Source organism: Nannobrachium achirus (assembly GCF_963921795.1).
Source record: "Nannobrachium achirus genome assembly, chromosome: 3".
Lineage (NCBI taxonomy): Eukaryota > Metazoa > Chordata > Actinopteri > Myctophiformes > Myctophidae > Nannobrachium > Nannobrachium achirus.
The window spans coordinates 61350803-61422419 of NC_137812.1; the positions used below are offsets into that span (position 1 = coordinate 61350803).

General features: G+C 42.3%; 4 protein-coding genes across 6 annotated transcripts; 3 read left to right on the forward strand and 1 right to left on the reverse strand.

The window, feature by feature from the left end:
• The first annotated feature begins 200 nt into the window (after positions 1–200).
• LOC308281701 (transitional endoplasmic reticulum ATPase-like) lies at positions 201–23419 on the forward strand. Of its 2 annotated transcripts, XM_080721959.1 has the most exons (21): positions 201–233; positions 6155–6305; positions 7582–7762; positions 7900–8033; positions 8732–8843; positions 9477–9649; positions 9834–9976; positions 10466–10596; positions 11197–11328; positions 11573–11675; positions 14295–14428; positions 14680–14815; positions 15345–15457; positions 16350–16514; positions 17080–17202; positions 18730–18942; positions 19814–19992; positions 20568–20697; positions 21234–21392; positions 22170–22321; positions 23012–23419. In XM_080721959.1, exons 4-21 carry the CDS (start codon positions 8011–8013, stop codon positions 23112–23114), a joined length of 2424 nt encoding a protein of 807 aa, XP_080578085.1. In that variant the 5' UTR covers positions 201–233; positions 6155–6305; positions 7582–7762; positions 7900–8010; the 3' UTR covers positions 23115–23419. The 2 variants fall into 2 exon arrangements, with proteins under 2 accessions (XP_080578085.1, XP_080578086.1); XM_080721960.1 differs by lacking the exon at positions 201–233 and having other exon boundaries at positions 6257–6305; positions 7550–7762.
• A 954-nt stretch (positions 23420–24373) lies between these two features.
• Positions 24374–27282, forward strand: LOC308281078 (NADH dehydrogenase [ubiquinone] 1 beta subcomplex subunit 7-like). Its single transcript, XM_080721162.1, has 3 exons — positions 24374–24624; positions 26171–26339; positions 27118–27282. The coding sequence occupies exons 1-3, from the start codon at positions 24513–24515 to the stop codon at positions 27203–27205; spliced, it is 369 nt and encodes a 122-aa protein (XP_080577288.1). The 5' UTR covers positions 24374–24512; the 3' UTR covers positions 27206–27282.
• Positions 27283–28291: 1009 nt separating this feature from the next.
• On the reverse strand, positions 28292–48043 carry tecrb (trans-2,3-enoyl-CoA reductase b). 2 transcript variants are annotated; one of them, XM_080721962.1, is made up of 12 exons: positions 47990–48043; positions 43897–43947; positions 39366–39417; positions 38804–38848; positions 35483–35586; positions 32731–32846; positions 32337–32442; positions 31639–31711; positions 31480–31523; positions 31256–31313; positions 31065–31153; positions 28292–29198 (listed from the first exon to the last, which is right to left on the reverse strand). In XM_080721962.1, the coding sequence occupies exons 1-12, from the start codon at positions 48002–48004 to the stop codon at positions 29025–29027; spliced, it is 927 nt and encodes a 308-aa protein (XP_080578088.1). In that variant the 5' UTR covers positions 48005–48043; the 3' UTR covers positions 28292–29024. The 2 variants fall into 2 exon arrangements, with proteins under 2 accessions (XP_080578088.1, XP_080578087.1); XM_080721961.1 differs by lacking the exon at positions 47990–48043 and having other exon boundaries at positions 43897–44245.
• Positions 48044–51038: 2995 nt separating this feature from the next.
• dnajb1b (DnaJ heat shock protein family (Hsp40) member B1b) lies at positions 51039–54470 on the forward strand. The gene is made up of 3 exons (XM_080721372.1): positions 51039–51464; positions 52353–52960; positions 53353–54470. The coding sequence occupies exons 1-3, from the start codon at positions 51245–51247 to the stop codon at positions 53581–53583; spliced, it is 1059 nt and encodes a 352-aa protein (XP_080577498.1). The 5' UTR covers positions 51039–51244; the 3' UTR covers positions 53584–54470.
• Positions 54471–71617: the final 17147 nt, after the last annotated feature.

Genomic DNA, 71617 nt, shown 5'->3' on the forward strand with positions numbered 1-71617 from the left:
CATTGCTACGCAACTTTGGGGGATCTGCAGCGCACGCATCTGCAGCACACTATTGAAGTGAAACATTTTTGGTCCCTGCCGTGTAGTTCCTCCCAGGCACCACTTGATGTGTGTGTGAATGGGGCGCATGGCGCTGGGGAGCACTAGAACAGAAGGTATGCTCTTTTTTTGTCGTCAGAAGAAGAATTTAACCGGATGGAAAGCGGTTTGTTTTGGTTTCATGTCAGCATGTAGTCAGCAGGTCCGTGAAGTCAGCTGCATTAGCGTTTCCGGCCTGCTAGCAGGCTGCATTAAGCGAAGCTCCAGCCTTCAAAATAAAAGTCAACTAAATAATGTTTATTTAAAAGACACAAATGTATTTAAGAAGTACGTGTATGATGTATGTCTCTATACTAGTGTACTTCTAATTGTCCTAACACATTTTCCAGGTTCTTTCAGATTGAAATTCGTGGTATGCGAGCCATTAAAGGCCACTTAACAAGTTAATTCCATTCTTTCTATTGTAATCCATAGAAGAGCTTCAATTGGTTGTTGACACAAGTAGGCTACATCTAATGAGGTCCAGTTACTTAATTATCAATTTTACTTTATCTGTTTATTTAGATTGGGCAGATGTAATGTATGGTAGGCTATATGGGCTATATTAATGTAAGTAATGAAAATACACCGTGTGTGCATGTACACCAGGGGTCTTCAACAGGGGGTCCAGGACCCCTATCGGGTCCTCAGAATTACTACAGGGAAAGGCACCAAATCTATGTGTGATAGGACCATTCTTTTAGAATAAATGGACAACCCTCTCATCCCTTTTCTGAGGAGAACTTTAGCCAAAAATAGAAGATCTACAAGCTTGTAGATCTGCTATTTTTGGCAATAGGTTTGGTGTTGAAGTGAAAAAGCCGGAGACCAAGTACAGAGTGAAAGGTAAAATGTACTAAGTAAAAGATGGAACAAGGATGTAAGGAGTTCAATGTATAAAAAAAAGAAAACGCCCCCAAAAGCTCTAGTGGGCACTAGACAGGAGGCGGCTCTTTGTGTTGGCACTTTGAACACACGCAAAATAGTGACATTTTCAGACATTTTCAAACTCTAGTTGGCGCTGGAGAGCAGACGGCTCTTTGCGTCGGCACTTTGGAGACACGCACGCGTTCGGGGAGACCTCCTCTATCACTCCACACTCTCCGCTAAGCAGGAGAGGTGTAAAATCAATTTCTGTTGGCTGTCCAGTGCAGCCACTCGCTCAAAATAGTGGCATTTTCAGGCATTTTCAAACTCTAGTTGGCGCTGGAGAGCAGACGGCTCTTTGCGTCGGCACTTTGGAGACACGCACGCGTTCGGGGAGACCTCCTCTATCACTCCACACTCTCCGCTAAGCAGGAGAGGTGTAAAATCAATTTCTGTTGGCTGTCCAGTGCAGCCACTCGCTCAAAATAGTGGCATTTTCAGGCATTTTCAAACTCTAGTTGGCGCTGGAGAGCAGACGGCTCTTTGCGTCGGCACTTTGGAGACACGCACGCGTTCGGGGAGACCTCCTCTATCACTCCACACTCTCCGCTAAGCAGGAGAGGTGTAAAATCAATTTCTGTTGGTTGTCCAGTGCAGCCACTCGCTCAAAATAGTGACATTTTCAGACATTTTCAAACTCTAGTTGGCGCTGGAGAGCAGACGGCTCTTTGCGTCGGCACTTTGGAGACACGCACACGTTCAGGGAGACCTCCTCTATCACTCCACACTCTCCGCTAAGCAGGAGAGGTGTAAAATCAATTTCTGTTGGCTTTCCAGTGCAGCCACTCGCTCAAAATAGTGACATTTTCAGGCATTTTCAAACTCTAGTTGGCGCTGGAGAGCAGACGGCTCTTTGCGTCGGCACTTTGGAGACACGCACACGTTCAGGGAGACCTCCTCTATCACTCCACACTCTCCGCTAAGCAGGAGAGGTGTAAAATCAATTTCTGTTGGCTGTCCAGTGCAGCCACTCGCTCAAAATAGTGACATTTTCAGACATTTTCAAACTCTAGTTGGCGCTGGAGAGCAGACGGCTCTTTGCGTCGGCACTTTGGAGACACGCACGCGTTCGGGGAGACCTCCTCTATCACTCCACACTCTCCGCTAAGCAGGAGAGGTGTAAAATCAATTTCTGTTGGTTGTCCAGTGCAGCCACTCGCTCAAAATAGTGACATTTTCAGACATTTTCAAACTCTATTTGGCGCTGGAGAGCAGACGGCTCTTTGCGTCGGCACTTTGGAGACACGCACGCGTTCGGGGAGACCTCCTCTATCACTCCACACTCTCCGCTAAGCAGGAGAGGTGTAAAATCAATTTCTGTTGGCTGTCCAGTGCAGCCACTCGCTCAAAATAGTGGCATTTTCAGGCATTTTCAAACTCTAGTTGGCGCTGGAGAGCAGACGGCTCTTTGCGTCGGCACTTTGGAGACACGCACGCGTTCGGGGAGACCTCCTCTATCACTCCACACTCTCCGCTAAGCAGGAGAGGTGTAAAATCAATTTCTGTTGGTTGTCCAGTGCAGCCACTCGCTCAAAATAGTGACATTTTCAGACATTTTCAAACTCTAGTTGGCGCTGGAGAGCAGACGGCTCTTTGCGTCGGCACTTTGGAGACACGCACGCGTTCGGGGAGACCTCCTCTATCACTCCACACTCTCCGCTAAGCAGGAGAGGTGTAAAATCAATTTCTGTTGGTTGTCCAGTGCAGCCACTCGCTCAAAATAGTGACATTTTCAGACATTTTCAAACTCTAGTTGGCGCTGGAGAGCAGACGGCTCTTTGCGTCGGCACTTTGGAGACACGCACACGTTCAGGGAGACCTCCTCTATCACTCCACACTCTCCGCTAAGCAGGAGAGGTGTAAAATCAATTTCTGTTGGCTTTCCAGTGCAGCCACTCGCTCAAAATAGTGACATTTTCAGGCATTTTCAAACTCTAGTTGGCGCTGGAGAGCAGACGGCTCTTTGCGTCGGCACTTTGGAGACACGCACACGTTCAGGGAGACCTCCTCTATCACTCCACACTCTCCGCTAAGCAGGAGAGGTGTAAAATCAATTTCTGTTGGCTTTCCAGTGCAGCCACTCGCTCAAAATAGTGACATTTTCAGACATTTTCAAACTGTAGTTGGCTCAACTAGTAAGTAAGGCACAGGCCACCACAGATACAGCGTGTCCTTCCCCCACCACCTGAGGAGGTGTGGGATAAACCAGCACAAGTGCCGAAACAACTTAGAAAGTCTTTTCAAGTACGGCCATTTTCACGTTCAAAGATGTTCTCACAAAATGATGTCCCAGAAAGTGTGCCAGATAAATCAAAGGCACAAAACAGAGACACAAACATTGAAATATGCAATAGAATATGCAGGTTTGAGAATAATGAAAATAACTGCTGGCTCAATGCTACATTACAATCCATCCTACATCTGCAAGTAGTGCAAGATAAATTGAAACACTTGACAGCTGCTTCTATGGTTCAGATGTCATCTATGCCTGCGAATTTAGCAATTCTCATCCAGGAGTTTTTACAAGATCCAGGGCACACATTTGATGCTACAACAATCCATGGTGTCACTGAAGAATTAGTCAAGAGCATCTCAGCATTGTCCTTGTTAAGGCACAATGATCCACTAGATTTGATACAAAACCTATTAACCTGGTTGGATTTGTGTTCTGTCAAAGTAACTGTTAATGCAGAACATACAGACATCTGTAAAAAATGTGGCTCAAAAGATGAAAGCACACGCACTTCTGAAAGGACTACATTTTCATTACCGCTGCCACAGAAAGATGAATCCCTCACTTCTCTTTTCGAACAATCAATCATGGAAGGTGTAAAGAGATGTAGATGTGGTGCAGAAATGATGAGACAAACATGTTGGATTGAAGCACCTGATGTCATTACTATTTCTGTGTCCCGTGTTAATAATCAAGGGTTTGTACTCCACATCCCTATAGTCCCATCTGATATAATCGAGGTTCCCATTCATGACGGCAGTAAAAATAAGTATAAGTTAAGCTTCTTCCTTTGGGGTTTGTTTTAGTCAGATTTTTGTCAGTCTTCTTGTGCTTACTGTGATTATCTAAAACAAATGTTAGATCACAGGACTATGTATTCGATGTTTGGACTGAGCTGCATGCTTTATATACTGTACGTACATCTATCTTTTGATCAATTTGTGTGTGTGTGTTTGTGTGTGTGTGTGTACTTTATTTATACATTTATTGCATGTTCTATGCCTTTTTACATTTGAGTGATTTTTGCACTTTGGTACAAAGCATGTTGTACTTTATTTATACATTTATTGCATGTTCTATGCCTTTTTACATTTGAGTGATGTTTGCACTTTGGTACAAAGCATGTTGTACTTCATTTATACATTTATTGCATGTTCTATGCCTTTTTACATTTGAGTGATGTTTGCACTTTGGTACAAAGCATGTCGCACTTCATATATTTATTGCTTTTTACATTTGAGTGTGTTTGCACTTGTTGGTACATTGCATGTTGCACCATTAATTGAACAGTTTTGTGTGATTTGTGTTTGAATAATGTTTGCCATTATTAGCGCGCACACACACACATAGTAAATTGATCAAAACTGTGATTACTAAACTATTAAAGTAACCTTTCAGTCCAAATGTTATGTTTTCATTTCCAGTGAAAGTGTACACTGTTATTAACAATGAGTAATAAAAGGGTATTTTTTTTAACTTTAAATCGTCTGTATTTGTTTATTCTCTGCTAAGCCGTATAAAGAAGCGTGGTGTATAAAAATGACTAGAATCTGAAAATGTCACTATTTTGAGCGAGTGGCTGCACTGGACAGCCAACAGAAATTGATTTTACACCTCTCCTGCTTAGCGGAGAGTGTGGAGTGATAGAGGAGGTCTCCCCGAACGCGTGCGTGTCTCCAAAGTGCCGACGCAAAGAGCCGTCTGCTCTCCAGCGCCAACTAGAGTTTGAAAATGTCTGAAAATGTCACTATTTTGAGCGAGTGGCTGCACTGGACAGCCAACAGAAATTGATTTTACACCTCTCCTGCTTAGCGGAGAGTGTGGAGTGATAGAGGAGGTCTCCCCGAACACGTGCGTGTCTCCAAAGTGCCGACGCAAAGAGCCGTCTGCTCTCCAGCGCCAACTAGAGTTTGAAAATGTCTGAAAATGTCACTATTTTGAGCGAGTGGCTGCACTGGACAACCAACAGAAATTGATTTTACACCTCTCCTGCTTAGCGGAGAGTGTGGAGTGATAGAGGAGGTCTCCCCGAACGCGTGCGTGTCTCCAAAGTGCCGACGCAAAGAGCCGTCTGCTCTCCAGCGCCAACTAGAGTTTGAAAATGCCTGAAAATGCCACTATTTTGAGCGAGTGGCTGCACTGGACAGCCAACAGAAATTGATTTTACACCTCTCCTGCTTAGCGGAGAGTGTGGAGTGATAGAGGAGGTCTCCCCGAACGCGTGCGTGTCTCCAAAGTGCCGACGCAAAGAGCCGTCTGCTCTCCAGCGCCAACTAGAGTTTGAAAATGTCTGAAAATGTCACTATTTTGAGCGAGTGGCTGCACTGGACAACCAACAGAAATTGATTTTACACCTCTCCTGCTTAGCGGAGAGTGTGGAGTGATAGAGGAGGTCTCCCCGAACGCGTGCGTGTCTCCAAAGTGCCGACGCAAAGAGCCGTCTGCTCTCCAGCGCCAACTAGAGTTTGAAAATGTCTGAAAATGTCACTATTTTGAGCGAGTGGCTGCACTGGACAGCCAACAGAAATTGATTTTACACCTCTCCTGCTTAGCGGAGAGTGTGGAGTGATAGAGGAGGTCTCCCCGAACGCGTGCGTGTCTCCAAAGTGCTGACGCAAAGAGCCGCCTCCTGTCCAGTGCCCAATTTGTAAAGGCTATGCACTCCAGTGAACTGCATTTATCCATTTATAATGTTTTTCTAATGTTAATAAAACTTTTTTTTTACCCAGAAACACAATTAGCATTGTGTGTGTTCGTTTTAATGCTTAATCTATATTTTGAATGTGCATATCATGGGACAATTACTCGTTTTTCAACATTTTTCAATTGCCTCAGGGGTACTCTTATTCTGAAGAGATCGGCACCGGATGTCTTATTGCAGCTAACGCTAATGCAGCTGACTTCACATAGGCGTAGTCCAGCTGCTGTCGCCGCTCGGTTTGTACATATATCGGCGATATTAATCAGATTAGATAAACGGAGAATGGCCGTGTTGTGCGAGTCGTCGGAGTCGATGCAGTTGCACAGGGACAATTCGCCCCCCACAATGCTGCCTGTAGTATAACAGGTAATATATAAACGTACAATAATATTACACTATTAAATTGCGGTCGCCACCGCTACAGCTTGTTCTGTATGAAGCCCGTGTTATACTGTACTTCGTCATACGACGGTGTTGCACGCGAGCAAAGTCGGAAAACTTGTGACGCAGGTCGTAATACAGTAAACTGGAACATACATTGACCATAATTGGGCTTTAGAGTAAATATCCATCTCTAAAGCTATCTCTAAATTAGCCCCATATAGAACCTCGGCTATCTCTAAATGAGTATGAATGAATGAATTAGGAGGACTATATGTATTGTCAAAAACATTAAAGGTGAACAAGTTATTTATCACCTGTGAATATATGAAGACATTAATGGTTTGTTAACAATGAGTAGCCTGTATCCTCTATGAATGAATATACAGACTAGACGGTATGTGATCTATACACAATGTAGGCCTATATATCAATGAATGAATGCACTAGAAACCTACATGAGTTGAATACTTTCAACTTCATGCAAATCATGCACAGAAAGGTGGTTTTATTTAGGCTGCTCAATTAACAATGTTTAACAAAGACACAGGTAAATATTTAAAGGTAAATAGCCTACCTGACAATGTAAAGCTATTTTGCTATTTGAATAACATGATTATGTTGATGTATGTTCATTCATTAAGTCACTGGTGAGACTGTTTTGCTAGTCTATTGTTAACTAACTCTGAGCAAGTGCAGTTAGTATATTTTATTAAAGATTTGTCAACAATATTGCCAAAGCAACATTACTGTATTGCCTGGTAATACTAGCCTACTTTTTCTCCAGACCAAATGGCATTTTTATTTAAAAGGTTGTTCTAACATCTTGCCCCACCCAAAAAGGTGCATGGAACAAAAATTGCACCGCGGGCGCTGCGCGGGCGCTCAAAAAAATTTGCCAGGGTTGGCAGGTCTGGTGTGTGTGTGTGTGTGTGTGTGTGTGTGTGTGTGTGTGTGTGTGTGTGTGTGTGTGTGTGTGTGTGTGTGTGTGTGTGTGTGTGTGTGTGTGTGTGTGTGTGTGTGTGTGTGTGTGTGTGTGTGCGCGTGTGAGTTTTGCAGACAGGGGAGGGGGAGATATCAAATTGTATCTGTACTGGGACCCTCTCCAGGGTAAATGGCTTCGGGTCGTGGGTATGACTTTCATGTGTGTGTGTGTGTGTGTGTGTGTGTGTGTGTGTGTGTGTGTGTGTGTGTGTGTGTGTGTGTGTGTGTGTGCATGCACATATGAGTGTGTGTTTATGGGGGGCGGGCCATGAGCTAGGGACGGAGTAAACCAGTCTTATGCCAGGACAGACAAACGGAGAGACCTGAGGACACAGTCTAGACCAGACATGAAAGTTCAGTCAGTGTGACAGAGGAGAGGACATGGACTGCTGCTGAAGACTTTTCAACCAGTGACTCAGGACTATCTGCCTTCTGTTCCTGGGATTCAAATACATAAGGTCAGATCAGACTAAATGTAAACAACTTTAGACCTCCACCCAGACAAAGGGAAGACTAAATTAGATCTAGACTTTGACATTGTGTCAGAAAACTCTGGTCCGTAGATCAACTAACAAATATCTGTCGATGCTTTCAGGGCACAACGAGCCGGTAAGAATCCAGAATTCACTGAAAGCCACTTAGAAACACAGTCCAGAGACATACTGGACCTCTTGGAGCCGTTGGAGGATAACAAAAGAGAGCGGTCATGCCTGCCTCTGGATCAACAGAGTGAGTTAAACAGCTGATTGTGCATGCATCAAACCACTTGAGCCCTATATGCTTTGTCATACAAAGGACTCTTAAAAAAATGTGTCCAAACAACAAAATAGGAACATCTTTGCTGTTGTGGTTCATGGTTTGGATCAAATTGGTAAACTTGGTACATCATTTATTTCACTACCACTGAGAACAGAATTCCCTTGTTTAAATCTACTTTATCCAGCATACAGACGGTATTCTAAACGTTAAGTATGGTGTAATTGATACTATATGTAAAGTTCAAATGACATTTGACTAGACTCTGCTCTGAGTTCACCTACACTTGAGTCAGTTATGTTACATGTGCCCTCAGATTGCAAATAGTGAACTGGTAACGATACGAACGATATGTTTACAACGGCACACAACACTGGTTGCCGCACTGCAAACTCCTCAGTGTTCATTTAGCACTTGTCTTGTACAAATGGACCCTCAGGATTTCACATCCATGGGAAGGCAGTCTAAATACAGACCGCCGTCACATGGGGAAACTGGAGCTTGTGTGTGTGTGTGTGTGTGTGTGTGTGTGTGTGTGTGTGTGTGTGTGTGTGTGTGTGTGTGTGTGTGTGTGTGTGTGTGTGTGTGTGTGTGTGTGTGTGTGTGTGTGTGTGTGTGTGTGTGTGTGTGTGTGTGTGTGGGTTAGTCACACTGTGCCTCTCTGTTGGCAGCCCGAAGGGGGAAGATTTCTCCACTGCCATCCTGAAGCAGAAACACAGACCCAACAGGCTCATAGTGGACGATGCCATAAACGAAGACAACAGCATTGTGTGCCTGGCCCAGGTTTGCACACTACAAAGTCCTCAGTGTGGTCATTCCTGACAGTCATTATGTCAACCCTTTTAATTTGACCCTTAAATATGCATTAGGCCGCAGACCCATATTAATAATAACACATCTTTAGTTGTATTTTTGAACAGAGCCAAGCCATTAGGTTCCATTTGTACATTCTCAGAGTTACAGACCCTTAAGGTGTCATTTGGACCCCTCAGGTGGTCCCCAGACTCGACGTTGAGAACCAGTGGTGTAATAATACACACTAAATTTGTGGTTTTCAACCAGTGGTTCGGGGACCACTGGTGGTCCTTGAGCGAGTTCCAGGTGGTCCCCAGCTAAATGATGGAGAATTGGTAACCAAATGGACCCTTATAGATCTTTAATTCTTGAGAGCGTAAAGTGTTTTTATCAATGTTTGCCTGTTTATCTCTCCTATCCCACAACCCACATCAATAAAACATGGAATTGTGAACAAAATCTTATCTAACGATAACAAAATCTTCAGTCAGTGGCTCAATGGGGCCTTGATATGAAAAATGTTTAAAACCACTGCACTAAATGTGTGTGTGTGTGTGTGTGTGTGTGTGTGTGTGTGTGTGTGTGTGTGTGTGTGTGCGCGCGCGCGTGCGTGCGTGCCAGGTTAAGACAGAAGAGCTGCAGCTGTTCCGAGGAGACACGGTGGTGTTGCGGGGACGCAAGCGTCGTGAAACGGTGTGCATCGTTCTGACCGACGACAGCTGTGGGAGCGACCGCATCCGTATGAACCGCGTCACACGCAACAACCTGCGTGTGCGGCTCGGTGACGTCATCAGGTAGACCTCTCAGACTGTGTGTGTGTGTTTGTGTGTGTGTCTTTGTGTTTGACCTTATGGGACAAGCGGATAGCAATACGTTTAACTGTGTAACTATTTGCGTGTGTGTGTGTGTGTGTGTGTGTGTGTGTGTGTGTGTGTGTGTGTGTGTGTGTGTGTGTGTGTGTGTGTGTGTGTGTGTCAGCATCCATGCTTGTCCTGATGTGAAGTATGGGAAGAGGATCCATGTGCTCCCCATAGACGACACCATCGAGGGCCTGTCAGGGAACCTGTTTGAGGTCTTCCTCAAGCCCTACTTCCTGGAGGCCTACCGGCCAGTACACAAAGGTGCTCGAACAGCAACCCTGCCAAAAAACTGCAACACAAGATGTACAGTATACTGAAAGACAGGGCTTGGGGGATAAGGGTCTGTTTTGTGTTTTTCTTGGGCCAGGCAGCAAGAGGGAATTGAAACAATTTCTGGGAACTCTGGTTGACTCAGGGTGACAAGAGTCAGATGGAATTGTACTGGATATCGTCAAGCCTCTTGTCTGTATATGTTGTCTGCTTTGTCCCCCGGGAGTTTGTAAATGGTGGTGTTTTTTTTTCCTGTCCTACAGTAGCACTAACAAACCAGCCAAGTAATAAGGTTTAGATTTTGTTTTGTGCTTGTACATAAGAGTTGAAAAATTATCAAAGAGTAACAAATAAAAATAAAAAGAAGTTCAGAAAAAGAATAAAATAAATATTAGTGTGCTTGAACATACATGTGTGTGCACAACATGTGTCGGTGCAAACACGTGTCCCCTATCAGTGACTTGTCCTGTGTGTTTCCAGGGGACATCTTCCTGATCCGAGGAGGCATGCGGGCAGTGGAGTTCAAGATAGTGGAGACTGACCCCGATCCCCAATGCATTGTCTCACCGGAAACCATCATCTACTGCGAGGGGGAGCCAATCAAAAGAGAGGTCTGTGAGTGTCAGATGAATGACACACTGTGATTGGCTCAACGCTTATGAGTTATGATGTGTTGAGAGCTTGTAGATCGGCTATTTTCAACAAAGACGTTTGGTGTATAGACGGTTGGACCAAGTAAAGAGTGTGGGACCCAGGTCAAGAAAGTATATCGTCACTGTCGGGCAGAAACCTCGTATCTCCTAGTTTCAAATTTGTAGGGTTTGTCAGGATACAAGGCCGTCGCACGAAAGTAGTGAAAACAGCAGATCTACAAGCACACAACGACTCGCGGTGCGAGGCGTTGTGTGCTTGTAGATCGGCTGTTTTCACTCGTTTATTTAATTTTTAACTAAACGATTAAATGATAATTACAAAACGAACGCTTTTGTACATACAAGGTTTCCACCCGACAACAACGATATACTGTAGGGTTTAAGTGGTTAATGTATACACTTGTAAGAGAGTGTACACATGAACACTCAGTATTCTACTGTGTAGAGTTCCACTTAGGGAGGCTCAGCAGTGACAAGTTCACACTGTAATAGAGTGATTTGGAATGAGTGATGGACAGCTTGATTGACGTGTGCTTTGTTTCCCTCTGCCACTGACAGGACGAGGAGGAGAACCTGAATGACGTTGGCTATGATGACATTGGAGGCTGTCGTAAACAGTTAGCCCAGATCAAAGAGATGGTGGAACTCCCGCTCAGGCACCCTGGCCTCTTCAAGGCTATAGGGGTTAAGGTATCTATTCTATGCACGCACACACACACACACACACACACACACACACACACACACACACACACACACACACACACACCCACACCCCTACCCATCCTGAAATGACAGAAGTACTGAAGAAGACAACTGGCAGTAGGCAAATAGCAAGTCTGTACCCTCAAGTAGAGTCCCTCGAGGGACCTCGAGTGACCTTTTCATTACCTTTTTTCTTCTTGCCTCTAACCCCCTCTCTGCTCCCTGTCAGCCCCCCAGGGGTCTCCTGCTGTACGGCCCCCCAGGTACAGGGAAGACCCTTGTAGCCCGAGCCGTGGCCAATGAAACCGGAGCCTTCTTCTTCCTCATCAATGGTACAGTACTGCAACAATAACGTTTGACCTGATCACTTCAAATAGACTATACCTGAAGTAATATAAGACACTGGAGCATCAAACTCAAAAGTCTGCACATTTGATTTGATTTTGTGGATGAATATTATTTACAATTTGTTATTTCATAATCTCAGTTGCAAAGTTAAAATACTCCTTTTGCAAGCCTACGTCAGAGGACAGGTGCTTAGGATCCGACAGTCAATGCATGAGACAGGCAGAAAAAAAGAGATCCTGCATGCACACTGTCTTCACTTACAGCTAAAACGTTTGAAACGTTTCGGTCACACTGACCATCATCAGGTCATCTCCCTGTCATCACCCTCAGTCAGTCCACCTAACCCCCAATGAGTTTGAATCAAATATTGGAGTTAAACAATGATGTCACATCATCAATATGACGTCAGAAATTCTCAGGAAGAGTATTTTTCTACTTGATTACTATATATAAGTCTAGATCAGGGGTCTTCATTGGGTTCAGGCCAAGGACCCCTTAGGCCAGTGGTTCTCAACCTGTGTGTCGGGACCCCCAGGGGGGTCCCCAAATTATTTGGGGGGGGGGTCCCCAGATGATTAACTTAATGTGCAACATTGTTTTCTCACTCAACAGTAAACAAACCAACATAAAATGTAAGTGTATAGAGGGTACATGCACTATTTTCATTATAGAACCGTGTTGTACAAAATGTAATGCCTCAACTCTTAGTGCTCGTACGATGGGTTGGGGTCCCCAGTAAAAATATGATTATTTTGGGGGTCGCGGCCTGAAAAGTTGAGAAGCACTGCCTCAGGCGATAGAGATGAAGCAGGGACTCCCTACAGTACATGATGTGTAAAGCTGTGTTAATTAATCTAGGCCTCTGCCCATCCATTTTCACATGTTTATTGTGTTTTTTGAAAACCTTCCATTCGGTCATGCTGCTTGGTGGCACGAGTATTGTGTTTTTTTGCCAGATATGGACATTTTGTGGAGTCAAAGTATAGATTCTCCTGGTCAAATATTACTCCACTACAAGTGAAAGATTTCTGTAAGGACTGTAAGGAGGAGTTACAGTCCTGGCTGGAGTACTTTTTTGGAGTATTTTTTTATAAATTAAATTAAAAGTGTCTTGTCTTGCCCTGTGCTCTGGAGCGCCATCATTTCCCCCCCTTCTCGAGCTGAATCCATATGCACTAAAAGCCTTTCCCAGGCAGCAGAGGCAGGTATAGCGCTATGTTTAACTTGAGCGACAGGATGATCACAGCTAGGTAGATGTAACAATGTCCACAAGTCCATTACACCTCCGTCACCATTACCACCTTTTACCAGAACCTTTAATACATCCATTGTTGAAAGTGGTATTCTGTGAGAGGTTTCCTCCTGTGAGGATCACAGCGCGAGACAACAGTATCTGGAGCTACGCTTTAGGACATTTTGAAAGCATTTGTCTGTTTCTGGTTTTGCTGATGGCTTTGAAAAGTGGAAAAGCAATTTTCAAAACAGGGATTGAGCACTTAAAAGTGCTCCTTCTACTGTGCCTTCGTTCTGATCTTTTCTACATCTCCATAAAATCAAAGGCAAGGACAACTCTCCCTCTCCCTCACGCCACTGTTCATGTGCATGACTCCAACATCATGTTGGAGCTATGCACATCTAACAGAACAGTATTGTCATGCTTCATGTTGGCAACATGCATGACAATACTGTTCCGCGTGAAAGCCATCGAACCTCAGAATGGTGGAGCTTTACAAGCACTATTGGTACACTTTTGTGTTGTAAATTATTATTTCATTCTTTAGAATCTATCTTTACTAATGATATATTGGATTCGTGGTAGGTGGATTATGTGTGTCTTTTCAGACATATTTAAATATTTGAAAGATTTTAATAAAATAAATGAATTTCATCATTTACAGATTTTACGCCAACAGAAGCTGCTGCATTAAGATTATATAAGTACAAAAAGCTTCCCTCCACAGTAATGTATTAAAGATGTTGCTTCCCTTGGGGTGGCGTTTCTATGGATATGATTTCAACGGAGGAATACAAACCATATTACCGTGGCATAATCCAAATTTGTTGTGTATGGCGGGTTTGTATTCCCCAATTCTCACTTTGAGTGCTCACTTGGTCTGACGCACATATAGGCCAAACAGGCATTTCAACACATGGGTACAAAGGCATGAGGGTTGATTTGTGTAGGATTTTCATGTACTTTCATGCAATGCGACTTTTGTTCGACTGGAGAAGCCAATAAAATGGCTGTTGGAAATGTGTCGTTTCCCACAGCCATTTTATTGGCTTCTCATTTCAAATGAAGATGAAAGTCATGTCTTGTGTGATGATAGTCACAGATGCAGAGTCCACTTACTTTAGCGCATGACAGTGTCGCTCACAGAAAACAGATTTTCAAGCTAACAATGCATCCTTCATGCTTTCTTATGGTTGTAATTACAGTATATACCATTGGCCCATTTACTCAAAATCCACATTCCGCCTATGGCCCTATGCTTTGGAGCACAGATAATTTTTCTTTTACATTTTCAGAAAAGCAACAGTTTTGGACATACTGTACAAGGTTTCCACCCGACTGTGACGATGTGATGTGTGCACGCATTCAGGTCCTGAAATCATGAGCAAGTTGGCAGGAGAGTCAGAGAGCAACCTCAGAAAGGCCTTTGAAGAGGCAGAGAAAAACGCTCCGGCCATTATCTTTATTGATGAGCTGGATGCCATCGCTCCCAAGAGAGAGAAGGTAAGGCTAGAGAAGAGAAGGGAGTGCGTTTGATTGTGCACTACATTATTTGAGATAAGTCTGGTGATGAAGTTATGTCTCGGGCTTGAGCCCAATTCATACTTCATTGTGTGATGCGTGTGTGTGTGTGTGTGTGTGTGTGTGTGTGTGTGTGTGTGTGTGTGTGTGTGTGTGTGTGTGTGTGTGTGTGTGTGTGTGTGTGTGTGTGTGTGTGTGTGTGTGTGTGTGTGTGTGTGTGTGTGTGTGTGCAGACCCATGGTGAGGTGGAGAGGCGTATAGTGTCCCAGCTCCTGACTCTGATGGACGGCCTGAAGCAACGAGCACATGTTGTTGTCATGGCAGCCACCAATCGCCCCAACAGTGTGGATCCTGCTCTGAGGCGCTTTGGTTAGGACACTCACAGACACTCACTCACTCACGCACACACACACACACACACACACACACACACACACACACACACACACACACACACACACAGTTTTCAGTCACCACGACTGGTGACTGATGAATGATGATTTCAGTCCTTTGGATTCTATAGAAGCCAGCGTGTCTTCTATGGAGGCATGTTGCGCAGCAAAGATTGTATCTAAAAGCTCTCAATGCGTCGCTGTTTTCGGTTATTATTTTAAGATTAGAGCAGGGCTCCTTTCATACTGTTTCACAAATTGCCTTATTAGGACTTGGACATACGAACAGTTATTTTGCTTTAATCCATGCATACAATGCACATACTGTATATACATACAGTACATGCATGTGGCAGGTATGTGATTTCTGTAAATAATGAGTGTGTGTGTGTGTGTGTGTGTGTGTGTGTGTGTGTGTGTGTGTGTGTGTGTGTGTGTGTGTGTGTGTGTGTGTGTGTGTGTGTGTGTGTGTGTGTGTGTGTGTGTGCTTGTGTGTCTTCATCCAGGGAGGTTTGACCGTGAGATAGACATTGGTATCCCAGACTCCATCGGCAGGCTGGAGATCCTGCAGATCCACACCAAGAACATGAAACTATCTGATGATGTGGACCTGGAGAGGGTGAGACATCAGAGGAGACGCAGATCCAAAGGGACATGACAGCGGGGAAACCGTATAGAGGGAGATGAGAAAGATTTATGTTATCCACACATTGAACACATAATTTACTTTCTGTGATGACAGCATAATGAATTTTCACTTCAATGCGTACTATGTGTCACGTCCGAAAGCGCTGCTATGAATTATGAATGTACCGGTAATAACTTATACAGTTAAGGCTTGTCTCTTTGATTTGCCAGGAGCCTTCGGCAGTGAACCTAATACGTTCACTCTGTCAGCACATGTATCAGGTTAGCTGTGGAGCAAGCATGGCTACCTGTAGGCCTTTGTGCAAATGCATGAACCCAGCTGACTGCGACCGCTTCACTCGGCCAACGCAGGCAGTGGTTTCCAGCTGCAAACTTGCATACGGTACTTGGAAAAGAGTTCATATATAATTGGTCAAATAGGATCCATATGTACATCCACAGGAAAAGGGAAAGGGGGGCTGTCCGAATCTCCGAAAACATGTCTTGTGGTACCATTTTCCCTCTAAGGTTTAAGTGACTTCCCTCACCCGGTCTGGTAATCTTAGGCATGTAAATCAACCTGAGCGGCCGTTACCGATCCGCTTTAATCAGGCAAAAAAACAGATTCAATAATGACATAAACTCATCCCCTCCCCTTTTACCATACACCCAACACTGTGGGTGTGGCTAACTTCAGCGTGGTCACCACCCACTCTTTCTGTACACTTTTTTGGGAAGAAATCTTCCTCCTAGTACAATCATAATACGTGATCATCATGTTTTAGGGGGGGGGGGGGGGGGGGGGGGATCATGGCACCCCATCTTTAATGCACGCTCAGCATACAGGGATTTCTATGTCGCATGTGCTTCCCCATGTGTCCCAGATTGCTAAAGAGACCCACGGCCACGTTGGATCAGATATGGCCGCCCTGTGCTCCGAGGCAGCTCTACAGGCCATCCGCAAGAAGATGACTCTCATAGACCTGGAGGATGACACCATTGATGCCGACGTGCTCAACTCTTTAGCTGTCACCATGGATGACTTTAAAGTACACCCACGCACGGACACATGCAAGCTGGGGGGTGCACGCACGCACATACACACACATGCACGCAGACAGACAGACATGTACTGTACACGGTTCACTATATATGTGACTGTACAACACAGCATCATCTTGTTTTATCTTTTAGGAACTAAAAGGATTACATCGGATTGTTTTTGCATTCCATTGAATAACCTGGGAAGTGGGAACATTTGGTTAAGAAACAATAGAAAATCCTTAATATAAAGTCCTTAATATTTGTAATCATGACATGGCATGATGTTAGCACGACGTTTTGTTAATTGTGTAAAGAACATGCCACCATAGAAGGTGTAAGGTAAGACATGACAGTCTGAATAGGTTTAATGTGGATCTCCTCAGAAGTACAGATAGAAGGGAGTTTGAGGGCTCACCATAGAAGTACATTTGGTGCCCCCTGGTGGTTGTCAGTCAATACTACAGTATTTTAGTGATTTCAAAAGCAAAATACTTACCCCTGCAAACATGAATGAACATTTCTTTTCTTGTTATTTTAACTCTCGGTTACACAACCCTGTCCCTCTTCCAGTGGGCGCTAGGTCAGAGTAACCCCTCTGCACTACGGGAGACTACGGCTGAGGTCCCGAATGTCAGCTGGGACGACATCGGAGGACTGGGTGAGGTCAAGAGAGAGCTGCAGGAGCTTGTACAGGTGACACACACACACACACACACACACACACACACACACACACACACACACACACACACACACACACACACACATTAATACTAGTAAGACACCTCAGGGTGACATGCAACGCCAATTCTTGGCCATCTGGCCAGTGATGTATATGGGACCAGTTACTCATATATGGAGACCCCTGCATGATAGTCAACAATGTTATGTCAAAACATGCCCATATATGGGCATTACCAAATATGGGCATTCCCCGATATGTCCTTAATATTGGTTTGATGCTTGGGGATCTCCATATATGGGCATAAGGGGGTACCCTAACAGGGCATCATCTGGGAATGCCCATACTGTATATGGATATTGTATTTATTTTATCCTTTATTGAGCGGTGCAAACCGCTCCTATATTTCACTTTAGGTTTATTTAGCTAAAACATATTAGCACGGGACGATTCTTTCATTCTTCATCGATTGGCTAGTTGATTAACTAAACATTAGAATCGACCAATCAGAAACCGTTCTACTCGTGACGACATGTGTTAGCCAAACAGAACAGACCAATCAAATGCTGTGTTGTTCATGCTAATTTAGATCTGTCTTGGCCATTAAACTTGCACTTGAGACCGGTTTAAAGTTCATGAAAGGTCCAGGCGTAATGGCCAGGTTGTTTCATATCCTGGACTTTTCCTAAACCCTCTGTCTGTTTTGTTTGAGCTTCTGGTCTGGACTGCATATTATTTTTCTCTTCTATTCACTCTTTGACTGCCACCAGGCTGTTAATGGCCAGGCTGTTTGTCTGACATCCTGTCTGTTCTCCCTCTGTCTCCCCCTTGCTTTATAACCCACAAGAAGCTCTATTTGGCTCTATCTGGTTTCAGACAGCGACAATTAGGAGTTTCTCCTGCATCTCGGCTACTCAAAATGGAGTTTCTGGTGACACATAAATGTGCACATGAATGTGCACGATTAATTGGTATTAGCCTTTGGTCTGGTCAAGGATACTAACAAACCTGGCTGGTATGTTGCGCATAATATACTCCCGACATAATCTGTTTCCAAGAGGCAACCCAGCACTTCTTGGCGTTGGCCGTCAGTCAAAGTTAGAGGGGAAAAGTCTGACCAACCGCATATCCTGGACCTTTCTGGCGCAAATCGACCCCCACCCAGGATTCAAGACAGCGACCACGCTACATTAAACCCTGTAGTCTATGGTTGCTGTTTCGAATCCTGGGAGGTGTTCGTTTTGAGCCGGTGTAAAGGTCAGGACACACGAAAACCTTATATAGTCTGAGCAGACCTCTAGACTGACATCATACACAACACAAAGAATATTGCCATGCATGCCTATCAACACTGATTCGCGCAGGCGCCCTTACAGGAATTAGCTTGCACCGCTCACTTCGCACGGGTGCGATTTTTAATATATATATATCCATATACATATGTGAACTTAATATTAACATTTCTAATATAAAGCACACACATACCGACACACAGGTGCTATAAAATGGCCGACGAATCATCAACCCTCTCTCTTCAGTACCCAGTGGAGTATCCTGACAAGTTCTTGAAGTTTGGAATGACCCCGTCACGGGGGGTGTTGTTCTACGGCCCCCCAGGTTGCGGGAAGACCCTGCTGGCTAAGGCCATCGCCAACGAGTGCCAGGCCAACTTCATCTCTATCAAAGGACCGGAGCTGCTCACCATGTGGTTTGGAGAATCTGAGGCCAACGTGCGAGACGTGTTTGACAAGGTTAGAATGGAAGGATACTAGAAGGAGACAGGAAATGATCATTATCATATGGTGACCATTCTGTTGGTGTATGATCTATCGTAAAAAAATGGCCACTTTGTGAATATGATCAGTGGTAAGGAACAACTGTAGGAACAACACAAGGAAGGCAGAGCCTTCATCGCATCATCATCAATACCTATAATGACATACAGTAAACATTAACAGCATCCTTTGGCTTACACCAGTGGTTCTCAACCTGTGGGTCGGGACCCCAAGGTCCCCAGATGTTAAGCTAAATCTTAACATTGTTTTCTCACTCAACAGTAAACAGACCAACATAACGTTTAAGTGTATAGAGGGTATCTATCTGCACATTTCTAAAGAGACAATTTAAGGACTTTAAAGACCTGTTTAGTACCTCTGGTCAAACATTGGTCAAATTGTCAAATATTAGAGACTGTGAAAAGCTGATCTACATGCTCACAACGCTTCGCAACGCGAGGCGTTGTGAGCATGTAGATCGGCTATTTTCACAATGGAATCGATCGAGTCAAACTAAATGTAATACCAACTCCAGGGTGGGGGGTCCCCTGTTAAAATATGATTATTTTGGGGGCCTGAAAAGGTTGAGAACCACTGGCTTACACAACAGTTGCTGTGGCAAAAGTATTCTTCAGTATTATATAGTGTTGCCTACTTAAAGGAGTGCACAGGAAGGAAAAACAAGAAAGATTGATGCTAGTGTACCACTAATGTAGTCTGTAGAGCAATGGATGTGTTTTACCATTCAGTTTGCATGGCTGAAACTACCTGTCATGTCAATGCAGTTTAATAGGGCTCCATTCCATGACATCTTGTTGAATGTGTACTCTTTTATTCTGTGCCCCAGGCTAGGCAGGCTGCTCCCTGCATCCTTTTCTTTGACGAGCTGGACTCCATCGCTAAGTCTAGAGGTGGCGGGCATGGGGACGCAGGAGGCGCGGCGGACAGAGTCATCAACCAGATTCTCACTGAGATGGACGGCATGAGCAACAAGAAGAACGTGTTCATCATTGGTGCCACAAACAGGTGAGAACGAGGCACACACATGTCCATGTGTGCAAGCGTGTTTAAAAATCCTCAGTGGTTCTCAACCTGTGGGTCGGGACACCCAGGGGGGTCCCCAAATTATTTTGGGATGTCCCCAGATGATTAACTCAATGTGCAACATTGTTTTCTCACTAAATAGTAAACAAACCAACATAAAGTTGGAAGTGTCTAGAGAGTATCTGCACATTTCTAAAGTGACACTTTAAGGACTTTTGAATACCTCTAAAATATCTAATGAAACATTGGCCAACTTATCAAATATTAGAGGCTGAAATTGTGAAAATAGACATGTAGATCGTCTATTTTCGCAATAGAACCGTCTTATACAAAATGTAATGCCTCAACTCTTAGTGCTCGTCAGGATGGGGAGTCCCCAGTTCAAATCTGATTATTTTGGGGGTCGCGGCCTGAAAAAGTTGAGAACCACTGCTGTACATAACCCAGTGGAGTGGTGCAATCATATGCTATGTACAGTGTTGTGCGTGAGATATGTTGTTATGCTACAGTATACGGTTTTAAATGTTCACAAATGTCTCCATCTCTGCTCCTTTCAGACCAGACATCATAGATTCAGCCATCCTGCGTCCAGGCCGTTTGGACCAGCTCATCTACATCCCCCTGCCAGACAAAGGCTCCCGCACAGCCATCTTAAACGCCAACCTGCGCAAGTCCCCAGTCGCACGTGTTAGTAATGAAATGATGGGATATTTGTCACTGTACATTTGCACATACATGACATTTGTCATCTGAATTTACCCATCCTTATTCTAACTGTGTTAGGAGCAGTTGGCATGGGTTAAGTGTCTTGGTCGGGGACATTTCAACACTGGGGAGGACAATATAAACACATTTTCCATCACTTTAATGTTGTGCACTCACTGCTTACTTAAAGGTGTGTCATGATAGCAGAGAAGAAAGGGATGGTCCTTCTATTAATTGAATTGGCATTATACTGAGTTTACAGAGAAAGTGGAAGACTGTCATTTCCTTAAAGGGTAGCTCAAAGCCTACGGACTGGGAACACACACACACGCACATGCGCGCATGCGCGCACACACACACACACACACACACACACACACACACACACACACTCACACTCACATGCCCCCACACACAAACCACTACTATAAAACTTAATTCTTTACTCCATCAGACAATGTTGTCATCAGGCAGTTTCTCGTCCAGGCTCCTCATCTCTCCGCCCCCTTCCTCCACAGGACGTAGACCTGGAGTTCCTGTCTGGCATTACAGAGGGCTTCTCTGGGGCCGACCTGACAGAGATCTGCCAGCGGGCCTGCAAGCTGGCCATCCGCGAGGCCATCGAGGCGGAGATCCGAGCTGAGCGTCAGAGACAGAACAGACCAGGCACAGCAATGGTCAGGCTGACATCTCCCCCTGCTGACACTCCTACAGCACTGCACTTTAGTTTATGTACACATCAGAAGAAAGAGCTGGACTGTTCACATTCAACCAGGGACGTGCTGGCCATTGGGAAAAGCGGGACAATTCCCGAACGGCCGGTTCATTCCCGGACGGTCCAGGCCGGCCATTAGGAAAAAATTTAAAATAAAATGTCGGCTTTCGTTCCATTTTGGGGGCTGGGCGGCCAACAAAGTAAATTGTCACCGTCGGGCACAAACCTTGTATCTCCAAGTTTCAAATGTATACATTTTTCCGCAAAGCAAAGCCCTGCTTCATCATACAAGGTAGTTGCACAAAAGTAGTGAAAACAGCAGATCTACAAGCACACAACGCCTCGCACTTGTAGATCGTCTGTTTTCACAAGTTTAAATCATTTTTAAAATGATAAATACAAAACAAACGGTTTTGGACATACAAGGTTTCCAGCCGACAACGACGAAATATAACTCATGTACAGTAATTGGCCCACTGGCTTGTCACTTGTCATGATCTGAAATGTCAAATCTTTTTGAGTAGCAGCAGCGCTATAGAGAGAGATCTCTCTCTATAGCGCGCAATGAGGGCCTCTCCAACTCTTTTTCCCGGGCTGAATCAGGGGCCCAGCATGTCCCTGCATTCAACACACACATGCACGATATGTATATGAGAAGACAAACAGAACTTGTATGCACACATACAGTACATGACACAAGTAATTTACATCCATCTACTGTGTGTGTGTGTAACTGCAGGATGAGGACTATGATCCGGTCCCTGAAATCAGAAAGGATCACTTTGAGGAGGCCATGAGGTTCGCTCGTCGCTCTGTCAGCGATAACGACATACGCAAATATGAGATGTTCGCTCAGACTCTGCAGCAGAGTCGTGGCTTTGGAAGCTTTAGGTACACACACGCACACACGCACTCACGCACGCGCACGCACGCACGCACGCACGCACGCACACACACACACACACACACACACACACACACACACACAAACTACAGGATTCCCACACATTTTTACCAATTCATTTCCAAAACTTTTCCAGAATATTTAACCCAATTTCCAGGACTATATAACAATAATTCAGCTCAATAACAAGTCACTTACTCCTATGGGTAATGTCCAAAGACAGGTAGTGTATGCCAGTGGTTCTCAACCTTTTCAGGCTGTGACCCCCGAAATAATCATATTTTAACTGGGGACCCCTCCACCCTGACGAGCACTAAGAGTTGAGGAATTTTGTATAACACGTTTCTATTGTGAAAATAGCAGATCTACATGCTCACAACACCTCTAATATTTGACAATTTGGCCAATGTTTAATTTGTCATTTCAGAGGTATTAACAAAATCAATAACCGAAGACAATGCATAGCTATTTCTTCCAGGGCCTTCCAGGACCCTTGATCAATTCCAAAACTTTTCCAGTACTGGAAAAAAAATCAAATTTCAAAATATTTCCAGGAATTTCATGACCGTGGGAACCCTGAAACTATCAAGGCAGTCTAACTTCTCCTCAACTGTAGCTCCAAACGCAAATCACCTTTGTTTTGTTTACACTCTCACAAACAGCTTTCTGTCTCTTAGGTTTCCCTCCAGCTCCCAGTCTGGGGGTCAAGTGTTGGGCTCAGGGCCAGGAGGAGGGTCAGGCCAGTACAGAGAAGAAGGGGAAGATGACCTTTATCAATGACAAGAGATGACAGCAAAGCTGAAACAATGTCTGCTACTGCTTTCCTGAATTACACCATGATCAATTGCGCCTGGAAAGGGAAATGTCTGGCTGGGAATTCGATTAAAAATATATTTTTTAAAGGAATTGTGTTCTACTTTAAGTGTCTGAATTGTAAGATCTACATTGTGTAGCGTTATCTTAAAAAATATGTTGATAGAGAGCTGTGCATGTGAATGGATGATTTTTCTGTGCGTGTTATTGATGACACATTTTATGATTGTAATACTTAAAGGTTTTCAAATAAATATTGTGTGTCATTCAGAGTATGTTTTTACCAGACGACGCTTGACAATACTGATTGCCACAAGACGAGCATAATAGGAACTGTATATAATGTATTAGATTTCGGTTTAGCTTGTATTATTAATAAACACTAAGCGTTCAAGTTTCCAATGTATTAGAAAACATCATTGCATAAAACTGATAAAACAATGAATTTTATGTTATTTTACAGATTCAATAAATGTGCATGCTATATAATTCAAAATACTGGGCCTATCCCACTGTAGCCTACTAATAATTGATTCAGAAGTCTGAAACTGGAATCGACCACTCCAAAGTTAAGACATACAAACATCATGTTATTTTATCTCACCCAACTAGGCTTGATTGATTCATTCATTAATTGAAGACTTTACAGTTCACTGATGCAAGGTCAACTAAAAGGATTTAAACCACAAGAAAGCTCAGGGGTCCTTTAGTACTCAATTCATATAAAGAATTATAATCTAACCTGAGATAAAAGCCTAAACATTATTCTAGAAAATAGTTCAAAAGTCAGTGTAACGTCTAGGACTAAATTGTTACCAAATATTGGTACTGCATCTACTTTAATAATATGACCATAATAGCCTGGTTCCAGCCCATAGACCCCGCCCACTCAGAGTGGACTGTTTCTGAAATCAGGCTATCAATGACCATAATAAAGTACCAATATCTACTATTTGTATACCATTTATTGCATTTTCTCTGCATAGTACTGTGTTTTATCTGTCTGGCATTCAATGATATATTAGTTAAAAGGGGATCTCAATTTAAATAAATCTAGGCTTACTTGAGCTTATCCTTTTAGACGTTACTGTCTTGAAATTAATTACCCTTCTCTATGAAATCTCTTTGGTCTTTTCAGCCATAGGAACCATTTATTGTATTAATTGCGGTGGGGAAGTGTTTCACTTCAGTACTGTCCGTCTTGTTTATTTCCGTTCAGGGGCGGAAGTAGCTTAAGGGAGCCTGTGTGGAAGGTGACCGAATGGCAGATAACATAATAACCTTAAAACTACTGGAATAAGGCGCTATACCGCTAACATAACTTAGACATTTGGAGTTTGTAGTGCATTGCGACCTGTTGTCCAAATGGGGGCTCATCTCGCTAAACGATATATCACCGAGACGGACACTGAGCCAGACGTAAAGAAGAATTTCGAGTTTGGGCCGCAGGTCGGCTTCCCTGACAGGAATGAGCGAGGTTTGTTCTTGTTATTCTCTCTGCATGTCATCTGCTGCACTGGTTCTCAAACGTTTTCAAATTTACACTCATAATAAGTATACATATTAGCCTTCGGACCTCCATTTGTAAAGATATGCCGGGAACCCCCACATAAGAGAAGATTTGTACAGCTCAGTGATTGTCAACCATTTAATTTCAAGGACCCCCAGTTTGACAAGCATTAGGCTACTAATGGTATTTCTATCTCTGAGACCCCAATCTATATTAATTTAACTCCGAGAGTGTACAACATTTTGTTTAAAAAAAGTTAGACCAAAGACCCATAAGGGTCCATTTGGTTCCTAACTATCATTTAGCTGGGGACCCCCTGGAACTTTGAGAACCAATGATCTACTCACTGTGTTGTTTATTATCATGTCATATTAACTAACCATGCCGAATTCATAATTCAAACGGTTGCTACTCACACATTGCTAGGTTGCTAAAACTAATTGATTAAGTAACTAAATTATGTCCATTAATTCTCTGCCAAACTGTAACAACATAACCTTGTCTAAAATTGTATCCCTGTCAAAGTGTATCAGATTTGGATCTTTGGTGTTAAAGATATTATTTGATTAATCAATCGTATAGACCTACTTCATATTGACATCATATTGAGGTAATGTGGCATGTGCTATGGTCACTGATCAGATATCAAAGTGATCCCAATCCTGTTCTTTGGTTTTTAACTACCCCAACTATCCACTTGGATAGGGATTCAAAGTTTGAACCCCTCCCCTGGGGCGATGACTTCAAGACAGTGAGTGAATCATGTCCATTACAGTCTCAGAGCCTCTGCCTGATGACCTAAGCCTAATATCTCCCCGGGCCAAGGGAGAATTCTACTTTAGGCTAGTGGTTAAGATATTGGCTTTCCATGTGAGAGACCCTGGTTCGATTACAGAGTATTAAACTAACACAGGATGGTAGAGTGGGAAGACTATGACCTTGAGAGTCTATTAGTCTACTAGTAGTCTTTAAACGTAACAATTTAATAATGTTTGTGGACAGGGTACACTGTAGGTAGGCTCCACAAGCAGCTGATTAAAACAGACACAAATGCATTGCCAATATTAGAACAACAATTGTTGATCGAGACAAAAATAAATACAAAATATCACGTAGGGCTGTCACGATATGACATTTTACATGACGATTGTCATTAAATAATTGCGATAACGATTTAGTTGTTTTTGTTGTTAATTACATTTCTGTTTGGCTTTTAGGCTTTGAAGATGCACATGGCACATATGACACATAACCTAAATACACAAAGAAATTACTGACATATTTGATAACTTACTACTTAAAAAATAACATTGATAGTGGAAATAGCCGATCTACAAGCGATGCGACGCGTTGTGAGCTTGTAGATCTGCTATTTCCACTATTTCTAAAAATGTATACATTTTTCAACATTCACGATTATGACAAAATAATTGCGATTATGTCAAATAATTGCGATTATACGATTATGTAATAATTGTGACAGCCCTACTAACACGTTCTGTCCCTTCTTCAGAAATGGTAGCAACCCAGGAGCAGATGAACCTGGCCCAGCTACCAGTGGAGCAGAGGGACTACTGTGCCCACCATCTTCTCAAGCTCATGAAGTGTAAGAGGGACAACTGGCCCAACTTCCTAGCCTGCAAGCATGAGCGACATGACTGGGACTACTGCCAGAATCAGGAGTAAGTGTGCTGCCTGGGGTCCACACTGCACACACAGGGTGTTCCACAAGTCTAAACACTGTCCGGCTGTGTGGAAATGGTTGTAGCCAGCTGAATGGGTTAGGGCTATAAAATGGTTTAGAACACATGTAGAAGAAAAAAGAAGCTGAGATCCGAGCACTCGAGGAGATTAAAATAAAACAACGTTTATTCTATAAAACCAACATGTTTCGACCCATTGGTCTTCATCAGGGCAAGAACGACAGTATTTTCAGTACGCACGTCTTTCTCAAATGAGGTTGAGTGTTGTGTACTTCAGTAGGCGTACACAGTGGGTTTCTGGTTGGCCACAGCTCCGTTTCATCACACAGCAGCCCGTTTGTTGCTGCCTCCGCCTCCTGCCATGTCGGTCGCTCCTCTCCATAGAGTAGACAATGCATTGAACCGCTGTCTCGGAATGTGGAAGCAAAATGCCACTTCTGGTGTGAATTCAGTTTTTTCTCCCCAAGTCTGCAGGTATTGTAGGCATATGATTAATAGTTTGAGAAATTAGTGAAGTATGTAAATGCACAGGTGATGGATGTCATATCTTTGGTGTCTTTTGATATTGATTTGTTTTGCTTCTATTGCTGATTTTGATGAATTTACTGTACATTTTAATCCCAAATGCGTTTTTGCTGATCTCCCTTATGTTCGCAGCAATGATGTAACTGCATCTTATGCACAGCTTTGAGATGTAACTGCATCTTTCGTATGTACACGGCTATGTGATGTAACTGCATCTTTCTTATGTTCACAGCTATGTGATGCGTATGAAGGAGTATGAGAGGGAACGAAGGCTCCAGCTGAGGAAGAAGAGACTCGCGGCCCAGGCTGAGGCGGCGTGATTTTGCAGACAACTTACCCTTATTCTTCTTCACTCTGTATATACCTGTTGCTGTCCAAAATAAACTATGCTGTTTCAGCTTAACCCATTCCAAGTTGTTTATTAAAGTTAAAGATGACATCTGGTCATCCTGACGTAATTTCTCTTCCGTAAATGACAGTGTGGGAAAATAGAATTGTATGCCATTATTTGACAAATATATAAATTTGCGGGCAGCAAAAAATTGCCCCAACTGTATTTGGCCAGTAAAACAACTTCACACCCTTCAACCTTGATTTTACAAAAAGGGGAAGTTATCTGTAAGTCTCTAGGCTTCTAAACTGCACAATGTGTTTTGCCCCCATTTAACGGTGCTAAAAACTCAATCAACTGAAATGGATAGGCAATGTTGTTGAATGATTGGCTTCCCTGTTGAAAGATTGGTTGGCATATAGACCTTTTTCCAGAGCACTGCCGTGTAGCTGATGTGTCGCTTGACACCGCAGCTATGGTTGCCGCCGAGCAGCGTTGCATTGATGATTCAATGTTTGGTGGACGCTCGATTTAATGACGCCACGCGCATGTCACTTAACACCTATTATACAGGTCTATTGATATGTGTACAGGCTCATTTCTTTGTTAAAACACCATGTTGTGACACTAAAGCATTTGTACGTCGTTGAGGTGTGAACTTGAGGGTTGTTTGGTATCAATGCATGTCCAATTGTTCATGTGTGTGAGAGGCGTGACCCTGAAGATAGACGGCGTCTACCTGCTTGACCAGACCAATACAACACTGCCACTGAGAAATCAGTCTATACCTGAAGGGCTCATTGCCTCCGACTGCAAAAATCAACTACAAAGAAGTTGAATGTGGTATGGTTGAACTGTAAGTAGATATTTGTACAGTGCACTGAAGAGAAGTGTGAAAGTTCACTGTGTAGTAGATGGTAGTGTTTGGCCACAGTCCATTTTTTGACTGGTTTGGATTTCAACCAAAGTACCATAAATAGTATGGTACCTTCATAGGTCACATGCTTGAGACCCAGAAGTGGTTAAAAACTCCTTAAACAAGAGAGTCCTAAGTCATAATTTAGACCACAATATATTTGGTTAGTTTTTTTATTTTAATAAATTAAAAACAACACAATTAAAGTTCCAACAGAAAGCACAACCCAGAAGGTCAGATTTCAACATTTTGATTCAACACTCATTCTTCAACAGATACTGCTAAGAGAAGTCCCTTACTTGCACAAGAGACTGCGATATTCCGTCTAATAGTTAAACACACAACGATAGCTGATATTGTTTTCCTGTTATCTGACGTTTTACTTTATTTCTCTATTGTGGACCTAAAATAATTTCTCTTAAACACCAGTAACTTGTGATGTGACAATGAACTAAAGTTATGTTCTCCCCAAAACCAACCAGCAGGGGTCAGCGGTCACATGGGATACTTGAGAAAATGGGAACGAAAAAAACAAAAGGACCACATTATTTGTGATGAGGTCCGGGTTAACGCATCTCTCACATTTACTTACTTTGTCTGTCGAACCAAGCTGGGAGGAAGTAAATGTCATAATTTCCAGTCTGAATGGGTGGTTTGCCAATTGATAGTTCAAGGCAACGTCATAGTGTTCTACATTAAGGCCCTCTACTACAAGGATGTAAGGGGCTCCGGCTGGGAAGTGGAAGGGTATCAAATGTGTTACAGAACAAAAAGGAAAAAAAGCGGAAATGACTTCAATCCTTTCCAAGTCATGGTAATCAGCTCCAGTGTACGCAATGGGAGAAGGAGCTCTGCAGCTCCATGGTGGAGGAAGGTTAGAGGGGAGGGTCATCTATAAAACGAAGGGCAGGATGGGGGAGCGCAGAGGTGGGTAGTCGCGGAACTCCTTGAGGTAGCTGCGATGCTTCCCCTTGGCCCACACCGTCATCTGGATGAAGCCCACCAGGGTGAAGAAGCCCACCGGCAGACACTGGGTCATCAATGTGAAGCCGAACCAGGACCCCAGCTACAGGGGAAGACAAGAAACAATTGTATTGGTAATTTACCCCATTAAGTCCGGGAAAGCATCTTTGTCGCATTAGATTCACCACTTTAACCATTATTTTATGCTTTAACTATTGAAAAATAGCAGATCTAAAAGCTGCGATCTTGTAGATCTGCTATTTTTGAAAAATCGTGAAAATATGTGCAAGTCTTTGAATATTTTTGACCCGATTCTATAAACTACTTCTAAATCAGTGGTTCTCAAACTTTTTCATGTCAAGGACCCCCAAAATTACATGTATTTGGCCACAGATCCCCATCTCAAAATATGTTGTTCGACGGACCCGCAGAAGCAGAGATTTTAGTTACAGAAGTTTGCTTTGAAAAATATATATTCAAAGATTTGCAAATATTATCAGAATTCTTCAAAAATAGCAGATCTACCGAATGCCGCGCTTTGAGCTTGTAGATCTGCTATTTTTCAATAGCTAAAGTACAAAATAATTCCAGGTCTTAATGGGTTGAAATCTGAAGTCAGTTTAACCTTTTATTGGTGTCCCAAATTATTAATGCCAACACCATAGGAGGCACAATTGGAAGCAGACATTTACCACCAGAGGGCAGTAGCACCACGTTTACAATGTTTACTAAGGGTTGCCATTGTCCTTGGGGGTGTAATGATAAAGTTGCCAGCTTCATCACGAGGAACCAGACATGGGGTATATGAGCCCAGACAGGTCATGTGGATCATATATGCATGCCTGTATTCAAAATGTTTGGCTGACTTTTACAATTATTGTCACCTTCACTTCTTGGCATGCATGTACCTCAACTGGTGTAGATCACTATGATCTATCAATGTATTGCATTTGTAGTATTTTCTCTAGAAATAGTTAGTGCTTTACGGCAAGCATTAATGTAATTTCTGCTGTTATTCAGGGTATAAAATGAGGCTTAAGTGGTTAAAACCAGGAAAAGACAACACTTATGCCATATCATGATATTCAAAATCTAATATGTTGGGTGTCTTACAAGCACAGAATGGGTCCATGCTCGGCGCTGGTAAGTAGCTAACCTGCCGACGCTGGTGAATGTTAACCACTATGCCTAAAACCTAACCCAAACCCTGACCATAGCCTCAGTGGGGCTGAGGGAACTTAAGAGTCGAGGGAACATATCCATGATCCCGCACAGAATAACAATTGATCTTTCATTTTGTTGAAGTAGGCTCTGCTGTATTGGATCCAAGTCTCACTACACCAGTGGTACTCAAAGTGGGGAACGGGGACCCCCAGGAGTCCTTGAGCGGGTTCCAGGGGATGCCCAGCCAAATGAGTTAATTTGGGATTAAAATCAATTCAACCACTTTGGCTATTTCAGAAGGAGATCTCCAATAAACACATCAAAGAAGAGGACCCGACCCGCACACTGTCAGGAACAAAAAAAATCTCTTTATTCTAGAACATTTTTTTTGTCAAGTTCCTGACACTGTGCGAGTTCTTTAACCCGTTTAGGATGAGAATGCCTATTTGTAACTATACCTTTCAAGACAGGTACCCATTTTCAAGTTGTTGTTGCCATGTACAGTATATAGCAACACAACATTTGTTTTTCAGAAAACTTAGGTCAGGATTTAGAAGGTGTTTTTAGAGTCTGCCTCAGGTCTAAATAGGCTAAGGTAGGCATCAGCCTTTTTCTAAATACTTTGGCTATTTGAAAACAGCCGATCTACAAGCTCCCTCCCGCATGTCCCTCCCCTCCCCCCCATAAAAGTTATATATAGAAATAAACATCTTGTCATTGGATCTGCACTAATCTATCATCTATTTCTGATTCAAAAATGATGATGTTCAAACCGTAAGCATAGTGTTTAAAGAGAGCGTAGTACCTCATACGTGTAGTTGGGACAGGAGACCAGCAAGAAGATCCAGGTGAAGGGATTCTTAGTTGGGTAGGGTATCTTCCTCGTCTTAGAGCCTGGGTATGGAAATTATTTTTTTGTATAAAAGCAGGCGTTAAAGCCATTGTTTTAGGTTACTAACAATGTACTTGAAAGTTGAAATGCATTCTGCAGCATACCTGGAGGGCGGAGGTTCCGTAGAGCGATGTGGATGGAGAAGTTACCGATCTGACAGAACTGGGGAGTAATCAAAGTGAGGTCATTACTGAGCAGAAAATGTAGATTTATTAGAAAAACACCACTATTATGTACCATGGTAGAATATAGAATAGAACTTCTGTCCATTTTGGCTTTTGGTGAGCTAAAGCTATTTGACATGTGCAGAGTAGATCAAGGCTCTTACCAGAAATAGGATGAGGGCCAGTCTCACTTGTTGCTCACCATAAACTGCAAAACAAACATGCACGCTTAACATGGTAACACTATAAGCAACATATAACATTAGAGTGTGTGTGTGTGTGTGTGTGTGTGTGTGTGTGCGTGCGTGCGTGCGTGCACTCACCAGGTGGTGTGTAGAGTGGGTGATTGATATAGTAGGCCATCCATGCAGCAAAGCCCCAGTAATAGGTACAGTTCTGAAAGAGCACAAGTTCTCAAGTTGTTAAGGCTGATTTATGCTTCTGTGTCACATTGTCACTGTTGCTATGTTGTTTGTGTTGAAGGTGTAGCGAGTGATTTATAGTTCTACATAGACTTGGCTGTCCTATCACTGCTGCAACACTAGATACATGTAGCAGTGACTGTGCCAGCATTGTGGCTCCTCTATCTATCCAAAGACCAAAGTGAAGATGGAGAATTCTATTGTTAAGTTCTGCCAAATCCGTTTAAATCTTGTTAGACAACACTGTACATTTTAGTACACCATAGCGAACGAATAAGTGTGCCCACTTTCAGACAACCATGCCAAAAGGTTTATGAAAGTGAGAGGTCCATCAAACATTCTCACTATTATGTGTGTGTGTGTCTGTGTGTCTGTGTGTGTGTGTGTGTGTGTGTGTGTGTGTGTGTGTGTGTGTGTGTGTGTGTACATTCACACAAGCAAAATCATGTGCATCAGCTGCTCCCCCCGTGCTCAGCTGAAAACGTTATTTTAATTTAAATATTATTTTCCCTGCAGTATCAGAGGCTTTACACTAGTTTGGTGTATTTAACACTACAATGGCTCATTCTTCACTTGCGAAGTGCAGCGTCATGTCTCACCTTGAAGATGTTGCGCAATGGCATGGTTCCGTGTGAAAAGCGATGAACAAATAGGGTCTCCAGCAGTCTCTTTACGTAGTGGAAGGAGTGACACATACAAGCCAGACTGGGCAGAGACAACATACAGTATATTATCCCTCTTGCAGAGGGCTTATTGGCCAGAATGCTTACATTATAAGATCATAATATCTTTATGCCCAAGGTGGGATAAATTGGCATCTGAATAAACTAAATAAGATAAAGGTACAACAGAAGGAATACCATCATTGGCATGAAATTCAATAAAAACTCAAAACACAAAGAATATTGCTGTTTCAGTTACAGAATGCAATTCCAGTAAACAATTTTGCTTAGTGTGCAATTGTGTTGTTGTGTGTTGTGTATGGGGACTCACTGTACGACCCAGTGTTTACTGGTGGTGAAATCATATTTAGGTGCGTAGATGAAGGGCACCCGGAAGTAAAACATCAGATAGATGAGCAGAGGACCAGCATACTCTGTCAGGAATACCTGAGAAAAAGAGTTGAAAGAGGATGGATAAACTGGACAGTGCTTACTAACGAAGATAACATACATCTGTAGTATGTTGTGTGTGACTAAATAAACATATGAGGGTAGATGAGAGAAATCATTTCTTGAGTGGTGCCATCCGCTTCAACAACTGACCGCATGTATATGTCTGTCTGTCCGTATCAGAACAGCCTCAACAACTGCAATACCGCTGGCTGACCAACCTTCAAGTGGTGCTGTGTACTATGTACGGTTGGGTATCGTCAGCGATACTTTTAATGGTATCGATTGCATGACGTCGATACTATCGAGTATCGGTTCACGTAAAACTTAACGATACCTCGTTTAGATACTCTTGAACACACCCCTGGCTGGTCGCATCTGTAACAGTTGGGCTACTGAAAGTTTAATGACTGCTTTAGTAGGCTACACTTGTTAGCCTATTGTGAAAATAGCCGACAATAGCCTATGTTTATTATTATGATGATTATCCAACGTCTATACATCATCACCTGTGCTCTCCGTCTCCCGCAGCAGCGAGAGTGAATTCCCCACTCTTTCAGTGTTGAAGTTAAACACATAACTGGCTTAATAACCTATTGTGGTGTGTAAAATACCCCATAGAAAAAGGCAAATAATAATTATAATAATAATAATAAATAAAAGTATCGAAAATGGTATCGAAAAAGGTATCGTATTGATTCCCAGGTATCGAAAAAAGTATTGTATCGATTCAAAGGTGAACGATACCCATCCCTAGTACTATGGTATGGTATAGACCAGTGGTTCTAAAACTTGGTGTCGGGACCCCAAGTGGGGTCCCCAATTATTTTGTGGGGTCCCCAGATGATTAGCTTAATGTATTTTTTTGTTTTCTCACTCAATGGTAAACAAACCAAACGCAGTATAAGTGTATGCATGGTATCTGCACATTTCTTAAGTGACAATTTAAGGACTTTCAAACCATTTTAACTCATTCGTAGTTTACGGCCGAGGAGCCCGAAGATTGTTCTATGTCTTTCACTGCTGGCTTCTCCTACCTGTTAACGCGGGCGCTCATCCAGTTCCCATCGTGCGTGATCGGACACTGCTATGCATCGTGTGTTCGCGTATTCCATCAGCTTCTCAAATCCTTTTAAATGTTTTCAATTGATCAATAAGTTCTGTCTGTAAGCCGCAGTGTTTACACAGAAAGCTAACGGGCCAAAATAGAGGACGGACCATCCGCTTCCGGTTCACGGTCTCAATGTTAACTGGTCCGCTCAATAATGTGTCCGTGTAGAAACCGATCACGGAGCATTAGTTCCGGCCTATTTTAGTTCCGCTTCGATAAAAAAAATTTTTTTAATTAAAGCTTATTAAATCTTCGGGTTCCTCGGGCATGGCAGAGAAGGGGTACAAAGGGGTATTTCTTTGGCAGAGGTTGAGTTAATACCAAACTGGCCAAACTGTCAAATATTAAGTAAGCAAGAGGCGAACATTGTGAAAATAGCTGATCTACATGCTCGCAACGCAAGGCGCTGTGAGCATGTAGATCTGCTATTTTCACAATATTTATCTGTGGAACCGAGTCACATTAAATGTAATACCTACAATTCCAAGTGCTTGTCAGGGTGGGGGTCCCCAGTTCAAATATGTTTAAGGTATTTTGGGGGTCACGGCCTAAAAAGGTTTGAGAACCCCTGGCATAGTCTAAGTCGCTGCTTACTCCCACTGGGTAGGACTTTTGGGTAAATTACTGCTTTTATATACAGTACAGATCCTTGGTTATCACGCAAGTTAAACAAAACTTCATGCGTTTCTCTCATGGTCAGCCTTGACCACGAGTCTTGTCAGATCCAATCAGGTATATTATACATCATGATCAACAGACCCGAGACCCTTGGTAATAGAACGGGACCCGATTCAATTTGCAGGGATGGGAGGAAAGTAGGAACCCTTCTCTCTGTGCAATCCACCTTGCCCTTTGAGAGATCTCAATATAGCTCTGCACAATCTCACTCTCACAAGTGCGTGCACGCACACGCATGCACACAGAACTGTGTGGACCTTTTCAAGACTTCCAATCTTCCAACCTACTTTTCAGAGCATGACTGAACCTGTATGTATGCAGGGTTCCCACACATTTTTACCAATTAATTTCCAAAACCTTTCCAAAACTTTTCCAGAATATTTAACCCAATTTCCAAGACTATATAACAATAATTCAGCTCAATAACGAGTCGCTTACTCCTATGCACAATGCCCAAAGACAGGTTGTGTATGCCAGTGGTTCTCAACCTTTTCAGGTCGTGACCCCCGAAATAATCATATTTGAACTGGGAACTCCGGCACCCTGACGAGCACTAAGAGTTGAGGAATTCTTTAACATGGTTTTATTGTGAAAATAGCAGATCTACATACTCACATAGCATGTAGATCGGCTATTTTCACACTTTCTCCCTCTAATATTTGACAATTTGGCCAATGTTTAATTTGTCATTTCAGAGGTATGAATTTTTTCCAGGACCTTCCAGGACCCTTGATCAATTTCAAAACTTTTCCAGTATTGGAAAAATATTTTTCTAATTTCAAAATATTTCCAGGAATTTCATGACCGTGGGAACCCTGCTGTATGTATGTGAACGTGTACTCACTGTGACCCAACTGATCTGGGCTCCCAAGTCTCTGAAGTAGAACGTTGCCGTGGTTCCTACAGGAAGGTGCTGGAGAACATCATCATCCTTCAAAGATTTACCCTCTGGAACAAACATGGAGCACAGAGATTTAAAACAATTGGCGTGTGAAATAGCATGAAAGGAGGCCCCCACAGTATTGCTCTGTTCACTAAAACAAAGCACAATATCGTCGTTGTCGGGTGGAAACCTCGTATCTCCAAGTTTCAAATGTGTACGTTCTTTCGCAAAGTAAAGCCCTGCTTTATCATACAAGGCCCACAAAAGTAGTGAAAACAGCAGATCTACAAGCACACAACGCCTCGCGGTGCGAGGCGTTGTGTGCTTGTAGATCGGCTGTTTTCACTAGTTTAAATCATTTTTAAAATGATAAATGCAAAACGAATGGTTTTGGACATACAAGGTTTTCACCCGACAACGACATGTAAAACTATGATTGGTATTATTGTTTTAAACTTATGTTTCTGCTGCTCTACATACAGACAACCAGTTGAAGAAATTGCAGGTTGAGGCACTAACCTTTACTTTTAAGAAATATTTGACACCATTAGAGGTTTATTGAATTGGCTTGTGAACATGAACAAATCGTCTTTAATCTTCACATAAAATATCTATTATTAGGGCTTGACTTTACCAGCCACATGGTGCAGAGCAGCAGTGCTACAGTTACAAGCCAAGAGAAAGACATGCAGGCCTTTATGGAATCCAAATGACTAATCAAGTTGTGATGACTAAGAACTTTTAATCTGTGTAATACAGATTATTATGTTCATATTTAAATGCATCCTTATACGTGTCGCCAGGCATCGCTGCCTCATTCCTCGGATATTATTAACTCATTCTTAGCCAAATCGCCTTTCATCGCCATTTTGGGGACGCCAAACCGTGCCAGATCGCCAAACGTCGCCTTGGGGATCATTTTCTGATGATTTAGGTATTTTTTTGACATGCTTTGAGCTATAAATGACCATTCTAGCTTCATATAAGCTTCAGCAAGGATTCTGCGATGGAAGTGACGTCATCGCCGGAAACCGGAAATCGAGCGTGTCAATCATGTACCCGAGCATATATTTTACATTGGAAACCATTACAGCAACTCGGCTCTATCTCACGTTCTAAACGTCGGATCTTGATCCGGTTTGAAGGCTCTGTGCGTCAATTGGGCATCTAAGGCACATAGTCGATACTTTTTTTTTTTTTTTAAGAGCGCGGATGGCGTGCACGGGTCCCGGGCCGTTCCATGCTAACGCTAATGCTAAGTGAATGGACTGGTTGCTAATTTGAGGCCTTCTAGCAATCGCCAGAGACCTTAATCGCTGGCGACATCTAGTGTACACTATATAGACTACAGCCTACCAAAACATCATGCATATAAGGGAGATCTACTGTGACTCTGAAAAATTAATAATTTCCTGGCAGTATAGGCGCAAACGCATATTGTAAATGGCTGTGTATGTGTTTTTAACCCTTGTAGGATCCTCGTGTTTTAGTCACACCCAGGGCCTTCGGGTCACTTTGACCCGGCTCATATTAAACCATTCTAAAGTAGTTCGAAATCCCCACAAATCATACTAAACACAATTTGATTGTCATTACTAACTACTTTACTAACAATTCAATCAATATTTTGTATTATCCCCGCCAGGCCGGGATGGCCAAAGGTGAGGGATTATGTTTTCACTCCTCTGCCTGTGGACAGCTAATCTCAGGCAAGTTGGACCAATTAGTGTGAAACTACACACACACACTCCCGGGAGGCCTAGGAAGAAGCTCCCCCCCAAATTCTTCACATTGGCCTCTTATAGCGCCACCATCAGGCCGTTGTGTGAACAGCTAATCTCAGGCACCACTTCAGCATCAAACTTGGCACACATACGCCCAGGAGGCCTAGAAAGAAACTCTACTAGAAATCTTTCCCATCTTATAGCACCACCATGAGACTGATCTTTGCAAAATATCTTGTTGGTATTACCATATAGACTTGGTCCAAACCTCACACCAATTGGTACATATTATCCCTATTGTCATTTGATCAAGAACTATACAGTATGTCAAATATTTCTTGTCCCATTCTGATTTGCAAAAAGTGCTACAGGTGCTCGGGTGGCACAGCGACCCTGCCACCACCACAGAGGTTGTGGATTTGAATCAATCGTGGGGCATCTATGCAAACACAATTGTTGTTCGAGGGAAGGGAAGCCGGGCGGAGAGGGTGATAAATGTCACTATATGTATTCCTACAGCCAGGCTGGGTGGCAGCTGGTTTTGGGAGGGAGGAGTAGGACGAAGGGCGAAGGCCATACGTCCTCTCGGTGGGGGCTCCTCACTGTCAGATGATTCGGTAGGATACAACAGCAGTGACAACATAGGGGAGGAATCAATTGGCATAAGGACTGGATTGGGGAGAAAAAGAGGGTAAACCATAATTGACTACTCAAAATAAAACAAAATGAAATAAATGCTACAAATCACGTCGGAATGCTGTGGAACTGAAGTTCCAATTTGGTATCAAAATGTGCCACTCCTGCAAAAATCGTAAGCATCTTTGGAATCGTGGCCAATCTGAATAGAAAATGTGACACATACTGTAGGTCATGACATTGATCAAATGACCAGAGAAAATCGGTATTGTAAATATCCCCCAAAACGTGTTTTGCTCAATATTGCCTCATGGTGGCGCATGGTGGCGCTATAACGCCCAAAACGTGTTTTGCTCAATATTGCCTCATGGTGGCGCTATAACAGGACAATTTGGGGTTGAATATCTTCTTAGGCCTCCCGGGGGAGTACATGTAAAGTTTCACGCTGACTGGTCCAGCGGTGACTGAGATTAGCTGTTCACAGACATAAGCAACGAAAACATAATCCCTCACTTTTGGCCATCCCGGCCTGGCGGAGATAATATTGATTGAATTGTTATCAATGTAGTGTGTAATGGTGAGCAAATTATGTCCTCGAAAATCCATATGTCCAATGTTTTTTCAGAAAGAAATGGCCTAAATATTAGCCATTTAGCATACACTTTCAATGGCCGGGTCAAAGTGACCCGAAGACCCTGGGTGTTATATGTTGATACAGGGGGATGTTGCAAATGCATCACATGTACCGTTTTCATATCACATGTTTAGTACAGTAAATAAGCCAAGCAGAAGAAGTTTCATGGAAAAAATCATATTTTAACATACTTTTTCTTGATGTTGAAAATTGAAAACCGGGTCAAAGTGACCCGAAGACCCTACGAGGGTTAAAAAGAAGAAAAGAAACACATGTCAGCTGACTTACTGGCATCAAGGCGAATGGACTGTCTGGCCGGATACCACTGAGGATCTGAAGCAGAGGGATGGAAACACAGATTTAGGCCTAGGCTACACAAATCTGGAACTTTCTGAATCTCTTTGTGCAATTGGGGCTTGCAGCCACACGAAGCTGGAGATTTCGGCAGCTAAACTGGATCTTTTTGAAACCGGATAAACAAAAGAAGATTTTACAAAAATATCCGATTCTCAGTGGATTTGTGTAGGTATGGATTTTTTTAAACCCTAGATATTTTTGACGTGTGGACCTAGATATTTTTCTATGCGGTTATACAAAAATCTGTGTTTATAAAAAGATCCAGATTCGTGTAGCCTAGGTCTACAATACAATCACCATTTTGATCAGGAAAGTGATTTATTTAACTTTAAGCCTAATTTATACTTCGTTGCGATGGTGATGCTTGCTGAAAAGAAAATGTTTTTCAAGCTAAAAGATGCAGACTTGGAAATCATGTTCCCGGTGAGCGACACCGTAGTGAGACTTCAGTATAAACTTGTCTTAAGAATGACATGGGAGACATGACACTCACGGCTCTTGTGGAACATGGACTTGATCTCCCCGATGGTGGCATTTGGTTCGACCTGCAAATAGGAAACAATGAGTGCCCATACACATGCACGCATGGATGCACAGCTGCACACACGAACGTGCACACGCATGTGCGCACTCACACAATACACACATTAATGTTCTCATTTTCCTCTCACGTCTGTGATTAGCTGTAAATTTAGCTCTGGCAGTACGCACGCTCCTCGAGCATGGGGGACTTTAACAGCTGGCACAGTATTATGGCTTCAAAGTGTGCGTGCATACATGCATGTATGTGTGGGGGCGTGCACACACAAAGCCAAAAAACCCTGGTGGGCAGTGTCAGCCCACCAGCGATTCCATAAACCATCTAAATATAACACTCAATGACAACAATAAAGAACCATGCACAGACTCTAAAGCACACATGTGCACGCACACACACAACCACGGCTGTTACGGGCAAGGCGCACAGATCAGTGACCCATCAGGATAGCGGTTTGAGTTGGCCGATTTAATTATCTCCATGTGCTCTTTACAGGGTGATTTATACTTGGCAACATGAGGCAGTGTCTTGCACCAATAATACCCAATCCACAAGCTTTACGTGTGTCACACTGCATCATGTTGTGAGCTTGTAGATCTACTCATTTTGGTGCCCAACACCAGTGCACCACCAAGTATAATGGGCCCTTAACCGACCAGATGGACATATCCTTTTGGCCAGTGGCAGCTTAGACTCCACATACCACACTGAGGCTCTTCTGTAATGGACTCTGTAAATCACTGCGTTCCACCTGGTCGACATTTACTTTTTGTTCATTGAATAAATCCTTCATTCCTGGCTGCCCCCCAAGGTTGTGTGAAATCCAAGCCTGGAGCTTTGTGACATACTGGATGATGTGCAGAATGTTGAGGAACATGCATTGTAGTCTGGATCCAAACGTTCCAATCCTAACTAGGGTTTCATCTGAAACAAGTTTTCTTTGAGTGTCTTCAAGTGTGAATAGATGCATTAGTTGATAACAGTGTGCTCCCACAAAATTTGGGGGAAAAAGGTGCACAAGCCTGTTTAATGTACTCTGTGTGATCTCTACAATACCAACGTTTGCAAACATGTTGCATTATACTTTTCCACTGAATGGCTTGCCTCTGTAATGGTTTTGGGCATGGTCCTATTTTAGCATTGGCATTTTAAGTAAATCATCTATATTAGCACCAGCAGGTTAACCTCTTGGGCCGACATGCTGGTGCTGTCCATCTTAATTGCAGCTTGCTGTATGCAGGATGCAAGATTACCAGGAAGTAGTGGGTTTCTGGGAAATCTGGAAAATGTGTTCCAAGATCCAATTGGTTCTTTTTAAATTACGTATCCAAACGCTAACGGGCCCGTGACATTCTACCAGTATATGACATTGATAGCTAAAATGGAATCTAGACAACTGCAGCCTAAAATGAGCGACCCCCTCCTATAAATTAAGTGACAATGAAATTCAACTGCATGTTAAAATGGATGATTAAAACAACAGCTGCAGTAGCATACATTGTTTATATTGGTCAGTTGAGCGTTCCTGTGGTGATTGGTCCTTCACATAGGCGTGTGGCTCTACAAATGGAATGTAAACTAATTTGCAAAGAAAGCCTCTTGTCATGGATTTAACAGTTATATATGCATCTGTTTCGAAAAGGAACCATGTATTTTCCAACAGATACGCATACAGTATAACCGTTACAGATCCATGCTTGGCATGCACTTTTCCTACGCTGATGCAACTTGCTGGTGCGCTGCTCAACTTTTTCTCAATCTGATCCTAGGTTAGCGTAATCGTCACACAAGTTACACAACACTTTGTGCGTTTCTCTACTGATCAGCAGCACTGATAATGATCAATAGACCCGAGCACCCTTGGTCATTCAGGTGAAATAGTTATCTTTCCATCCCATCCCAAAACGATCGTATCCCATCCCACACGTGAAAGTGCATTTTATTTTTTTTGCTTATGGCATTTACATTGTTGGTTGCAAAATATATGGCAAAGATGTAGTCACTGAATCGCTGAGACTATCTGAAGCTTATCATGGTGACATTTCATGGCAATGAAGAACCCAAACATTTAGTTAAACATGATCATTAAGGGAGCGTGTCGTTGTTACTACATGTCATCTTTTCGACACCCGACTCTAACCCTCATCCTAACCCTAACCTCCGTGGAGTGAGTCGCTAACCCTCCGGTCGAAATGATGGTCGTTCGAAAGAGCCTGATTTTGCCATCATTAACAGTATTCCATGCTGTGCTTAAAAACTGGACTCAAGAGTCTGTGCTTAAAAACTGGTCTGGACAAAGTCCAGTGTTTGGTGATACTGTCTGTAATCGTCTGCAGCTACTTGTTATTTTTGGGGGGATCCTTTCTCCCTTTTTCGGTAACACATATTATGTTACTGTATGTAACGTATGGTCATAACTCATAACCATACCCTTACATTTTGTTATAAGTTAACACTCAAAGTGTTTACTGAGGCCAGACTCTCCATCTCGTCGGCATCTTGCAAATGACATCACCGTGGAAACTCTGCTAAGCTGACAACACAGCTGAAAGCCATGGTAATCCTGGAGGATGGCATCTGATACATGGGGCACTCCTGAGGAGTGCCCTGGTTGGCACGGTCATACCGCTGTAAACTTGGTTAAAGCAACTCTATAAACCAACGGGCCTTGCACTCGTGAAACACAAAAGAAAGCCAACTAATGAATGAGGAAAACGAATGAGGACTAGTACTAGTAGTGACCCCCCAAATTACTTTTTTTCTATGTACCGTATTTTCCGGACTATAAGGCGCACTTAAAAGCCTTCAATTTTCTCAAAAAACTACAGTGCGCCTTATAGTCCAGTGCGCCTTATATATGGATCATTCATTGACATTGACATTCCCTTTAGCACAGCTCCATCTGTTGGATGCATAACGCAACGGTAGCGTCTATTATGTGCGCCTTATAGTCAGGTGCGCCTTATATATGAAAACAGTTTGAAAATAGACCATTCATTGACAGTGCGCCTTATAGTCAGGTGCGCCTTATAGTCCAGAAAATACTTACTCAAACCATGGAGACTTGAGTTCAATAATATTTTTGGGTTTTTGTCGCATTACTAAGACAAAACTGTGATTATAGTCAATTTACCCTGATGGTTTCCCCATCCAGTGCCATGCATTTGGGTCCCCATCCGGGAATCAATAGGGGTAAATTTACTATAATCAAAAAAATGTTGTCTTAGGAATGCGACAAATACAAAACAAATATTATTGAGCTAAAGTCTCCCTGGCATGAGTAATCAATAGAAAAAAAGTCATTTTGGGGGTGAACTACTCCTTTAACTATAGCCTATATGCTGTATCTGTATCTATGGCAGCCTAGAATTCTCTAAAGAACTGACTAAATGACTAACTGTTTAGAAATCGTTTCATTCCACTAGTCTGTTTTAACCTGTACGTTATGGAAAGGTAGGTGTGTTATTACACCATGGTATGGAAGTACCTAATGTGTTAACACATATCCACTGTTAACACATGGGTCAGTAGAATAAAATAAGGCCAAAGTCAGGCTGTTTGATACATTACACAGTACCCTGGTGGAAGAACACACGCAGGGAAACTGAACCTGGCTAGAACTACTATATTGGTGGTTAACCTGGATCATGTTTAAGAGCTGCCTCCATCCTGTGTGTGTGTACATCCTTTGTTGTATATACTCACTTATTTCTCTATTGGTAGAATAAATCTTGTCACACACATTTCTAAAGATAGAGGAGGATTGTGGCTGGCTTTTATTTACACAGGGAAACCTTAAATGCAGTTGCTTGAAACTTTGAAACTAAATTGCACTTGACTTGCATTGTGTTAAGCCATTCTGTTGTTTCTTACCAAAAGGAAACATGTTTGGAGCTTCACATTAGATTTGTATTGCTATTTCTGTGTGACATAGTACTACGATGAAGTATAAAATAAAGTGGTTAATCATCAGACTAATTGATTTAGTCAATTATAAATAATCAATGAATAGTTTTTTCACGTTGATTCGCTGATCACATTTTAAAATCTGATTGGAATGGACCTAGCAGTTTAGTTGTGGTTGTGCATGTGCCATTCAAGAAGCTGTGAAATTTCTTAAATCTAAACATGGTAATGTTTACATGCCAGTCTAGCAATGGATCCAATTTGCAAGGCAGCTATACTTTTACAAGATAGCTTTAAGTAGAGTACTATGTACTATCACTGACTGACAGACAGCAAACACTGTAACCCCAGCTGTGTACATGGGTCAGAAAAGACATACACACAGCCATGGAGACTACAGTACTATAGGGCAATTTGCACCTGTCATATTGAGCAAACACAGCGCAGGCACGAGGAAGGGCGGAATTATCACACACCAATTCATGGACAACACTTGTGAAGACGTTAAGGAGGGGAGGTTAGTGATGACTTGTGACTTGTGAGTAAGCTTTAAGAAAAGAAAAGAGAACACAGCTCTTACCTTGTCCAGGAAGCATAGCTTGTCCTTGGTCTTGGCATCCAGGATCTCCACCTCAAAGAAAACAACAGCTTTTTTAGCTTTCTTAGCGGGCTTTCGTTTGGCCTGGGCAGGGGGTGGCGGCACTGGTGCGGCCACTGCCCCGTTATTGGCCTTCTTAGGGCCGGCGGCCTCTAGCGCTAGAGCATCCATATCCACACACTCCTCCTCCTCCTCCTTAAAGGTTTGTTCCCTTACTTCTGCCCTTTGTTCTCTCCTCGCTCTTCACTTCTACCAAGGGTCTTACCCAGAAACCACGCTAAAGCCAGAGGAGAGGGGCAGCTTTCAGCTGTGGAAATAAATCTCTCTGTCTCTCTCTTTCTCCCCTGCTACTCTCCAGTCCCTCCCTCTTCTTCCTTTCTGTCATTCTCTCACCCTCCCTCCCTCCTTCTCTCTCTCTCTCCCTGCCTCTCATTCCTTCACTCCGAACATGCTGCTTTATTTAACTGCCAGCCTACTCCTGCTCTGTAGAGACATGCAGGACACGTGTGTGCGAACGCGCACAGCAAAAATAAGCAATTATTTAAGGAATGTATTTATTGTAGATTATCTGATCATATCAGAAATTGGACATTTATAGAAGATTGTCAGGAATTTACTACTCCCGAGCAAGTGGATTTTTAAAGCTATGCCCCCCCTCCCACCCACAAAAAACTAAAACATAACAAAAGACAGTAAAAAATAAAAAAATAAAAACATTGACACCTGGAGACTGCTGCCACCCTACTCTCCAAACCAAGAGAGCCAGCATCAAGATAAACAGAACTACCCAACCGACCCCCTTTCCTTGCCTCCTCAGCTAAATATAAACATCTACTGCTGGCTGTGCATAACCAAGCCGACCCCTACCGCCCCACCCCGTATATATCCCTACGTAATGACATCATGTGCCTAATTGGTCTGTGAATTTGTGCCTCATATCGAAATGGTAACAGGATAGGTGGGCACCAAGGAAGAGTGGGCACCTCTGTGTTGAATTGACCATCTTGTATCTTCTCCAAAAAATGTTAAAAAATATACATTTGGTATAGGTTTTTAAAGGAGCTATAGTCAACTTTTTCATTGTAGGTGTACATCCTAGTCTACAGACTAGGATGTAAACAAAGTACGGGCCCTGTAAATGTAAACAAAGGGCCAAAATGATTATTTTATCATTATTTTACGCTTTTTGTGGTCATTTTTTAATTGAAACACATATATGAAGCTTATTTTTTTATAAAATATTTTCGAAACATTATTTTTATTTTAGCATCCGTTTTTCAAGAAAAAGTTGACTATAGCTCCTTTAAAGTTAAGTAAAGTATACATGATTAGAACATGCTTAAATATTCAACAATTAAGGTCTAATGTTTCTACAATGGGTTTCCGAGGCTACTACAATTGTTACAAAACCTGTATATCCAGCGATTTTGGTTAATTTGGGTAATCAAATCTGATAATGATTTACCGTGCATGTTCACATCATGTAAACTTCACATGTACTGTGTATATATATCCTTTAACATTTTGGACAAAATAGCCAATTTTACATTGAGGTGCCCAGATGTCCCCATTGCCCAATGCCCTCCTATACTGTACCCATTTAAATGACTTTACTCTCTACCTTTCGCCTAGGTCCTGTATCATCCGTATCTATCATTGTCTAACATATGATTATCTCGACTCTAATGAGATCTAAATCTCTTATGCAGTACAAAAACGGAAAGGCCACACAATACATAAACTGTTAAAGCCCCTGTTCATTTAACTCTGGGTCCATTTGGTTCCATTATGTACAGTACACTCTTAGTTAAATGAACACAGAGGATTTCTACTGAGTACACACGGAGATAGAAAGCCGTTCCTTCCACACTGGGGTGATAATACTCCAGACTCCCAGGGGCTTAAGTCAGGGTATCCCCCATCCCCCCACCCCCCCAATCCCTTTCCAAAAATGACGGCATGATGACTAGCCAGCAGTCAGCTCTGCACGGAAGGATGGCATCCGTACACTACACTTAAGGGGAAGCATATCATGTTGGTCAAGTAGTTGTGTGGCCTTTATCAGTACACTGTAAAATCCCGAGTGTTCATTTAATGCAGAGTATAAATTTGATCAAATGGTTGGTTTTAATTATTTGTATGTATTTATTTATTTTATGTAGTGTGTCGAAGAAAGCAAAGCCCTCTTGTACCGCTATCATGCATGATGGTATACAGGCACACAATAACTTGCAAGACATCGATCACAGCCAAACCAGTTCAAGGCATCCCCAAGCGCAGTCCCAGGTCTACCCAGGCCACTACCACTGTGCCTCCCCCTTCATGTCTAAATAAAGACCCCTCCCGCGACCTGCCTGGGCCACCAGTGACTCCCTGTCCTGGTACGGTGCTTTGGCCTGTCCTTGTAACTGCAACAGTACACGGTTTCCCAGAAAACGTCCGAGGAGATCTTGTATCAGACTCTTGAGCTCTTTAGTGCCTGTTTGCATGCAACATTGATGATTAAGGAATTGAATCCAGAATGGCTGTAATCCCCTCTGGATAAGGGCATATTTTGTTTAGCTGACACTTATAAACAGGTAGGCTACATATTTAATTGAAATCAATGGTGTCCACATTCTAGGTAAGAGAATGTGCAGTGGTTCAAGTTTAAAGTAGGCATATGTGTGACAGAAGAACCAACTGCAATCTGAAAAGAGGCCTTGGTTAGCTTCAAAGGTAGACTGTATTAAATGATGGTGAAGTGTTGGGGTCAGGGTGCGTGTTAAGGCTGAGCTGCAGGGATAGCAGCAGGTGTCACTTAAAGCCTCACACAGCTCTATAGTGACACCAGATGTATAGACTGAGACAATACAACTGGGCTGGTCTGACTCTGAATATGAACAGAAGTCGCAGTCAAGACTGTCACAAGATCTTAAAGTTAAAATGTGTTACTTCACTTGGGGACATTTGAATAATGATGTCATAGTATGATAATGTAATGACAAGCTGTAGACTTGATTTTTTACTTTTGCAGTTTTCAAGTCTACTGTGCTCTGGTACAGTCTGTCTGTCTATCACAATTATTCTACCAGAGTGGAAAGGAATGACAAGCCACTGGTTGGGGCAGTTTCTGTCAGTTCTTCAAAATGCTGTCTGGTGGGTTATGGTATGGAAATAACGATACGATGGGATCTTTGCACGAAAACACATTTCACACACTTCTTTACTTCTGTAAAACGGTGACGTGACAAATCTGACAATAAAGCTGATTCTGATTCATTCATCTGTATTAAACTACATTTGTTCCTGTTAAAAGAAGCTTAGTACTAGTACTGACATCATTAATTGCATATCTATCTACAAGCCACTTTACAATAGCAAAAGTATAAAATAGGGCTCAGTTGGTAAGAAGAAGACATGTGAACATATCTTGTCTTTGTGGGGGTTTATCACACTGATTGAGGTCAAAAAGCATTTCTTTCCAAAGTGATTGGTTGCTCAACATGGCTTATACACACACAAACACACCCTGTTTGGTGATTGTGTAATTCCCCCACAGAAAATCACACGTTTTAAAAGGTAACTACTGGCTCAAATCAGCGACATCATGTTCAGTGGGGTTGAAGTTGAATCATTAGGCAATAAGTTATTGCCTAATGATTCAACTTCAACCCCAATCTCAAGGTAAGAGTTCACAGCCCGGTTGGTGATTCATTCTAGCCAGAGATGCATTGTTCATCACCACACAAAGTGAGCAAAAAAGCTGCACATAATAATAAACAGTGTACAGCCTATACATTATGTTCAATAATTTGATGTGCATCCTAACTAACTATCCATTGTGTTTATGTCTAAAAATTGCAATCACAATAACAGGCCATAACCAACCATAGCATCCAGCCTGCAAACAGGCGAGGTTATCTTATCGCATGACTCACGAGACCATTCTTCTCTTTCCACATTCATAAAATAATTTGACCATTTCGATGGCGCGTGTGCACCATAAGCTACTTATTACTTTGTATCGACAGGAGTAACGTAAAAGAATGTTTAATCCCCATTGACGGTTTAGAATTACACAGACATTGCTCACCTCGTAGTGCTTCATCTTGGCTGGCAGCTCTTCCTCCTATCATCCGTGTTGAGTGACAGCCAGAGTATCCAACCAGAGGGGAGAAGGGGCGGGCACTTTGCCTAGAAGGGGCGGGCACTTTGCCACGCATGTTCTTCACCCAATCAAATGTCGCGTGCCATCTAACGAAGCCTGCCAAGATAAAGGCACAGATCTACAAGCTAACAGCGCGTCGCATCCATGATCGCATCTTGACATGTTTTAGCTTGTAAATCTGTGCCTTTTTGGATAAGCGACTCGTTGAAGGACGAACTCTTGATGCAACAGAACAACGACGATGGAGAAATACAATGTGATTTGATTTAATTCACTCTTCACTATGTTTATTGAGTAAATATGAAGCGAAAAAAACATAAATAATAAAAAAAAAAACAGGAACATTACAGAAAGACATTGACAAGTGTTTGGGACATTTTTATTTATTTTCTTTATTAATGGTCTGTGTCACTCTGTGATGATTTCCTCGGTGTGTGGTCTTGCCATAGTTATGATGCGCGCGCATCGCGCGCGTGTGTGTGTGTGTGTGTGTGTGTGTGTGTGTGTGTGTGTGTGTGCGTGCGTGTGTGTGTGTGTGTGTGTGTGTGTGTGTGATAGTGTGTGTGTGTGTGTGTGTGTGTGTGTGTGTGTGTGTGTGTGTGTGTGTGTGTGTGTGTGTGTGTGTGTGTGTGATAGTATGTGTGTGTGTGTGTGTGTGTGTGTGTGTGTGTGTGTGTGTGTGTGTGTGTGTGTGTGTGTGTGTGTGTGTGTGTGTGTGTACCCCAGACAGCTGACATTTTTGGAGTCCGCCCTCTGCAACATGTAGACCCCTATGTGTCACCAAATAATAATAATAATAAACCCCAGGAGGATTGTGGCCTAGTTATTTTAATAATGTTATGTGAATACAAACTCAAATGTAAAAGTCTCTTTATTAAATACAAAACTAGCAGGATCGACTGTAGAAGGTTCTAGGTAAAGTATTTGACAGTTGTTCAATGTCAACTCAACACTCAAGTCTAAACATGCATTGTTCATTTGCAGACACTTCAGACCCGCTTCAGACCTGTTTGAAAGGCAACTGTCAAGTATCGCTCTGTACATCCCATAGCCTGGAAGGAGGGACGGAAACCTTGCTATGATTGGTTAGGTAGGTGTCAATCATGGTGTCAATCATGCAAGCGCAACCGTGTAGGCCTTTTAAAGTAAGTCATTTTGAGGAGTAGCCTATTTCCAATTCCAATACTTTTACTACTATTCCACTACATCTCGGATCCAAATATTGTACTTTTACTCCACTAAATGTATTTGTAAACTTTAGTTTACTAGGCCTACTACTTACTTTAGCCCCTTTTCGACTGCAGCTTTAGCACCACACTACACCGCACCACACCGCAACACATACAAATATCTACATTTTCCATTACACAAAAGTACCCCTATTGGTAAGAAACAATTAAATGTACCCTTTTAACTGTGATTATAACACAATATAAATTTGTATTACAACTATTACAACCTAATTATAATACACTATAATGGATTAACTGTGATTAATGGAAAAAAAAACATCACGAGGATGCAACTGGGACGTATCATCAGTGATGTAGCCTGGGGTCGACTGGTGTTTCGGGTCTCGCAACATCATACACCCACGCCCAGGTGACCCAGCCGGGGTTCATCAAGTCCCGACTTACATCCCAGTAGCTATCCACGATCAGTCCTATTAGGGAAAGACCAGGGTCACTCAATGTGCTGCACCGGAACTACTCTGCCGGGATTGGGGGCAGCGCCACTCTGGCGCATGGAAGAAATAGGCTCTATGGGTTGACTCCTGGCCGGGCCCCTCCTACGTCTCACCAGGTCCTCTCCTGCTCTCATTATAATACACTATAAAGTATGAATGTTTTACTATAATACACTATAATAGGTTATTATAGTGGTTATAACACAATAGAATATATTATTATGTATTACAACTATAATCTGGTGGTCTAAATGAAAAGACTAAAGTCAGTGAGTTATCAGGCATTATGTTGGCCTGTATCTGTTTGGCCTGGTTTGGCCAAACACTCTGCAAAATACATTCGTTGAGCGCTCGTAGGGGCTGAGAAAACGCGGTCTATTCATTTTTTCTATTCTAGTATCTCCCCTGGACCAAAGAGATGTCTCTTTGGTCTGGTGGTTAAGATATTGGACTTACGCGTACGAAGCCGGGTGGGGAGGTTCGGATCACCTCCGTTACACTTGCAGTAGCCTCGCATCACCAGGCTTTCCGCTGGGGGAAAGCCTGGTCTTCGTTTACTAAACGGGCCATTTGATCCGGTCTAGACCGGATGGGCTCCTAAGTCATTTTGTATTCAAAACGGACTACACTTTGGCAGGAAACACCAAATCAGAAACAGTTTCAACCCAGTAGCGCATGCGCAAGTAGTTAGCGCATGCGCAAGTAGGGGTTAAAACTGTTTCCGATTTGGTGTTTCCTGCCAAACTGTAGTCCGTTTTGAATACAAAATGACGTAGGAGCCCATCCGCTCCCGACCGGATCAAAAGCCCGAAATTGGAAGCCGTCCCAGGCTACACTTGCAGTGGAAGACCTGGCACAAGTGGGCGGTGTGGAGTGGTGTGGTGTTGGCCATGTCAGTGGAAAAGGGGCTTTTGTAGATTTGGATTATTATTAGTACAAAACGCACTCTAATAACCACTTCACCCCTATATAGGCTACATACATACTTCAAGTTCCCAATGCAATACATTGATACCAAAACTTTTGTTACTTTTACTCAAGTAAAATTAACAGGTGTAAATGTAACTGAGCATTTCTACATTACAGTATTGATACTTTTACTCAAGTAAGAAATGTGACCCACTTTTCCCCCCACTGAAAACAACCAATCACAATTCACAGCGCCATGCGTCCCTCTGGCCAATGGGATCTTGGACCCTGAAGAGGAACGCGGCGGATTCCAGACAGTTCGTGTCGCTCATGGAACATTCTGGAACTTTCTGCGATGCGTTATAATAACATGGCCGGCCTGGTCATGACCACATACTGTGCTGCCGAGACACATAGGTGCACTTTGTGCGTTGTTGTCGTGTAAATCTGTAACTTTATAAAGTAACAAGAAGAAGGACGCGCGTTTTGGAGAGGTGACCACCGGCTGTAGCCAATAAAACAATTAAATAACTGTAGACGGGATTTTATTTAATAACCTGCTGATTATTTAGTCAGACGCGCAGATGGTCAAGATGGGGAAAGACTACTACGACGTGTTGGGCATTAAGAAAAGCGCGTCGGAGGACGACATAAAGAAAGCGTACCGCAAACAGGCTCTGCGCTTCCATCCCGACAAGAACAAGTCGCCAGGAGCCGAGGAGAAGTTCAAAGAGATCGCAGAGGCCTACGACGTTCTGAGCGACCCCAAGAAGAAAGACGTTTATGACCGCTTTGGTGAAGAAGGCAAGTGAAGTGTCACTGCGTTTATATTTACACAAATGTACTGTAAAGTTGTGGGGACTGGACGGTAATGTTACTACTTTTGTTGACAATATTACAAGTGGAGTTTGAAATAAGTGTCGCCACTTGACTGTTTTGGAACGGACACAACACAGGCTTGTGTTAAACTGATTGTATTGGATGGAGAGCAGTGGTGCAGTGGTGATTCAATGTTGGGGGGGTCGCGAACGTCGCTCAACACCTACTATACAGGTCTATTGATATGCAAATAGGCTCGTTTCTTTGTTAAAACAGTTGTCGATGTGTGAACTTGGGGGGGTGCGAGACCCTGGCTCAAAAAAGATATGGGTCGTCGGGGGCGCGCGACCCAAGACCACGGCAACACTGATGGAGAGCCTAGTCTAGGCCAGGGCAAGCTCTAGTCCTACAGACTGAATTTTATTGAAACGTGTTTTTGAGGCTACTTTTGGGGTGCGCCATGGGTGCGACGTGCGTTCATTCTGGACCATTCTTCTGGGTGGAGCAGCGGTGTGTGCTATCGCCTCATCAAAGTTTCCACAACAACAGTCGACTTGACATTCGGCCTGTTTGTGCATGACTCAAAGAACCGTTAAAGGCACACAACCTCCAAGTCCACGATTGTGAAAGGTCTTTATTGTTTAGGGGTTTTAAGTGCGTGTTATGTGAATAGAGTCTATTCACATAACACGCACTTAAACCTAGTCTATTCAATAGACTATATATTCTTTCATTATCAGACTTTAACTCCTGTTCACGTTTATTGCCTGGCAATGTAGTGTAACAGCAGCGTAGGCTTGTGCAGGCCTGTGCTTTTAAAATGTGGATAAGCAGCTTATCTCTCTCTCTCCTTCCTTCCCTCCCTAACCGCAGGTCTGAAGGGTGGAGGCCCCACAGGCGGTGGCCCTGGCGGTCCTGGCACATTCAGCTACTCTTTCCAGGGTGATCCTCATGCCATCTTTGCAGAGTTCTTTGGCGGCCGCAACCCCTTCGACCAGTTCTTTGGCAACGGGGGCATGGGCGAAAACATGGACACGGACGACCCATTCGCACGCTTTGGTGGGATGGGAGGCTTGGGGGGCGGCGGAATGGGGGGCCTACCCCGTTCATTCAGCACTGGGATGGGAGGTATGGGGGGTCACCATGTTGGCAGTGTCGTGAAGCGCCAGGACCCCCCTGTGGTGCATGAACTGCGCGTGACCCTGGAAGAGGTGTTCTCGGGCTGCACCAAGAAGATGAAGATCTCCCACAAACGCCTGAATCCCGACAGGCAGACGATAAGAACAGAGGACAAGGTCCTCCAGGTGGAGATAAAGAGGGGATGGAAGGAGGGGACCAAAATCACCTTTCCCAAAGAGGGCGACGAGACGCACTCCAACATCCCTGCCGATGTGGTGTTTGTTCTAAAGGACAAGCCTCACCCGGTGTTCCGGCGCGACGGCTTTGACATCGTGTACCCAGCCAAGGTCTCCCTCAAAGAAGTACGTTATTATCATGTCAGCTTTTCACATAATATTGCCGTCATGTATGTTGTGTGCTGCATGGTAAAATAACAGATTAATTATAGCAAATGCTTAGTTTTTAGCTATGCATTATGAACCACTTAATCCTATATAGTTCATTGATTTGGCTCCTCCAGTGCTGTATATCTATACTAGATCTGCTAGTACTGTATATGTCCTGTACTGCAAAACTCTTTACATACATTTGCAGATCTACAAGCTTGTAGATCTGCTATTTTCACCAAAATTGTTCCCCCCGGAATTAATACACTATGGCTCACGATATCATTGGAAATGTGTAATTTACTCATTTGGACAAGATTTATTATGTTATCTAATGCCAACTTTGCTCTATTCTTTCGCTCCTTTAGGCCTTGTGTGGCAGCACAGTCATTGCACCCACATTGGATGGCAGGACCATACCTGTGACAACCACTGACATTGTGCGACCAGGGATGAAACGGCGCATCACAGGGGAAGGGCTGCCATTGTCCAAGTCCCCCAGTCGTCGCGGGGACCTAGTGGTGGAATACGAGGTGAAATTTCCAGAGAAGCTCAGTCAGAACGCACGAGATGTGATCGCCCAGGTGCTGCCCCCTTAAATAGCAGGACAAGGAGCTACAAGGACATGCTTATGGGAAGGTTCGTTCCGTTATTATTTAGCAAAGCACTGCCAAGACTTTAACTGGGATGAATATCTCAGGAAAGACTATTTGAACTATAAGGAATGAAAGACAGAGTGATACTCTTGTCAACTTTACTATGCAGTCAAATACTGTACATATGCTTGTGGCATTTCATCGTTTTGGGTGAATGGATTTGGGGTGAATGTTTTGTGATTTGAGTGGGAATTGTACTTCATTGCACTTGATCTTTTAAGTTGACATCACTATAAGAGATTGTGATGTGTTATACAACCATTGTGTATATCAGTTTAAATGATATAACTAACCTGCAGAGCATTTGAGACAGCTGTGCTGTCAGTAATGGTTTACAAGAAATGCACCTTTATGGTTTGCTGTCGGTTTGTGTGGGATGAGGGTTTTTATTTTTGACAGAGTAAAACTACACAAACTATGTTGACACCTTTTGGAATAAATAAAAGGTCTTACTCCAAACAATGCAAAGTAATATATTTGATGTACTGTATCTCCATACCACTATTCTTAGTGTGTGTGTGTGTGTGTGTGTGTGTGTGTGTGTGTGTGTGTGTGTGTGTGTGTGTGTGTGTGTGTGTGTGTGTGTGTGTGTGTGTGTGAGAAAATATTGTCTACTATTGTATTGAAAAGGCTTTTGGCTTCCCTGTTAGTTGTATTATTGTGTTCACATTTGTCACAGTCGCTGTTAAATGTTCCATTGACAATTTCTTCACTTTTACTCCTTGTTCCATTGACGAAAAAACAAAAACACAATTAAACCCTGCCCACACCAGCCTCTCTTGTTCTAAAAGAGGACAGCCCTACTATAGTTTTATTGAACACAAATTATATATTTTGTAGCTGTGTATATATAGAAGACATTTGACGTGGGGGCTGCTGGGTGGGGTATGTGGGTGAGAAGAATATATACACTTATTGACCTATTTGATACTTTTTAAATAAATATGAAATAACCATTAATTGATGCAGTTTATTCTTTGGAAAATGTTTGATTTATGTCTAGCCTGTAAACTGACTCCTCCTACCTTCTGTTAGGAGAGTCTGGTTTACGAGGCTAATGTCACCCTTATATGCCAAATCTATTTTTGTCTTCTTTGCATGGGAAGTGTTATATCCTAATCATAACATACTTTTTTTCTTCTTTTTAATTTATTGATAGTGATAGACCGTAAGCTGGAAATAGGTGATTGAAATGCAGCAAATGCTGTCTGGATCAGAACTCAAACCTGCTACACACTGTCAGGCTACAGTTAGCCTATAGGTGCCTGGTGCGCTGTCGGCGGTCAGACATCTTTTCTATTCTAAACTATTACTATTCAAATGTCTCCTTATTATAAGGAATAATGTAAATACTAGGACCTGACCTGTAATCAATCAAGGTTAATCAACAGCAAGATGTCCAGGGTTCGTTTGATCACCATAGCTGAGGCATCAGGAGGGTGGCATGCTGGTGGAGAGGGTGGTAGGATCATGAGAGTTATGAAAGAATCAATGAGGGATTTCTGCAGTAAGTGTCAAACAGAAGTGGAAGAGGGTACAGTCGTATACTAATCTGGTTGAGTCGGACAGGAACTAGCTGGGTATATAGAATGACTCCAAGGTTAAGGACTTGGGTGTATACAGTAGGTAACAATGTAGTCATCGATGTTGAGGGAGAAATCCTGGGTTGGTGGAAATAACGTGTTTTTACACTATTGGTGTAGGTTATTACGGACGGTACATTATTCTGCAAAATAATAGTAATACTTTTTTTCTTTCTATTATCAGAAGATATTACATTGTCAACATTGAGAAAAGATAGAAAGAAAGTACAAACGTGTTGGTATGTAGAAAGAATTGCATTTCAAAGATGCAATAGGCTTAATGGTCTGGAACTCACTGTGGAGATTAATGTTGCACTTTCGAAAACATGGAAAATAGAAGCACTTCAAAATAAAGACACAAGACTTCAGGCAATATATCTTCCCAATACATTCACAGAGTCCATAGTAGCATTCTTAAGGGTAACAGGTAGACTCGCCGAAATGAAGGTCGCCGGAAAACGTGGAAGAGTTGCCGAGGAAGGCTCACCAATTTCGGTGGAATTCTCGCCTGCCAGACTTGGAATTGTCGCCGACAGCTTTTACATGTCGCCGACAGTGTCGCCGATGTGTTTGGGATAGTCGCCTATATTTATAAATCATATAAAAACGGCACAGATGCCCAAAATAGACAACAAAGGGAGTGAAGTAGTAGGCTAGTTATATCTATCAATGTGAAGCCAATCAAAGCTCAGAGCATTGAGAATCAATGTCGGGAAATGTCAGTTTTGGGACAGGAGTCTGGAGAGCTGGTAGATCAGCCAACGTTTAAATATTTAGATTTAATATGGACACTAATAGGCTATAGTCATTGGTCATGGAAGTGGGGCTTTCCAATGAATGAGGTGACGTTTTATAGGTGACTGGTGTCTTACTCTTACTTTGCTTGCGCATATGGACAAAGCAGAAAAGTGGCATTTGACATATTGAAATGTCTACAGTCAAGTATCTGTTTCACCAAACAGAAAGATTAATAGCCCACTTTGAAATTCAAAGTAGGCCTAAATACAAAGTGCATTTTGTATGGACATTCAACAATCATAGGCCTATTAAGAAAACAATCCCAGGCCAGTATGAACATTGATTTGTTTTCTTTATTTTTTCAGACATTTTTCAGTCAGACATGCTGCTATTAAATCTACAGATCCAATACGTTGTAGTCGTTGGTCAGAGACAAAGTTGCCAGCAGCCAGCTTGTACAGTTATAAAGCTTATAGTTTCTCTAAATAGCACAGATACATGTTGTAGCATACTGTAACTATTATTTAGGGTAATTGATCTGCAAAGTGGTGGACACTTGTGCAAACGTTATGCGTGAATGGGTGACATTGATATGGGTAGGGTAGCCTACACTCACTTGAATACCCCACTCACTCACTCACTCCCTTTGTTGTTTATTTTGGGCATTTGTTCTCAGCGTGTCGTTTGTATATGAATTATAAATATAGGCGAGTATTCCAAACACATTGGCGACCCTTGTCGGCGGGCATTCTCGATGAGATTTCTCACTGCCTGGATGAGTTTTCTATAACGCCAGGCGACTATTCCAAACACATTGGCGACACTTGTCGGCGAGCATTCCGGGCGACCTTCATTTCGGCGAGTCTACTGGTATTCAAATTAAGAGGTGCACACAAATAGCACAATAAACATAATGACCTCGGCAAGAACTCCAAGACAACTCCCAGGACACATCATAATTGTGAAATTACAAAGGTAAATAATTCTTTCAAAATACACCATAGCCTATATAGTCTATAGATAATAACCCCATAGAACTCCAATAGCATGCAACATTATGTACATAAGATGTCATTTTTATACAGGTTTCAATGCCTATAAAAAGGAAAGAGCATAAGTAGACACCAATACCAAATACACATTGCTTCCATTTATAGAAAGGGTCTATAAGAGAAATCATCATTAGTCCCAGTGGTTCCATAGTATTATGTAGATACAAAGTTGGATCCAAATTTATCTCTAAGATAGTAACTTGTGAGGTTACCCCCTCTAGTGGCAGCGTCCTGTTCTACACCTACAAAACATAGAAACAATTCATTTGCATGTGAAGGGGGCCCTCAGAGATACTACAGGGGGGTCACGAAAATCTTTCTGTGATAGGATATATTTGTTTTACGTGAACCACTTGAACCCCCGCATTCCTATTCTTTAGCCAGAAATAGCAATGGCTTGTAGATTGGTTAATTTCGGCAAAGAGGTTTGGTGTAGAGGGGAAAAGAACAAAACAAGTACAGAGTGAAAGGTCAAGTTTACTAAGTATCGACGGTTTAAGTGGTAAAATGACTGAAAATATACATATATCCAACATCTGAATCCAAAATCTATTTCATACAATAACTAGTCCTGTGCGATGAGGGATTGAATGTAGGAGTCTTAGAAGTAGAATAGTCACCATCGATGTCCAGTTGTGCAATACCCGTTGTATCCGTCTGTCTGGCTGGCACTCTTTTATGCCCATATATGGTGTTCCGTGTCCAGGCCAGTCTGTGATGTCATCTCCAAATGTGGGCACTGCAGTGATGTCAGTTGGACTTTGTTGATGTCAGTTGGACAGTGTTACCATGGTGGCAACACTGTTTAGTATCAGTGATGTCAGTTGGACAGTGTTACCATGGTGGCAACACTGTTTAGTATCAGTGATGTCAGTTGGACAGTGTTACCATGGTGGCAACACTGTTTAGTATCAGTGATGTCAGCATGCAGACAGAGGGTCAGACGGCAGACCACGGATCGACAGACATTTGGTAAATTAATAGTTGGATAGGTGGGGGTGTTATGGGAAGGAATATATTGTCCAGATGAAGATGAAGATGAAATGTCCAGTTTAATTTAGAGGCATAGCAAGTTAGCATAATACAGCATATATCATTACAAGGCTTCAGCCTTGTCTGCCCTAACGGCCCACGGCCTGCGTCAGTCCTTCACCTCTCCCTACAGAAGTCCCTCTCAACTCCTTTCTTAGTATCTTTATACCCTTCTCTCAAGCTAAACCCAGGGGGTCCCTTGGCCAACAAACAATAGGTGTGGCATGGCTTCTAACATAGCCTACAGTATTCATTCAATACTAAAAGAGGTAGGTGTCAGACCCCCTAGCCAGTGCCAGAGATGCTTACGCATAATTATGTAAATAGCATTTGTCCCACAGAAACTAAAACTTGAAGAAGCAAACTTCTAATATTTCCATAACAGGGGTCCCTGCTTCCTTGGGTGGCCATTGTAGACCCCTGCTCTAGACTGTAACAAGTTTTTTGCAGATGCAAATGCAGCATGCATACTTTAAACTCTGAAGTCTAAAGTATGCATGCTGCATCTGCAAAAACGAAAAGAAGAAAAAGAAAAAGCAGTCTCCTGACAGCATCATGGATATTGTCAAATCCCCTTGGGTCGGGCCTCAGGTTGATTCATTCATTGCTGCTTCATTGACTGAGAATTATCTTGCATGTGCACACAGCTCTAAAGTTTAGAGCCTTGTCTGCAACTACGCATGCAGACTGATTCTCAGTAAACTGGAGGAGAAACAGCAATAATCAATCAACCTGAGGCCCAACCTGACCTGAATTAGAGAGGGAGAGAGCAGGATGTGCTTGTACTGTAGATATATCCTGAAAAAGACCTTTTAATACTGTGACCCCGGGGGAAAGTTAGATAGTTAGACAGGGACCCATGGGGGCACATTGAATAGTTTTAATTTCATGATCTAACCACAAAGGGGAAGGGCAAACCCACTACATCTGCTTCTTGTACAATCAGATTATTGTGCTTCTAATATCTTTCACCAGATCACCCATCTTCTCCACAGAGCCATGGAATTAAGTCAGTTCTTCTTATCAGTCAGCGCATTATTTTTCACTCTCTACTAAAAAACAGGTCACATTCTTCTTCTGAAACTTACAAATTACTTACTTACTAAGTTTAAATATTCCCTGGGAGGTCTGCTGGTTTACAGGATAAAGCATGAGGATTCTTCATACTGGCATACTTTTCTTCTTATTGTCAGGCAAGTTTTGTTGTATTTCATCTTTGAACCATTCATGTCAAATATTTGATCAATTACAATAGTTTGGCATGTAGGCCTACTACCATTGTACCGTGATCTTCTACACAGATACTAAACTACTATTGTATTCATACAATACTGAGGAATTAAGATGACTTTTGACTTGTGATAACAGTTTATGTAATATGTATATTTAATGATATTTCTTGATCATCTTTAATAATTGATTGGTTTCATTAAAGGAGTAGTTCACCCCCAAAATAACCTTTTCTCTATTGATTAGTCACGCCATGGAGACTAGAGTTCAATAATATTTTTAGTTTTTTGTCGCATTCCTAAGACAAACATGTGATAACAATAAATCTACCCCCATTCGTTTCGGATGGGGACCCGTTTCCATCCGGAATCAATGGGGGTAAATTTACTCGAATCAAATTTTTGTCTTAGGAATGTGACAAAAAACAAAAAAATATTATTGAACTCTACTCTCCATGGCATGAGTAATCAATAGGAAAAAAAGTCATTTTGGGGGTGAACTACTCCTTTAATATAAATTAGATCAGCTAGTTTTTAAAAAAAAACTTTGAGAAAAACTGATGTGCTCTTTATTTGATTGATTGATTGAGTGAGTGAGTGAGTGAGTGAGTGAGTGAGTGAGTGAGTGAGTGACATTTGTATTTAGAACATTGCATACAGTAAATATTTGTCAAAAAAACCTTTAAATCAAGCATCATGGGATCAACATGCCTCCCTTGCAAATATATTGCAATTGGATATTTTTAATTAACTCCCAACAATAAATTCAAGCATGATAAAATCAATAAGCGCACGCAGTAAAATCCTAATTTATCCATTTGAAGCTAGTGTACAAGTACATATTCATCGCTCTCAGTCTTTCAAACATGATCACTCAGCAACAAACAAAGCAAAACTGAAATGCAACCATGCGTTTGTCCTACTGTAGCTGTGTGTGTGGAGGCCTCTGCGGTGTTGGAAGCTAGTGGGTTCGTTGGAAGAGAGGTGTCCATCCAGTGTTCAGGTGAATGGACCACAAACACCAGCTATGATGACTACAACAAATACCTCTGCAGGGACATGTGCTCCAGCCAAGACATTCTGCTTCAGACTGACGGGAAGGAGTCCAGTGTTACGGAGCGAGGGCGATACAGCATGGAACACAACAGAGACTCAGAGGATGGAGTCTTCACGGTATCCATAAGGAGTCTGGAGGAGACCGATGCAGGGAGATATCACTGCGGAGTGGACACACTCTTTGACCAAGAGATTCATCTGGAAGTTCTCCATGGTAATAAATGATGTTTCATTTACCGTAAATAACCAATTAATAGCCCGGTGGCAAACTGCCGCCTGGTCTCTTTTAAACGCCCGGGGTCTGACCCCATTTTGCTCAATAAACGCCTGTCTCAAATAAACGCCAGGTTCGTTTAAACGCCTGGGCCATTATTTGCAATTTATTTTAACTTACGGTCATTTATGGTCCAGAATCACTCATTACCTACTGTCGCTGCCCTGGTGTTCATACCAATTAAAATAATAATTATTATTATTATTAATTTTCGATTATTATTACTATTACTAGCCTACAGCCCCCTGCGGGGGCCTGGCCCCTTTGTGTGTGTGCCTGTTAGTCCCCCTTGGTGTGAAGCAGACAGACTGTGATGTTGCTCTTTCTGGAAGTGCCCCCGGACTGGGAGTGTGCTGCTTGGTGACGCCCATTTGTGATGTAAATCGCATCACAGGACAGCCGCCTACAGGCCAGAATTTGGGAAAATATTTTAAACATTTGGGGATTATGAGAAGTAGAGACACATCTGAAGGTGATAAAGTTGATGTTGGGCAAGGTGCTTGGTGACGCCCATTTGTGATGTAAATCGCATCACAGGACAGCCGCCTACAGGCCAGAATTTGGGAAAATATTTTAAACATTTGGGGATTATGAGAAGTAGAGACACATCTGAAGGTGATAAAGTTGATGTTGGGCAAGGTACATGCGTTATTGATTTTTGTATTATGTTTTTTAGACAATTGAACAACTGCTGAACGTGGAGTTACAGATGGACAAACGGACAAACATACACACTATTTTTTGGGGCGATTCTAATTAAGGTTGTGGGATATAGTTTGAGTAAAACAATAACCAAATAATGGCCCAGTGCTGGCCAGTGCCAAAATAAATAAAAGCCTGTTACCAATAGCCGCCTGGCCTCTTTTAAGCGCCCGGGGTCTGACCCTATTTTGCAAAATAAACGCCCGGGCTACTAATTGGTTATTTAAGGTATTTACCAAAGCTTGAACTTTTTTCTTCTTCTTCTTTTTTTATTCATCATTTTTTCTACCTCTCTGTAGATACAATTGAAGATACAATCTAACATAAGCTAACCGATTATTCGTCACGAAATCAGTGCTATAATGTAATAACATTGTACTAATTCAAATGCATACCCATCACCGATAGAGGGTGCTGCAGCCTCTGAGCTCTTTGCGTTTCATCATGACATTGAAAGGCTTTTAATACCAGTGATATTATTGAGGCATTCTCCTCTATTCCATTTGGCCTTCCCTCTTCCATTTAGCATTGTGCCTATTCCTTTAGTGCTTCATTTAAGTTGTGTTAAAGGAATGCAATAGTAACTCAAAAGTAACAAATCATCAGAAGTAATCTTGTAACATTTTGAAAGTAACTTACCCAACTCTGGTGTTCTGTAATGTAGTATACGACAAGAACAGATAAGAGTTTGTTTGGTGACATTTCCATACTTCTGGGCATGTTTTGTTGTTGTTGTTCTTGGTTGCATTAGTAACTATTATTTCCTTAAACGATGAATAGGAATATCTGTGTACAGGCTGTATCTGTGTACACATTTCCATGCAGATTCTTCACATCGACATCAGAACATAATTATAAGTACTACTGTATAATGTTGACCTGCAACAGCATCTAAATGGATCTTTTAATTGTATAGTTAATGGAGCAGACAGTTTTCTTAAGCTATTAAAATAAAATGAATTAATTACAACCAAATATTCACACAAATGCTCTCCTTCATCCATTGGTAGTAATTATTTATGTGGTGCTTTCAAAGCTTCTTTCAGAGTTTCCCCTAGTCCCCATTTCTCCAATGTAACGCTGCAAACCACAACTGATGCGTTGTACGCAGAGAGCTATCTGTCAATGGGTGGATCGTCACCAGCAGCAGTAACAGTAACACAACCATCTACTAAACACCAGCAAGACCCCCGTAGATCAACTTACCGTGCAGGTAAACTACATGTAGCTACAGCTTTCTTAGAGCAGTGGTTCTCAAACTTTGAAATGTGAACTTCTTAACCTCTTAACTTCAGTGTAAAAATGCAATCAAATGTTGATTTGGTTCCATTTGTGCACTGTCAAAGTTACAGACTTGTAAGGCTCAATTTAGACCCTCATAAAGGAACCTGTATAGACAGTCCCTGAAATCCACTTTGAGAATCACTGTCTTAGAGCATCTTTCTTTGATACAGCAAATTAGCCAGTAGCTATGCCCCTCCCCTAAAAGCGTTTTTCCAATGCTAGCTTAGCAACCGGCAGCTAGCCAAGGCTGTTGCCAAGGCAAACCTTGTCAAGCAGGAAGTTATTCTAAGCTAGCATTGGACAAAAGCTTTTTGGGAGGGGCATAGCTACTGGCTAATTACTTAGTTGGAGCCCTGTTGCTGTTGAATACACCCAGCCGATAAATTCTATTGACGATTTAACAGCCAGCAACAGCCACCATGAGCAAGGTCTTGCTCATTTATTCCGATATTTAAAGCTATACTGTGTAAGATGCCCACCTAGTGGTCATTAGCCCTATAGCAAACCGCGGTCGCGTCCGCGTCTTTCGGCCGTTTTTCGTACCTTCAGACCCCCGCGTCTGCCTCCACCTCGCTGAGATCTATCTTTTGAGGGGTCCCTTGTTCCTGTGCGTTCAGTAATTCCAGAGATACGGACTCCTTCACCCTGCCTGGTAGGCGAAATTACCTAGAGAAGGGATGGTACAAACGGGCGACAACAAATATGGCTGCCATAGCGACCCCACTTCAAGATGCGCTGTGATTGGCCGGCAGTTGTATAACCCTTGCTGTGATTGGCCGGTAGTGTGATGACGCAATTTTGGCGCGAGATCCGGTCCACGGCAAGGATCGCAGTTTACATATATAGAGAAGGCTTTACAGGCTGAAATTCACGGAGTGGGTGTTCTAAAACTTTAGCGATTTAACAGTTAGGACAATTTTAAGATTTGTTTTATAAAAAAAGTTACATGGTACAACTTTAATGATAATAAATCAAAGCTGTCCAAATAAAGTGCAACGTGTCTTCATTGAATCACCCAGGCACCACAGTGGTCCTCGTTGTTTCTGTGAGTTTGGCTTTCCTGGTGTGTGCCTTCATCCCTTTTATATTCTACATACGCTTGAGGAGCCCTACAGGTATGTGACACATGAGGGCCCACTATACTGTATGTCCTTTATGAACTGTTTATAACTGTTGCCCAGGGAAATGACATCTAACATACTATCATTCAACTAGTTTGTCAGTATGCTTTGGGCATACCCCTTCCTAAAGAGCAAGAGAAACAAATTATAAATATTAAACACACATGTTCTTCTTATACAATACTGCCTTGTATTCTCTACAGGCCCATGTGGATTTGATGCAGAGAAAGGTGGTAAAGTGAGTAACCATTATCTACCTATTAAGTGATCAACTGATTTACTGTATCTCATGCTCTTGTGATAATCAACATTTAGGGCAGGGTTGGGCAACTTTGATGATGGAAAGGGCCACTATATTTCCACACTCACGACAGAGGGCCACATTGCATATTGTTACTGTCAAGCAAAAACCTCTTATCTTCAGTAAGAGTAGCAAAAATAGCCGATCTAGCGCGACGCGTTTTGAGCTTGTAGATTGGCTGTTTTTGCTACTTTTGAGTTGGAATCCTGAATTATCTTTTGATATTTTTGAATTGGAATCCTGAAATCTAACATGTTTGATTAATTTCACATGCATTTAGTTATACTTTTGTAAACTTTATGAACTTAATTACAAATACATTGGACGTAAAAAAAAATGTAATACTACTAGTCATTAAAGTCGGTTTGAATTTTTGGAATTGTAACAGCTGAAATCAATAATATAAGTTAATATCAGTATTCTGATATTAACCTGAGGGCCGCATTAAGTGAAAGTGGGGGCCGCATGTGGCCCCCGGGCCGCCTGTTGCCCATGTATGATTTAGGGTCAAAGTTAACCTACAATTCTTTAATTATAGGATGATTACAATGATGTCAGCGAAGAATGCGACAGCCAATGTGCATTAAGACTGCAGCGTGTTGATACTACATATGTTGATCCCAACCTCAGTGCCACAGATGCCAGCCAGTATGACTCCATCTACAAGGCACTGGACCCCAAACCTCTGAAGTGAAGGAACAGACCCCTACTGTGCCAACCATGTGAATTTGCTCTGAACAGTGTACAAAGACAAGATGATAATGATTCCATTCTGGACACTGATATAATTTTAGTTCTGATATACAGTATGTTTCATGTCGTCGTTGTCGGGTGAAAACCTTATATGTCCAAACCGTTAGTTTTTTCATTTTAAAAATGATTCAAACGAGTGAGGCGTTGTGTGCTTGTAGATCTGCTGTTTTCACTACTTTTGTGCGATGCCCTTGTACGATGAAGCAGGGCTTTACTTTGCAAAAGAACATGCCAATTTGAAACTTGGAGATACGAGGTTTCCACCCGACAACGACGATATGCTTATTGATTTTTAAAAAAACGTTTAAATTTTCACACTGATGTCATTATCTCCCATGCACGACAAGCAAGCAAGTATTAAAAAAGAATAATGCTACTAGATATTTCAACCTCCTTCCAATCATAATAGGGTACATTTTATAATGATTATGTTATTAACCAGTAAGACTCCCTAATAGGGAGATAAGCGACCGTCAGGTCGCAGTGTGATTTTAGGGCAAAAAATGTGTTTGAAGAAATTGGCCTGTTGGTGGCGCTATATGGGACTGATCCATATTGATGAGATGAGTGTAGACATACTGTGAACCGATTTGCGTGATTTTAGGGCAACATCTGTAGGAGCAGTGTCCAAAAATGTGTTTTAAAAAATCGGCCTGAAGGTGGCGCTATATGGAACAGATCCATGTTGATGACATGAGTGTAGACTGTGTACCGATTTGCGTGATTTTAGGGCAAAATCTGTAGGAGCAGTGTCCAAAAATGTGTTTGAAAAAATCGGCCTGATGGTGGCGCTATATGAGACAGATCCATGTTGATGACATGAGTGTAGACATACTGTGTACCGAATTGCGTGATGTTAGGGCAAAATCTGTAGGAGCAGTGTCCAAAAATGTTGTAAAAAATCGGCCTGAAGGTGGCGCTATATGGGACAGATCCATGTTGATGACATGAGTGTAGACATACTGTGTACCGATTTGCGTGATTTTAGGGCAAAATCGGTAGGAGCAGTGTCCAAAAATGTGTTTGAAAAAATCAGCCTGATGGTGGCGCTATATGAGACAGATCCATGTTGATGACATGAGTGTAGACATACTGTATACCGAATTGCGTGATGTTAGGGCAAAATCTGTAGGAGCAGTGTCCAAAAATGTGTTGTAAAAAATCGTCCTGAAGGTGGCGCTATATGGGACAGATCCATGTTGATGACATGAGTGTAGACATACTGTGTACCGATTTGCGTGATTTTAGGGCAACATCTGTAGGAGCAGTGTCCAAAAATGTGTTTTAGAAAATCGGCCTGAAGGTGGCGCTATATGGAACAGATCCATGTTGATGACATGAGTGTAGACATACTGTGTACCGATTTGCGTGATTTTAGGGCAAAATCTGTAGGAGCAGTGTCCAAAAATGTGTTTGAAAAAATCGGCCTGAAGGTGGCGCTATATGGGACAGATCCATGTTGATGACATGAGTGTAGACATACTGTGTACCGATTTGCGTGATTTTAGGGCAAAATCGGTAGGAGCAGTGTCCAAAAATGTGTTTGAAAAAATCAGCCTGATGGTGGCGCTATATGAGACAGATCCATGTTGATGACATGAGTGTAGACATACTGTGAACCGATTTGCGTGATTTTAGGGCAAAATCGGTAGGAGCAGTGTCCAAAAATGTGTTTGAAAAAATCAGCCTGATGGTGGCGCTATATGAGACAGATCCATGTTGATGACATGAGTGTAGACATACTGTGTACCGAATTGCGTGATGTTAGGGCAAAATCTGTAGGAGCAGTGTCCAAAAATGTGTTGTAAAAAATCGTCCTGAAGGTGGCGCTATATGGGACAGATCCATGTTGATGACATGAGTGTAGACATACTGTGTACCGATTTGCGTGATTTTAGGGCAAAAATTGTAGGAGCTGTGTCCAAAAATGTGTTTTGCAAGAATTGGCCTCATGGTGGCGCTAGAAGAGGGTCATGTGTGAATTGATGGGTGGAGGTTGTGGTTTGGCAGGCAAGGAGTATGTGTGCAAAATTTGGCATGGATCGGGGCAACTGTTGCAGAGATATGAGCAGGGCAAAAGTGTGACGTGTGACAGACAGACTGACGGACGGACGGACAGCTGGTGGAGGTTTTGATAGTAAGTGCGACCTGACGGTCGCAATAATCTAACAATGATCAATCTTTTTTTTTTAAATAGTAAGTTATAGTATTTGTATTATTTGCTTATTTAAACATGATATGTAATAGGTCCAGAAGTGAGTTTATTATTATTAAAACATTTTCTAATACTTTATTATTGAACTCAATTCTTGATTCCTTGGCCAGTGTTTAGAATGGTAGTACACACAAAACAAATGCCAAGAACACAAGATTACACAGAAAGGAAGATTACAACACTCATTGTTACAAATTAACGTTATTGTTACAAACGTTCTTTGTACTATGAATTAGTCATTTCATCTATTAATATTTACATTATAATACTTGTATATATATCACTATTAAATCTCGTACTATTAGTTCACCTATTAAATTCACCAGACCAGCACCTATTTTCAGAATGTTATCTATTTTGGTGGCCAAGTTTGTGAAAGAATTCTGTACAACTACATTTTGTACTCTGCTTAAAATAGTCCTCGGCCTCGAGGACTTCATGTGCTTGCGGTGCGCGTTCACACATACACACTCGCACGCGCGCGCACGCACACACACACACACACACGCACGCACGCACGCACGCACGCACGCACACAAACACACACACACACACACACACACACAGGAGTGTGGGTTTGCTTCACGTGGTTTCTTGTTCACTAACCTATGCTTGTGCGTTACTTTCATGTTTCCTACATACAGTACTCTAGCCAAATTTACATCCCCTTTCTTTTAAATGGAGACACATACGTACTAAGTGGTCACATAATATGCACATACAGGCCTTATTATTATTTTCTTCATTCTAAGTCCTGGGCAAAAGTTCAAAACAGGCATACAGTACATTTCAAAACAGGTGTCCTTTTTTTTACAGGATTGTGTTTTCTTTTTTTTTTTCTTTTTTTTTTTACAAAAATACAGAACCCTCACCTTGATTTCTCATTCTGAGCGTATGTGGTAGACACCAACTGGTAGCAGCACCCATCTCTGCTGTTGGTTTGTTAGTATTGGGTTCTTTGCTAGATCAGTGGTTTCCAACCAGTGGTCCGGGGACCACCAGTGGTCCTTGAGGGGGTTCCAGGCGGTCCCCAGCTAAATGACTAATAGTTAAATTATTGTTAAACATCTGCATTTACAAGTCTACACAGTTAGATAATGTAGAATAATTGTTATTTTGAATAACGTTTGCCTGTCATCACCCCTAACACATACAGCATGTGGACAAAATCTTATCAAACGATAACAAAGTATTCAAAGTTTTGGGTATGAGAGGCTATAGCTACATCTCATCAAATGGTGGTCCGTGGCTCAAATGCAGAATAAATAATGGACCTTGATATGAAAAAGGTTGAAAACCACTGGACTAGATTATGGCAATTTCTCATGTACGTTCTATTTTTTTTTATCAAATCCTCTTTTAAATTATTGTTGTTATTATTGGAGAAGACCATTCTCCCTGTCCTCCTTTGGTGTACATGTATGTTTTTGCTATAGCACTGAATGCAGGTAATGGAAAAAGGGGAATGGGGACGTACTGTTGAGGACTCATTTAGGTCTAGCTTTTAGTTCCCCTACAATAATTCACAAGTGGTTACATTTCTTATTTGAAAGTGAGATGTCTGGGATTTACCCGATGAAAGCGGAAGAGGTATACATATATGTGAAATGATGTGCACGCATGCAGCACACACACAAACCCATTCAAGACAAAACCTTTAGTGCTGAAGGTCACAGATTCCTGCTGCCGCAGCCGCTGCAACATTTACACTGTGTGGACTGTACAGGGAGTGATGGGAACAAACTGGAATTCCTGGAAATCCCCCAAGATTTTCATTATCACTATATTAAATATCGCAGGTAAGCATATGCACTATTGTAATCGATCAGAAATGACGCAAGCTAAACTGTCCTGCAAGTCACCTACTCTGCAAAGTGTTAATGGTTTTACTGCATATCCGATGGCCACTTTCATGTACCTCATGCTTGGCAATTAATGATGCACTCTCTGATTCAATACAGCAATGTATACTATGGCATTCACGAATAGTGATTTTTAGTATTCGAATTATTCGACCTCAAAGTATTCGAATTGCCAAACTGTCAAATATTAAGTAAGCAAGAGGCGAACATTGTGAAAATAGCCGATCTACATGCTCACAAAGCCTTGCGTTGCGAGGCGTTGTAGATCTGCTATTTTCACAATATTTATCTGCGGAACCGAGTAACATTAAATGTAATACCTACAATTCCTTGTAGTGCTTGTCAGGGTGGAGGTCCCCAGTTCATATATGTTTATTTTGGGGGTCACGGCCTAAAAAGGTTTGAGAACCCCTGGTATAGAGCATTAACAAATTCATCGCAGGGGCATTGACAACTCATTCTTATGACTTCCTATCTAGCCAAGCTTTTGTGCTCTGCTGGGGGGGCAACATCACGGCTGATGATAAAAACCGAATCAATAAATTGATTAAAAAGGCTGGCTCAGTGATTGGCCTCCCTCAGGATACTTTGGATATCACTATAGCCAAGCGAATGAGGACCAAATTGAACACTATTCTTTCCTTCGAAGGCCATCCTCTCTATAAGGTATTTAAGGATCTGCGTAGCAAGTTTAGCAACAGGTTCTTGATGCCTATAATATCTACTGAGCGAATGAAGAAATCCTTTGTTCCTGCTGCTGTTAGACTCCTTAACGTTAACGTACACCGCTAGCTTTGTTTTGGGAGGGTGTCATGTCATTTGTAGAGTCTGTTATTGTTACTTGTTGTGTATTTGTAGGTTTGTTATATGTTGTCATTGATTTTGTGTATTTGTATTCGCTCTGGTGGCAAAAAATGTTTCCCTTCGGGGACTAAGCAATAAACCCATACCATACCAAGCTTTATAAACTATATACCGTATTTTTTAAAGAGGAAACAAACAAACAAACAAACAAAAAAAAGCGAATATTCGACTCCAGTGAACAACGTTGAATAGTGACTTTGATATTCGAATATTCGAATGTTTGGTGAATGCCCTAATGTATACCACACCATAAGGCATGCTGCTTATGTATCTTTCTGTCTTGACAGCTCTGAGCCATGGTAGTATTACCAAGGTGGTGACAGGGGCAGAAGACCAGAGTTTAGAGTTCAGATGTGAGTATCCACAAAGCCAGTGGAACAACACCAAGTACTTTTGCCGTATAGATGACAGTCTGTCCTGCAAGCATCTTCTCAAGACCATTAAACATGACCAGTGGGTGAAAGAGGGACGGTTCTCACTGTACGACAACATCACCGGAGGGTTCTTCATCATCAGTGTGGCTAGACTCACTCCAAAGGACAGCGGGAAGTACCGGTGTGGGGTGAATATTCCCACCGATGCTGATTACATTAGTGAGATACAACTGCAAGTTTCCCCTGGTAGGGGTCCCAGTTTTCTTTCATTCAAAAATGTGTTTATTCTAGAAGGGACATTGAGGTTGCACTATTATTTATAGAGTCGTCTAGATCGTGTAGGCTACACATCATTCCTTGGTTTAACACATACATGGACTAATAATGAGTAATGCTAGGGTACACATAAGATTACTTCTAATTATATTGATATCTTACAAATCATTCTGTGTGGTCACTATGGTGTTTTTTTCTTGTAAATGCATGTGAGAACACTTTAGCTAAAAGAGAACTATGTACAGTAAGGTTACTGTGCTCATGGCTGTTCCTCTTTACTGAACTTTATGTTCACATGTGCTATACTATGTACTGTACACAAATATCACCATTTCTATTTTTGTTGCCTCTGACTAGCAACCACAACATCAATGCATCCAGAGGATACCACATATTATGGTAAGTGTGTATTGATTGATTGATTGATTGATTGATTGAAGACTTTATTAGACATTTTCATAGGAAAAGGTACAGTTTCATGACAAAGACAACTAAAAAGATAAACACCTCAAGAAAGCTTTTGGGCTTGTTTCAATTGGGGTTTTAACTCATATACCGTAACATTGAATGACAGACAAATAAAACACAGTACTATGCAGAACAATATATATGAAAAGTTGTAAAACAATGGTATTTACAATAGAAAGGTCAGGGGATGTAAGTAGGCTTGGTTCTCCTTTACCAGTTTCGAGTCGTAGCGGCCTGTATAAGTGGCTCAGAGCGGTTTTAAAGGAAGATATGGATTTACACCCCTTTAAGGCCTTCGGTAGGGCGTTCCACATTAAACTAGTGTGTGTGTGTGTGTGTGTGTGTGTGTGTGTGTGTGTGTGTGTGTGTGTGTGTGTGTGTGTGTGTGTGTGTGTGTGTGTGTAGCAGTGGTTCTAAAAGTGGGTCCCAGGAACCATTAGTGTTCCTTGACGGGGTTCCAAATGGACCCTTACAGGTCTGTGACTCTGCTATGACTCAGAGTTATGATTGTCTTTGAAATAAAAATGTTTGAGAACCACTGGTGTATGGTGTGTGCACTTCAGATAATTGATGTGTGCGTTAACTGATTCACATTCTGCCACCTTTACCTAGAAACCACATTAGCTGTTCCTACAGCGGGCGTCGCACGTAACAGTGAGTAGTAATATGAATGTGTGGATTGCGTGTGTTTGTGGGGTTTTGCATGAGTGTATTTGTCTGTGTACATGTGAGTATGTTTATGGCCATGCATATGTGCTTGCATCATTGCATGTGTCTTAGTGCAGTGGTTTTC

What these genes read in the sequence shown, in the direction of transcription:
- LOC308281701 (XM_080721959.1), top strand. Translation starts at nt 8,011, where the DNA reads ATGCCTGCCTCTGGATCAACAGA. An exon ending in GGGAGCCAATCAAAAGAGAG is followed by an intron (nt 10,597 to 11,196) that starts GTCTGTGAGTGT and finishes TGCCACTGACAG; the next exon opens with GACGAGGAGGAGAACCTGAA. An exon ending in CGTGGCTTTGGAAGCTTTAG is followed by an intron (nt 22,322 to 23,011) that starts GTACACACACGC and finishes TCTGTCTCTTAG; the next exon opens with GTTTCCCTCCAGCTCCCAGT.
- dnajb1b (XM_080721372.1), top strand. Translation starts at nt 51,245, where the DNA reads ATGGTCAAGATGGGGAAAGACTACTACGACGTGTTGGGCATTAAGAAA. An exon ending in TGACCGCTTTGGTGAAGAAG is followed by an intron (nt 51,465 to 52,352) that starts GCAAGTGAAGTG and finishes CCCTAACCGCAG; the next exon opens with GTCTGAAGGGTGGAGGCCCC. An exon ending in CCAAGGTCTCCCTCAAAGAA is followed by an intron (nt 52,961 to 53,352) that starts GTACGTTATTAT and finishes TCGCTCCTTTAG; the next exon opens with GCCTTGTGTGGCAGCACAGT.
- tecrb (XM_080721961.1), bottom strand. Translation starts at nt 44,085, where the DNA reads ATGGATGCTCTAGCGCTAGAGGCCGCCGGCCCTAAGAAGGCCAATAAC. An exon ending in CATTGCGCAACATCTTCAAG is followed by an intron (nt 31,712 to 32,336) that starts GTGAGACATGAC and finishes GTGCTCTTTCAG; the next exon opens with AACTGTACCTATTACTGGGG. An exon ending in TGGCCCTCATCCTATTTCTG is followed by an intron (nt 31,314 to 31,479) that starts GTAAGAGCCTTG and finishes ATTACTCCCCAG; the next exon opens with TTCTGTCAGATCGGTAACTT.
- LOC308281078 (XM_080721162.1), top strand. Translation starts at nt 24,513, where the DNA reads ATGGGGGCTCATCTCGCTAAACGATATATCACCGAGACGGACACTGAG. An exon ending in CCCTGACAGGAATGAGCGAG is followed by an intron (nt 24,625 to 26,170) that starts GTTTGTTCTTGT and finishes TCCCTTCTTCAG; the next exon opens with AAATGGTAGCAACCCAGGAG. An exon ending in GACTACTGCCAGAATCAGGA is followed by an intron (nt 26,340 to 27,117) that starts GTAAGTGTGCTG and finishes TTATGTTCACAG; the next exon opens with CTATGTGATGCGTATGAAGG.